Consider the following 72,089-nt stretch of genomic DNA (forward strand, 5'->3'; position numbering starts at 1 on the left):
TACTCTCTAGTTGTCCACGGCCAGGACCAGCCATCCAGATGTCACAGGTCCTGACCAACTCACACAGTGGGGGGCAGTAACCCCTGGCACACAATAGCCATTCTCTACTCTCCCTCTCAGTGTAGCTAAAACTACCACTGATCCTTCAGCCTAGGGTCCGCACCCTCAGGCTGACCGGAGGTCACAGTCAAGAATGCCCCACCCTACCTCTACTTCTGGGGTTCTGCACCCTCCCAGGGAAGCACCCACCAGAACACAACTCTTCCACCTGTCAGGACCTCTCTCCATCAACTGGTCTACCACCTGGGATCTGAAAACTATTTCACTTCAGAGGTACAAAGCACACAGCACAGTCCCTCTTCAAGCAGGTGTGGGGACACAGCACACAGCAAAGTCCCCTTTCCTCTTCCTCAGTGGAAACAACAAACTGCAGGTGGGCCCCAGAACACACAGCAAGGGCAGCCTCCTCAGTCTCTTCAGCTAATCTACTTCGGCAGAGATTCCTTCTTGACCTGGAAGTTTCCTAATCTCCCAACCTAGGGTCTAAATCCTCAGGTTGCACCGGGGTCAGAGGCAAGGACGCCCTCCCTCTGCACCCCCTTCCAGAGTTCTGCACCCTCCCACCTTGGAGCGGTACCCCTGGAATCCAAACCGGTCAGGACACTGATTACAGATGCCCTTCCCTCCAGGTCGGGCTGAACCTGAACCTGGCCTTCTCCTCTTCTGGGAACGACCTGCAAAGGCCCCACAAATGGTCAAGCACTCTAGACGGTCAAATGCCCAGCGAACCAGGACTTCACGGGGAGCACGCATGCCCCCACTGAGGGTGACACATAACTAATGTGTCATGTGAGAGTCTGCCTGGCTCTAACTTCGCGACCTCCTGTCAACCTGACAGGGCGCAGAGATCCCCCAGGACAGAAGTGGCATCACCATGGTCACTCACTGGTGGCTCAGCCCTTCTGGCTGGCCCCTGACCCACTGGTTCTTCCACTGGGGACTCTTTCCCCCTCTCACTCTTCAAACAGGACTACTGCACCCTCCACTTAGGAGTGGTACTGGCCAACACCAGGACCGCCGGAGTTCTGGTTACAGAAACTCCCCGTCCTCTAGACACAGGAAGATCCTCCTCAAATGACCTGTAAGTACAGCCTAGGCCCCCGACCTGGCGCTCCCTTAGGGAACCCTCCAGGCTCTGAGAGGACTTGGTTGACAGAGGAGCATCCCCTTGGATCCCTGTGGTGGTCTCTGTCTCCTGCATATCTGGGCCTCCAGCCCACACAGCCCCAATTCCCGAAGCAGCAGCGCCGGAGGCGCCCGCAGTCCCGCAGGAGGTGCCAGTCCCACACGGACTTTATAACCTTTTAAATTAATTCTTGGGTATCGATGTATTTTTCATCAAGTGTTTAAATTGATTCAATTCATACATTTATAATTGAAGATCGTCCAGAGTAAGCAGAACACGGAAGTGCGCGAGGCAGGCTGAATGTAGGAGCAACGCCGAGCCAAAATAGACTGAGAAGGCGCCGCATGGTACAGAACGGACCACGCGACGATGGCACCCTAAAAATAATACAGAGTGAAGCGCAAGATAAATAAATACAGGAACCAAATAGACGCTGCCACTTCCCATTGATACAGAGCCAAAGGTTTTTAACACAAATAACATGACCAGATAGACTTGACTGAAACAAGATCTCTTCAAATTAAAACAATCGCAGCATCAAGTGCACGAGCAAGAAAGAGGTACCCAGTTAAGCCCTGATGAAAAACCCGGCAACTTGGCAACGGGTTTGGAAACGCGTCGGCTGTTTCACAATTTCCATATCCACAAAGGGTTATAAGTGTATAAAAGTCATGATTTAAAAAATAACCATCCCTTTTGTGACCAGTCCTAAAATATAGCCAAACAAAAAGGGTTGTAGGATTGTTAGAAAAGAAGTACTAGGGTACTATTTAAGTTTGTTTTGCAAATAATGTGATTTGTCATGTATATAATTGTCTTGTGTAGTAATGTTTTATATAAGTTTGTGAATTATAAATGTACAGCAATGTGTAAAACTTGGACGATCTTCAATTATAAATGTATGAATCGAATCAATTTAAACACTTGATGAAAAATACATCGATACCCAAGAATTAATTTAAAAGGGTATAAAGTCTGCCTTAAATAAAGAGCAGCTTTAATTAAATCGAGACCGAGTCACTTTATTCCTAATACTAGTACATTGTCCTACTCGGTTCCGTAAGGACAAAACCTAATTTTTCTTTTAGTCCCACAAAGAGGCACCTAGAGCTTCAAGTCTAGCGGCCAGCAGGGCCGAGGGTTCCCCCAGCCCTTTGTGCTCCCCATCTTGCTGCAGACACCATTCGACCAACAGCTCTGCCGGGGAGCCTCTTCCACAAAGTCCGCCGGACTTGGCAGCCCTGGACTCTGACTTGTCCCGTAGTCCAGTCATTTGAGTGCCCACGGAGAAGAGACCTTGGTCTGGGGGTTGGTGGCGCCTCTCAGATTGATGCAGATTGGTGGGACGCGTGTGGTGGAGGGGGGTAGGGATGGGTGCATCCTGTGGCTGCTGCGGGCGGAGACCTCGCCCGTGTTGCGAGAAACTGCGCCCTGGGATGGAACCCGCTCCCTACGATGATACATCTCCTCAAGCCACATGAAACTGTTACAGAAACTTCCAGAGACCTGTCTGGCAGCACCCTAATGAACCTGAGCCTCCATGACCCTACCCAGGGACATATCCTCACCGACTTACGGACGCCACGGCAGAGTTCTTTCTCCATTCCATTTGTCTCTCTACTGGTACATTGTTTATCCGTCTAAAAGGAGGGGTCATCCACGTCACAGAACCCGAACGTTTTAGTTTGGTTCCTATTTTTGATGCATTTGGGGTGGCAGATGCTTCCGTTCTTGAAGAATAGGGTGGGGAGGCGAAAGGGATGGGACCATTGTTCCATTGTTACTGTTTTTTTGATGTCTTGTTTCACCAGCCTTCTTGATGCACACTATAACCTTTTCACTGCACACTATGATAACCCTTCACACCGCCTGCAAAGTGCAGTTACAACCACTGTCCCAAACCCAAGCCTGACCCCATATGCTCCCATTGCAGACCGTGGTGTGATAGACTTCCGCTCCCTCCAACGACCACCATGACCGCTACCACTTGTCTCAACACTTCCCTCCGTACATTGTCCTGGAATGTTAATGGGCTCCTAGACAGGGAACGGCTGTCCTGCACTATGCTCAATGCCTAGCAGTTGACGTACTCCTGCTGCAGGAGACGCATCTGGTGGGAACCACTGCCCCTTTCTGGCATGGTATGGGTATGATGGAGTGTGGCTCAGGGTTCTCCCGGCGTTCCCTGGGATGGCCATCCTTTTAAAGCTTAACCTTATATTTGTACCCACTTGTACTACTTACGATCCCCAGGGTAGGTATGTGGTTCTGTGCGGGACATTTGGTGGGTTCCCCATCAACCTCATGTCCATCTACTCTCCCCCTTCGATGCTCACACTGACTCTGGAGCACAACTCCGACCACCTTCTCTCCCTGTCTCTGGGTGCCACAATAGTTGGAGGCAACTTTAATGTGATCCCCAACCCCCACCTTGACACCACCGGCACTCTATTCTCCTCCAGAATTACCCACCCCAAGCAACTAACAAATTGGGCAAGTTCCCTGGGCCTATGCGATGCATGGAGACTCTGGCGCCCTTGAGGCAAGCAATTCACTCACACATCGGCAGCGCATCACACTCACGTGCGTATAAATGCCATATTTGCCCCTTCCACTGACTGCCGGATGATTGAAGACATCTGTATACTACCCCGGATTATATCCGATCACTCGCCAATACTTCTCAGTACTGGGGATCCTCCTCCCTCGGCACGTCCAACGTGGCGGATAAATGCCTGGTTCCTCCAGTACAACGAGATTAAAACGGCGGTTGGGACAGAACTGCAACAATACTTCCTCACCAACATAGGCTCAGTTCCCTCTCATGGCTCCCTTTGGGAAGCTGGCAAAGCCACCATCCGAGGTTTCGCCAAGGGTCAGCTCAAAATCCAGCGACAAATACAAACACAACAGAACCTTCGGCAGGAAGCTCAGGTGTTGCTCCTCGAGCAGTCTCCTCCCAAGGACCGTGATGCCAACCACGAGAGGCAACTCACATGTCTCCAGACTGAAATCAAACAGCTCTCCATGGACACGGCCAAGCTCCTTTGGAGATCCTCTATAGCCCAGGTATATGGATGGGGCGACAAAAATGGGAAGATCTTCCACAGGCTGGCCACCTACCCAAGTGTCAACCGCATTATTCCCAAAATTGTGGACCTGGTCGGTCTAACACACCGGTCCCCCTTGGCAATGGCCCGAGCATTTGCCTCCTACTGTCACACGATGTACTCGGCCCAAAGGACCGAAATCTCCCTATTTGATTTGCTTGACGAGGCCAAATCCGCCTCCCTCGCCTTGGTGCCACCGAGTCAGCCGTCCTGGACCTTCCTATTACCCAAGAGGAAATTAAGGAGGTGATCACGTGCACCTCCTCGGGAAAGACCCCAGGTCCAGACGGGTTCCCGCAGGAATTTTATGCAGCGTACTGCAACACTCTTGTCCCCCACCTCACGGACCTCTTCAGAGAGGCTCTAAAAAAAGGCTCCTTCCCGCCAAAGACAGACTTGGCCACTATTATCATTCTCCCCAAAACGCAACCCCCATCACCCCGCCGTGCGGATTACCGCCCAATTTCTCTTATCAGCACTGAGGTTACATTTTTTGCTATAATCCTTGCCCAGCAGATGAAGCCTCACCTTCCCAAGCTAGTCCACCCTGACCAATGTGGGTTTATGCCCCTGTGGGGGACTAGACACTGCCTCCATCGTCTCCATCTGGCCTTGGCACACCATCATTTGCTTACCCCCTATCTGGCGCTTCTTCTCGTCGATTTCGAGAAGGCACTTGACTCCGTGGACTGGCAATACCTGGAAGATGTGTTGGTAGAGATGGGTTTCGGCCCGCAATTTCACAGGCTGGTGAGGGTTCTCCATGCCAGCCCCAAGCATGGATCCTGTCAGGACACTCAAACACTCTTACCTGTAGGGTGTTTGAAGGTGTCTCGCAGAGACACTATGATGCAACTTCCCAGAGCTCTACTAAATAATATATGTTTTTTAATTACACTAGGCTACACAATAGAACCCCGGGAGGTGGGCTGGGTACTGGAAGCTGGCGAAGTCCTGTTGTCGACCTGCAAGCCAACAAGTTATATGCATAAGAATACTACCCAGAGTTGTCTTTTAAACTAACAGTTTAAGACCCTCTGACCCTTTGTTCTGAAATTCTAAAGAAAACCTTCCTACCTGCGATCTTTAGGAATTGGGAGTGACGTCCAGTAGTCTTGTAATGGTGAAGATACAGTTCAGAAGTCGTGTCAGCAGTAGGTGTAGTCAGGATGATGATTGCTTATTCTCTAGAACATGAAAACACATGAATAAGTTACTAATTGCTCTAACTGTTCTATTTTAAACACTAGGGGGCATATTATCAAGGGATTTATCTCTGCTTTTTTTGGCTTCAAAAGCCAAGAAAGCGGAGATAAAAGGATCTCCCTATCAGCAACAGGGTGCTAACACGCACATTTTTATGTTAGCACCCTTTTTCTCTACGCTTCCCCTTGCATCTCTAATGAGATGCAAAGGGGGCGTTCCAGAGAAAAATAATAGGAAAAATGTTGTTCAGCGACATTTCTCCTATTATCAAGAATTTCGCTAACCCTGTTAGCGATCAAAAAAGCAGCGCTAACAGCGTTTAGCGCTGCTTTTTTTACACCTGGTATTTTCCTGACTTAGCCATGATATCCTATGGAAGGTGGATATCATTGCTAAGTTTGTGAGCCCCTATCATCAAGCTAATGCCAAACTTCGAGAGATTATCGTTGGTTTTCCAGCGATAATCTCTCATTTGGCAGTTAACGCGAGGATTTTTATCACTTCTGAGATAATCCTTGCTAATAGCAAGTTATCTCTGCGATAATTTCCGGCGATGCTTAGCGTTAAGAAAATCGTTGCTAAGCCTCGTTAGCGATAAATATCGCTAATCGTTGGTAATATGCCCCTAGAACTTCACTACCATCTTTACTTACTTCCTTCTGAGTCTCCTATGTCTTTATACCATCACGTTACTCTAAAAGAAAACAAATATCATGCAACATATTGCACATACAAATTATTTAAAAGCATTGAGTCCTTAAATTCTCCTTAGTTTCTTCAAAGCTTTGGTTGTAAACAAATGTTCCAAAAATTGTTCCTTTAAATTATTAAAGATTATGGGGAATATTACCAAGCAATAGCGATAATTATCGCTATTGCTTGGTTAGAGACAAAAATTTACCGCTGAGCTGCGGCGAGTTTTATCGCAGATAAACCTTGGTATTACCAAGGTTTATCGCAAATGCGATAAAAAACGGCCGCAATGCATGAATATCGCTGAAAAGTCCGCGATATTCATGCATTACCGAGCTAATGCTCTTAGCCATGTTATCCACCTCCCATTGGATAACATGGCTAAGAACTGCTCAGGGCAGGTGTTAGCTTTTGGAGATATTCGCGCTTAGCGCGAATATCTCCATAAGTTGGTAATAGGAGATAGCGATGTTAGCGACTTCCAGTCGCTAACATCTTGGCACGCCCACTTTGCATGTCATTAGTGATAAATATCACTGACATGCAAAGTGGGGCCCAAGATGGTCGCTATCTCCTACTAGCTGTCGCTAACTGGTGTTAGCGACAGCTAGGTAATAGGGAGATAATTTTATCTCCGCTTTCTTGGCTTTTAAAGCCAAAAAAGCGGAGATAAACCCCCTTGATAATATGCCCCTCTCTTTCAAATTATGTGCTGTCTTGTGATGGGCGCCACAAAAAGAAACGTTCACTTAGCTTTCTTTCTGCTTCTTTTCTTTCCTTGGGTGTTTCTGCAATGCTGGGCTGCCATCTAGTGGTTTCCAGAAGAAGAGAAGAATCATCGCCGAGAATCAGGTGAGTTACCAGCTTTCCTCGATCGAAGTTGGAAGGCTAAGCGACGTGCTGCATTGGGTGTGGCATTATATAGTCATGCCACACCCAAAACGGCTGTTACATTGCAGGTAACGTGACGCGCCTTGATTACCGACCTCCTGTAAAGAACCGGGTCGGTCTTTCATTTGCCAGCGCTGAAAGCAGCGTGTAGACCATGCCCGGTTCTAGCGGGTGGGCCGGGTGGGCCCGGCCCACCCAAAGATGAGCCTGGCCCACCCAAACAGGAGCCTTGGCCCTCGCAGTGAGGGCTTGAAGGCAGGCGCACCGCGCAGGTCGTGTGTGTCAGCCCAGGGAGACAGCTTCCCGGGCGCGCGCACACACAGACAGTTTAAGATTATCGCAGCTGCACCAAAGTACTTAACAGGTCTTTAAAAGACCATTAACATGTTAATTAGGCTTTGTTTACTTTTTTCACCCCTTCACTCTGCATGGTGAAAGGGGACAAATCCTTTCTTTGACAACGGTAACCTTTGGTAACCTTTGCCTACTGTCCTGCTGCGTTGATATTTCTTTTTCTATGCAGCGCAGCGGAAAAGAGGTCTGTTTATTCCTAGTCACCCCCTGACCCCTGCAGTTGCTTATCACACAAGGCTGTGAGACAAAATATGACTAATGGAGTAGGTAAGAGAATGTGTTACAAAAAATGTTTTTTTTAAAATCTGCACAGGCCCAGCAGCACGCATACTTCGTATGTGCTTCATTTAAACAGTTTTTATCATTTCATCATAGCCGATGCTGGTCAACAATAAAACAATACAAAATGGCAATGTCCAGATAAAGATGGTGATTAATGATCCTGCTTTAGAGCAATCGTTTGTCTGTTAGTATTTTTTAAATGCAGACGCACTGTATTTTATGTGGATAGCTCAGTGGGTTACTGCCTTTGTCACAGAGATCCTTGTGTTACTTCAGAAGTTACAATCCTAGCAAAAGGCAGTGAACAATGAACTGCCACCAAAGAGCTGCAAACAAACATGAATGGTATAATTAGAACTTCGCTTTTTTTGATTTGTGATATAGTTAGAACTTCCCTAGTCTTTTCATTATTCTAATGTTGCTAAAATGAGTGTTTGGGCAGATATACATTTTTATCAGTAAAGCTGACCCCCATGGAATACTCTTTAAATCCTAAGGTTGTGTTTCCCCAGACCAAACCCTCTTAAAATATACTACACCAGAATGGATGACCTATGATTCCTACACCTTGTAATCCTCATTGGCTTATGTGACATTCCCTGTAGACTGATTTACATACTTGCATGATTCATTGTCTCTGTAAGTGTGTGCGTGGTGTAAAGTACTGACACACACTACATTGATATGAGCAGCGTTATACAACAAATTAAATGCATATGAGAGAGGGGATACGTAAACATGAGGGCGCTGGTGGAGGGTGCCAGTGAGGGAATCCGAGGAGGAGGTAGTGGGAGGGGCTATGGAGCGATGAGGGGAACTGTTGGAGGATGACAGTGAGGGAATCCGAGGAAGAGGTCATGGGGTGGAGGGGGAAGCTAGGGAGAGATGAGGGGCACTGGTAGAGGGTGGTAGTGAGGGAGTCTAAGGAGGAGGTCATGAGGGGGATGGGTTACAGAGAGATGAGGGGCGCTGGTGGAGGGTGGCAGTGAGGGAATCCGAAGAGGAGGTCATGGGGTGGAGGGGGAGCTATGGAGAGATGAGGGGCACCGGTGGATGGTGGTATTGAGGGAGTCTGATGAGGAGGTCATGAGGGGGAGGGGCTACAGAGAGACGAGGGGCACTGGGGGAGGGTGGCAGTGAGGGAATCCGAGGAGGAGGTCATAAAGGGGAGGGGCTATGGGGAGATGAGGGGCACTTGTGGCGTGTGGCAGTGAGGGAATCCGAGGAAGAGGTCAATAGGGGGGCATGGACGGATGAGGTACACTGTTGGAAGGTGGTAGTAAAGGTATTTATGGAGAAAGAGGTTTTTGGTGCAGCGCCAAAAAAGACTTTTGCATCAGCGCTGAAGCCGGCCCTGTCATGGCCTTTCTGTTTTTGTTTATTTAATTAGCAGTCGGGCCATAAGGGCCACTGTGGAACATACTTTAAAGTGCGTGCTAATTATATTTATTGCTCTATTCAATGTTTTAAGTATGAAGGTGATTTTACTAATGTTTTTACCGGGAGATGGTGCCCGACATGGGGCGGGGCCCAAGGTCATCTTTGAGATAAGGTGCACTGGAGAGGAATAGTGGCTAATCAAGCTTGTAAGGGAGTGCGTTGAAGAGTCCGTGGTCAGGTGGAGGTAGTAATGAAGAGGGATTCTCCCTGAAGGCTCACACAGAGGGAGCCAGAGAAGTGTCACTTGCCTGATACTCCCACCTCAGAAACCTCCTCTTCCCATCAAAGGAACGTTACATAGAAAAAACACTTTTTGTGAGTGATAACATTAAAAAGAGATTTGGAAAAGAGTGAGTTTTACTGGGCCTTGTAAGACTAAGAAGAGGTAAAGGAGGGCCCTGAAGCAGGCCTGCCTAGACATATATGCGACAAATCGAGCCCGCAGTGGCCCACCCAAATGCGTCCTTGGCCCACCCAATTAAAAATTCCTGGAGCCGGGCCTGGTGTAGACTGCTCAGCTCGAGTGCTTGTTCTAGTTCTACTTAAATGCGGAAACGGAGTAAACCTGACACCAGTTCAAACCGCAAGAAAAATGCTGACATAAACGTACTTGTAGAAGGAATACAAGCATTGCTACATGCAAGAGATATCAAAAACACAATGAGCACTGCCAAATACAGTTATTCACCTAAGCACATTAACACATTCACATATACGTATGGAGTGCTGGTTGGCACGGGACAGGGGAGGGTTTCAAAACGGGGACAGTTTTGAACTGCTCATGGGTGGCGTAATGCATGTAATGCTGGATTATACATGATGTAGAGTCCCTATAGAAATACAAGGGTTCAGAGGGGTGTATGAGAACTCAGAGCAAGATCGGGAGTCATGACAGTATACTAGTTAACGGGACGCTATAAGAGGCATTCCCCATTCACGGAGGTACGAGGCAGGGATGCCCCCTCTCGCCCCTCCTCTTCGTCTTGGCGATGGAGCCCCTGGCAACTCTGGTTCGCTCGCATCCAAGGATGGAAGTAGCCCAACTCGGACACAGACAAAGCACTGTACACCGACGACATCTTAATTTTCCTTGCGGAGCCGGCTCTGTCTGGCCCTCACTGTCTACGGGTGTTGCAGTCTTTTGGGCAAGCCTCCGGCCTTCGGCTCAATCCCAGTAAGTCTGTTCTGGTCCCCCTGCACTTAGCGAGGGATAGCTATGACTGGCAATCCACGATATCCCTCAGGCGCCAATCATTCAAGTATATGGGGATCTGGGTTTGGTTGCCCTGCTCCCTGACCTTGCCTGGTCCCTCACATCATCCCAGTAGCGAAAAAAGCGAAGGAGGACCTTAGTAGATGGCAGATGCTTCCCCTAAACCCCCTGGGGAGGGTCACACTATTTAAAATGATGATTCTCCCCAGATTCCTCTATGTCCTTCAAAATACCCATTTCTGCTTTCCGCGGTCCTGGTTCCGGGAGCTGGACAGGAATGGCTACCAAGCTTCTCCGGGGGGGGGGGGGGGGGGGGGGCGTTACAGAGACCCTGCATAGCTCTAACCTGGTGCCGGATCCCGCCCTTTGATGGAGGCATGGGGATGACCAATCTATATTTGTACTACTTGTCGATCCGCCTTCTTCCTCTGCATAAATGGTTCAATGGGGGATGGTCCGACCTGGCCTACAGGTTGGAGCTGAGTGAAATGGGTCTACCTCGTATTCAAGCCATGATGTATGGAGGACCCATACCACGCACCTTTCCAGAGGTGACACGCACCGCGCTTTTGGCTGGCAAGCATCATTGCACCACACCCAATGAACACAAAAGGTGACCCAGCACACACCACTGTGGCACGGCAATTGATTGGGTGAAGTTAGTGGGATCTTATAGGGATCTCCCAGCTCGGAGATGTGTGGGTCAGTGGTCACATACGCTCCTTCCAAGATTTACAACTATTCCCTGCACCTGCTGCAATTCTACAAATATCTACAATTGCGTCACGCCCTTTACTCGCATATATCAGACGGCACAGTGGTCCCTGAGGGATGCACTGATGGCGTCTAAGCTGGCCACTGCATCGGCCGGACTTCACCTGATCCAACTGTACTATTTACAGGCAGCCTATTTATCCCCGGCACGCCTCCACAGGGCAAGCCTATGCTCGTCCCCCTCCAGCATGCACTGAGGCTAAGATCAGGCAGATTTCTTTCATATGGTCTGGGCATGTCCACACTTAGCGCGCTTCTGGCAGGGCACTGAAGAAGAACTCACCGAAATCCTAGGATGGGAGGTGCCCCATGACCCAAGACACACACTCCTGGGGATCACGGATGATTTGGATGAGTCTAGAAACTAGAAACTTTTTTTTAACACAGCAATGGTGGTAGCCAAACGAGACATAGCTATCGCCTGGAAACGTCCTACTCCATCTAACATCAGGAAATGGCGGGAGGGGCTGGATTGGTGTGCCACACAGGAGAAACCTATGTATGAGGCACGGGGGTGCCAAAAGAAATACCAGAGGGTGTGGGGCAAATGGTTGGGTACTGTGGCTTAAAATATTGCAAACCAGCTCCATACTTTCCAATCCTACTCTTTTATACTGTAAGCTACTGCTTTTTCTGCAACTCTGCAGCCAATAGATCAAAGTAATAGGGCTACTTTGGGTAGGCTTGGGTGAAATTTTAATTACGCCATAGTAATCAGAATAATTTCCGTTATTACACATTACTCTTGTGATGCAAAATGACAGAAATTATGCTATTACATTAACTTGAGTAAGTAAGAACAAATTGGGGAAAAACTTCTCCAGCAGGAGCACAGGTAAAAGAACGAAGAGTGTGTGATCGGATGCTGGCTACTGCTGTTCATGTCCTGTAGCATTAAGTGCTATTTTCCTAGTGCAAAATTCACCAAATACTAGATTATACGTCTCCCATAATTATGAGTAATTTCGCAGTAATTATGAGTAATTAAGCTAGAAAGAATTATGCCAGTGACGCCCACCCCTACTTTTGGGAAACTTCTGATTGAATCAGAAGTAATGAAACCCAGTTTCCTTGACATTGCAACTGTTACCTGGCCATTAACCCTATACCAAATGTATTCTACATCTCTTTGCTTCCAAACAAATACATGTCCATTCCCATGTTATGTACTTAAAATGCTTCACATTAGCCGCACCATTCATTTAAAGCCAGGCCTGTTGGCATTTGCAATACTTATTTGGTACACCAGCCACTATATATATATTTAAGTTCTTGATTCAAAAAATGAACAAATCAAAACCTCTTAGTGAAATCAGGACAACCAGAAAAAACAACACAGACGTAGCAAATTGACTCAGGGTCCTCAGACCCAACTACGACAAGAAAGCGTGTATTTGGGGGTGCCCCAGTCCAAAACCCTGAGCCCCAAAGCTACGCCCCTTATTGTACTGCATTTCACCACATAAAAAGCATGCGCAAAAAGCATGGATACTGCACCTGCTTAAAGTTATTCTATGTGAGTGGTAATTAATGACAATATGGAACCTAAAAGTGTGTCTCAGCCATTCATTTTATGGAAGTCGATGCATTGATCACCGTTAATTTCTGTGTGTGTAAGTCAGCAGCACTAAACGGAAATTTGTGTTTCTCCTATGGAGTATGCAACACGATATTTTATAATAGCGAAATTGAGAATAAGAGAGCAAAAGAAATTGAAAAATTAATAGAAAAATATTTAAAATACTTTTTGCATTCAGGCAGATTTCCAAAAAGCTTCACAAATTACTTGAAGAGAACACTTGTGTTTTCAATGTTTTCTTTGCATATGGATTATGTTTATAGATATCACTTTGTATTTTAAACTGAGAATGGTTTCTATCGCTTATTTACGATTGTAACGGAGTACTTAGTTATACATATGTTGTTTAGTATTTTGACCATTTGCTTTCATACCTGTGAATGAGTAAGGGATGCGCAAACACTGTGTCACAAGCCCACATTTTTAAAGCATGCCGCTTTCAAACTGTCATCCTCAAAGGCACTCGTAAAAATGGCTTGCCACACTCGTCACCAAGAACAATAAAATCTGAAACCCATTCTTATTTATTGAGTAGTGTTGAGAGCCGCCCAGGCAGGGTCCACGAACACGCAAAACAATAAAAATAATAAAAACAAATAAATGACAGAGAGCGAGGCAATAAACAAATGACTGACTCCGGAGGAATTACCCTGTTCTAAAATCTGATTGGGTGGACACAGGCTACTGGGGCCCAATCAGCACCAGGTCGGTCCCTGCTCGATTATAAAGCCCGGCCGGAGTTCCGATACCGCAAACTGGACCAGGAAACCTCTGTGACCAGCCTTTGGATTCTGTCAGCAGCGATCCACCGAGGAAGCAATGTCGCACCAAGGACACCGCCACCACCACCACCACCAAGGGACCTACTGCAGCCAGGACCCCTGCGACAGGCCCTACCAGCCTTGTTATGACCGTAAGTGTCCCGTCAATGTATTCTGCTGTTTTGCTTTCATTTATATAGCGCTCATTGTGCCATCTACGGCCCAGTTGACTCTTAAAATTATAATGGTGTCAGAAAACGCTTTACAGGGCTTTTGCGATATCTTGACTTTCTCTTACGTCAGTAGTATGTTTTCTGGCCTGCAATCATGGAGAGTCAGTACTTTCTCTTGGTATTGTTTGTAATTTTGTGTAGCAAACATGAGGGGAACTTGTTTTTTTGGAACGTTTGCTGCCACAGCCCTAGCACAGTAAATGGTCACACATTTAATATATACACATAACATTTAATATGCGCACATATTTAGGTAACACATCTTACCACTGGCTAAAAAATAAAATAAAAAAATGGTTTACTGTGTTGAAGGCAGCTGAGAGGACTGTCAATGTCAGGAGGTGGGAGTCATGTACATCTGTGGTCAGGAGGACATTGTCCACGATGTGTAAGGTGGCAGTCTCCATGATGTAGCCTAATGTCAAGCCAGGCTCATGGTTGTGCAGAAGGTGGTTAGCATTAATGTGATTTCGAAGTTGAATATAGACCACTTTTTCAATAATCTTGCTGATAAATTGTAGGTAAGTGATTGGCCAGTTGTTGCCAAGGTATTTAGGGTCTAGTGTAGGTTTCCCAAGGAGTGGGAGGATCTGGCTAGTCGTCAGAGCTTCTGGGAAGATGCCTTGAGTGAGGGAGGTATTGACAATGGAATACAATGGAATACATTTTTGTGAATCTGAGAATCGTTCAGATCTGAAATGCAGCAAAAGTGTGCCGATATTTGTTACATTTGCATCTTTATTCTTACCAGTATCTGTTGTGGTACATAAGTGAGACTCCTCTCTTGGTCTTGGGGTGCTATGTTTCATTCATATATAGTGACCCTCCTGACTCGCTCAGAGGCGGTCGCTCCCCACACTCCCTGGCTCCTGGTATCGTAGCGCTATTACGCTCCCTGCTCATTGCTGCTAACAGCTGATTTGCGCATCACTCACTTTGCTGGCATTGTCTCTGTTATTTAATTTATGCTTGCCTGTTAAATCGTAGCGCTGTATTGCTGTGCTTGCCTGTTAAATCGTAGCGCTGTATTGCTGTAGCATTGATCTCATTGCTCGCACTGTTGTTAAGAGCTGCCTGATACGATCTTTTGCAGTACATTGTATTTCACTGTTCGCTTTGCTTTGGGAGTCATTTGTGCCCGATTGTGCCCGTGCCCATTTCTCTGAGACACCACAGATGTGCCCCAATCTCGCCCTGTTTCGCTTTTGCTTTGCAGCCTTTTTGTTGTTGTTGTGCCTCGTAGCCCGTCCCTCCGCCCGCTCCCGCCTCCCAGCTGCTCCTCCCTCGCCCCACCCTCCCCCACTATCCACTTATGTCAGAACAGCTGACGCGCAGCGTTCACGCGCAGCGGACGCGCCGGAGGCGCCCCAAAGGTAAGCCCGTCTACGCCTGTCCGCGCCTTGACCGCGCCCAGCACCATACCCCCTGGCCCACGCAAAATCAACTCCGCCCGCATAACGTACAACGCCGCTCCCTCTCTACACTTAACCCCGGCCGACTCCCAAACTGCTACCAAGCCACCCCAGGACACACCCAGGGACCCTTCACCTGCCACTCCTGCAAGTTCGACTGCACTAAGACCCACAGCAAATCCACACACTCCAAACAGAGCTCCAACACCAACCACCTGAAGTGCATCCTGCTCAACACCCGCTTGGTCCACAGACACGCCATTGAACTTTGGAACCTACTAGACACCACATCACCGGACGTCGCCTTCCTTACAGAAACCTGGATGAACACCTCATCAACGCCCGACATCGCCATAGCCATCCCGGACGGCTACAAAATCATCCGAAAGGACCGCACCAAGCGAACAGGAGGAGGAATCGCCATTGTCCACAAGAACACCATCCACATCACAACCAGCTCCGATGACAACCTCACAACCGCCGAACACCTTCACTTCCAGATCCACACCGACCCTAAGACCACACTCAGAGGCACCCTCATCTATAGGCCACCCGGACCCCGCACACAATTCAGCGAAGTCATCACTGACTTCATCAGCACTCACGCCCTCCCCTCTGAGGACTACATTCTACTGGGAGACCTCAACTTCCACCTAGAAAAGAACAACGACAGCAACACCACCACCCTCTTGGACAACCTCGCCAATCTCGGACTCAAACAACTTGTTGACACCCCCACCCACTTTGCCGGGCACACGCTCGACCCAATCTTCACCTCCAGCAAGCACATCTCCTTCAATCACACCACAGCTCTCCATTGGTCGGACCACAGCTGCGTTCACTTCAACTTCAAAAAGACTACGACCCACAACCACCCACAACCAATTCCACGGAGAAACTGGAACAAAATTACCTCCGACCAACTCTTCACATCGCTTCACCAAAACCCTCCTGCAAAATCATCAGACCCAAACCAAGCAGCCACCAACCTCACACAATGGATCACTCACAACGCAGACAAATTAGCACCCTTGAAAAACCATCAAATCAAGCAAGGCAGCAAAAAAGCCCCCTGGTTTAATGATGACCTTAAGAAATCCAAGAAGATCTGCCGCACCCTCGAGAAAGCATGGCGAAAATACCCAACCTCTGACAACCTGGCCACCTTCAAGAACGCCACCCGCAAACACCACCAACTGATCCGATCCACCAAGAAATCATCATTCAAGGATCAACTCGACAACAACGCCCACAACAGCAAAGAACTATTCAACATCGTCAAAGAGTTCACCAACCCCTCCGCCGGCACCAATGACATCACTCCCTCCCAAGACCTCTGCGACTCTCTAGCCTCGTTTTTCCATAACAAAATCGCTGACATACATAACAGCTTTGGAGACCAGTCCACCGCACCCACCTCCGAACTTGAACCCCCCCCAACAACCTTTGCACCTGGAACCCAATCACCACCGAAGACACCATCCGCCTGATGGACACCATTCACTCAGGATCACCAACCGACCCATGTCCCCACCACATTTTCAACAAAGCAGACTCCATTATCGCACCCCATCTCCGAGACGTCATCAACTGCTCCCTCAACTCCGCTACCTTCCCGGAAAGCTGGAAACATGCCGAACTCGGCGCCCTCTTGAAGAAACCTACAGCAGACCCCACTGAACTTAAGAACTACCTCCCCATTTCGCTCCTCCCATTCCCTGCCAAAGTCATTGAGAAAGCCGTCAACAGTCAACTCGCCGCCTTCCTCGAATCCAACAAATCCCTCGACCCTTCACAGTCCGGCTGCCGAGCCAAACACAGCACCGAGACCGCCCTCATCGCAGCAACAGACGACATTCTAACCCTACTGGACAACGGAGAAACAGCTGCCCTCATCCTACTTGACCTCTCCGCAGCCTTCGACACAGTCTGTCATAACACCCTCATACAACGCCTCAACAACGTCAGAATACAAGGAAAAGCATTAGACTGGATAATCTCTTTCCTCTCCGGAAGAACCCAGAGAGTCCGCCTCCCCCCTTTCAGATCAGAGGCCACAGAAGTCATCTGCGGCGTACCCCAAGGATCTTCACTCAGTCCCACCCTCTTCAACTTCTACATGAGTCCCCTCGCATCCATTGCGCGCCAACACAACCTTAACATTATCTCCTACGCAGATGACACCCAGCTGATCCTCTCCCTCACCAAAGACCCAAACACCGCCAAAACCAACCTACACGATGGGATGAAAGAAGTAGCCGAGTGGATGAAGAACAGCCGTCTAAAACTGAACTCGGACAAAACGGAAGTCCTCATCTTAGGATCGTCCCCCTCCGCCTGGGACGACTCATGGTGGCCACCGGCCCTGGAAACGGCACCCATACCAACGGACCACGCACGTAACCTGGGCTTCATCCTAGACCCCTCCCTCTCGATGACCAGACAAGTCAACGCCGTCTCATCATCATGCTTCAACATCCTACGAATGCTCAAAAAAATCTTCCGCTGGATCCCCACCGAAACAAGAAAAACAGTCACCCATGCACTGGTCACAAGTCGACTGGACTACGGAAACACCCTTTACGCCGGAACCACAGCCAAACTACAGAAAAAACTCCAACGCATCCAAAACGCCTCAGCCAGACTCATCCTTGACATTCCCCGCCAAGCTCACATTTCAGGTCATCTGAACGACCTCCACTGGCTCCCCGTCAACAAGAGAATAACGTTCCGCCTTCTTACCCTCGCACACAAAGCCCTCTACGACCTAGGACCCGAATACCTCAACACGCGCCTGTCCTTTTACACCCACACCCGCAAACTTCGATCGTCCAATCAAGCCCTCGCCACAAGCCCACGCATCCAAAGATCCACCATGGGAGGAAAATCCTTCTCCTACTTAGCGGCCAAGACCTGGAATTCTCTCCCCACCCACCTCCGCCTTACACAGAACCACCTCTCCTTCAGAAAACAACTAAAAACTTGGATATTTGATAAGTAAAGCTCCCCCTCCCTCAAGCGCCTTGAGACCCTCTGGGTGAGTAGTGCGTTATACAAATTTAAACTTGACTTGATTCACTCTACACCATTTGTCACATGTGATCGCTCTTAGCTCAACAGGGGCATTCTTGCTGTGCTGCAGGTCTGTGGTAAATGATTTGTCTCCAGCTTGGGTCCATTTACTATCGCATGATGTTGCAGGGATGTACAAAACTCCCGAACACATTGCAGTGTGGTGTTTTTTCATAAGCTCCACCAATCTGTACACTTCTATAGGTCTCATTACTGTATATTTATCAGCACATTGTGTAAAGGAATGCATTTTTTTAATAAAGCATAGATTGTGAACTTACATCTCTCGGCAAGGATAATGTTTGGGATATAAAACAACTGAGTTATAGGGTTAGGAAATTATCTGTCCAGGATCGAACAATTTGGTGGCACAAGATAGCAAAACTGAACCCGTGTTGCCTCCTTCCAACAACAACAGTTTGGCCACAAGACCACATCAACTTGTCTAAGCCCAGATGCATTACTCACATTTCATGTACAACAGATGGGATACGGTAAAGCCACATAGGAACCCTCCTGAATGCCACATAATGTACTGCTCATAACTGACAATAGGCCCACCTTTCTAGCTTATCATGTGATAACACAGGGTAAAATCATGTTCAATAGATGTTTGTCTTCAGACTCAAAAGACTCCTTGTTATCATAGGACCATTCCTCCAGAAGTTTAATTTTAATGAAATGGAACTTTGAAATAGAGCGAGATGTTAGTCTTGATATTTGAGTTACAGGGTTGTATGAAGTATCAACTACATTACAGTAGTAGAATAACATTTTAGTGTCCACACAACAGTAAATCAGATCCAACCTTTAAGGGAACTGTGGCACAGGGAGCTAAAGTGGTTTGTTCAGCTCAGTCAATTGTATGAAGCTAAGATTTCAACCATGGCATGTACATAGCTCTAAAATCTAAAAATACTCATTTTCCTGTATAGTGATTGAGAGTCTAATTAATGTTACATAGAAAGTCACCAATCAATACTTGGAATTTACGATTCAAAGATAGTACCATCCCAGCTTGTCTGAAGCCTGCCAGCCAAAGCACTTCTGAGGTAGAGTCCATCTCCCAATTCATACAATCCTCCTGGAAATGAGAATTGCTGAGTGTGGCCCTCCAAATCAGATATTGTCACTTTCACATTCTTCAGTCTGTACATGCTCTGGGGATCTAAATACCCCCTTCCCTTTAACCAAGCTTGTCGGAAGCTTTTGCAGGTGGTGGGCAATAACTTACTGGACACTTCTGTATTTACAAGGTGCAATGAGCACGTTTCTAGGTTACAAACATATAATTCGAACCTAGAAGAAGAGAAAACATGGCATCCAACTGCATCTAGTGGCACTTATAAGAAATCTGCCCTTTTATAAACAAAGGGGTCAGGTTTGCTTTCAATACAACATTTTGTAAATTTTGCTAAAGGAGTGGAGGTCTCTAGGAAGAGTGGGTTTTGTGGAATAATGACCCCTTTACTCCTCCCCTTGTGATGGCCCTGCCTTTACCAATATCACACTTTGCCTTAACTTGTGCCTTGCCAATGAAATCAATTTTACACTTCAGTCTTTGCTAAGGATCAGTCTATATCCAATGCTCTTTTTAAAGACATACGTTTCACCACTCAGGACTAGGCCTGAGGGAACTATTATAATTAGTAAAACTCTCAACGGAAGGAGATTCCTTTCGCCTGATTTGACCTACATTGAACTGAAAGAGCAATACACCAGAGCTATCTGAAAAAAAGGATTGCAGTAATGGATAAATACTACAATGAAGAAACCCATATGGACAAGTCCTTTATGACCAAAACTTCCTTTACAATTGTTTGACAAGAATAAAGAAAGAATCATGAGATATAAATAAGTTGCTGTGTCTAGCAGCAACCCAATCTCCAATATTAACCCTAACCCCTTTTTAGATCTGGGTGATGCTTTTGACAAAACACGGAAGTAGAAAAATGCAATGAACTGTTTTCCCACTACAGCAAATTTCACCATTCATGGTTCGTGGCGGTTCGCTGTTGTTCTCTGGTTTGCAAGGGGAATTGCTTAATTGTTGCCAGAACATGTGGTGCTCGGCAAAGGCACTAAGGGGCCCATTAGGAAGTCCGCCCGCCACCCTAGCTGGGTGGCTGGGACCGGCCGCCGGAGGTGCGGCAGTCCTGCACCGCCAATTAGGATTCAACTGCCACTCAGGCGGTCGCATTCCAGTCTTTAACATTGAGGCGGGTGCCGCAAAGCCAAAGAGACATGTTGTGCATTGCCATGCACAATGTGGCAGGCACCGCGTGGTCCCTGCCATCTTGTGCAAGGCAATGAAGGGGGGTACCATAGGTACCCTCCAAGTGTACCCCCCATTCCCCCAGGGGGCCCGCAGCGGGCCCGCAAAGCACATCCCCACCAGCTTTTTCATGGCAGCTTTGCCACCATGGAAAGGCCTTTACCACCAGGCACCGCCACCATATTATACCCCAGTTCCGCCCGGCCGGCAATCGTAACGATTGCCGACCGGCAGAAAAGCGGCGGACGGACTTTCCGTCCGCCACGGTACTCCCCGCCGAGGTAATATGGCGGAGTTAAATGAGGTTGTGATAGCGGGCGGATTTGTGGCGATCCGCTTGCCATCATAATCACCCCCTTAATTTTTAACACCCGAATTGTTTTATGGCAGGGCACCACATGGATGTACTGATGGTCTATATTTTTGAGCAAACCACATCAGCAGATTAATTAACAAATCAGTGTACCTTAAAAAAAGAATGCCAGCATGCCAAGGCCTTCCTTACAGGTTTGGATAATTGGAATAGTCCATATTTTCGCATTTGTAGGAGTTTGGTGCTTTGGGGAAAGCTATTGTACCTACATTTGCCTGCTCGAATAAGGATGGAACTTATTTTTTTACAAATTAAGTACAGCATGTGTAGGGGTGGAGAAAAATGTCCCACAATTCCATAAAACTTTCAAATTCTGTGAAATGCACCTAGAATAAATTCATGATAACATTACAGATTATTTTCGTCTGCAACATTTTTTTCGTTGGCTAATTTTCTGCATATTGTATTTCACCACAATTTCTCGGCCCCTTAAAGCCATATTCCTATTACTTCTAACTAAAAGTGATTTCCAACCTTAATTCTTAACATCCTTATCTAATATAAAAAGTGATAATTCTCATTAGACTTTTTATCCTTAGTATGGGTTTCCTCGTTTTAATTTCGTTGCACAAACTCATGTTATTACAATAGTCCAACAAAGTTAACATGAAGAAAACATGAGGTGAAAACTGAAATATCCCTTTCCTCTGCCCATTTCGACCAGACTCCTGCTTAGAGGAGGGCTGCTTTCTTCCAGTCAACTGAGTTGTTTCCTACATGGTGGTTGCCGGTCTGTGTTCAGAGAGAAGACTGTCTGTGTTGTGGAGAAGTGTGGCTCACTGGTTAGAGCGGCAGACCCTGATGCAGAGGTCTGGCCCGGGACCAGGGTTCCATTCCCGTCACGGCAGGGTCTTGGGCTCAATGTCCTCGGACCCGATAATTCTTACCTCGGTGCCTACTATAATCATGGGTCCCACTCTGCAGCTCTGGGCAATAGCTTGCTTAGGGCCACATGTAGGTAAATGGTATTTACTGATTCGTAAATACAGAATTTTACCGAGATAATTACCGAATCGGTAACATTCGGTAATTACCGAATCGGTATTTACCGATTGGGTAATTGCCATTGATTCCTATGGGCCTTGAGGCCCATAGGAACCAATGGCAATTACCGAATCGGTAAATAGCGATTCAGTAAAATTACCGATTTTACAAGGGGGACAGGGTGTCACATTGACACCCTGTTGCACCCCTGATTCAGGCTTGTGTGCCATGTGACACACATACATGCCCTTAGGGCACATGGCACATGGCACAGGTGCAAATGCACAGATGTGCATGTACACAGGAATTTGTTATTTACCATCAAATAGTATTTGATGGTAAATAACGAATTCTTAAGGGCCTGTGGCACTGTTTTCAGTGCCACCTACATCCCATATTACCGATTCTGTAAATTTACCGATTCGGTAATTTACAGAATCGGTAAATTTACAGATTCTGTAAATTTACAGAATCGGTAATATTTTGGCCTCCTACATCTGAAACTCAAAATACCGGTCGGTAACGGCCGAAATCGGCCGTTACCGACCGGTATTTGTCCACCTACATATGGCCCCTAATCTCCACACTGGCCCAAACAACGCTAGGATGCCTGGCTTCACCTTGGGGCGCCCAGGAGTGGGCACATCACAGGAACAGGCCAGGACGGGTTCCTCAGCGTTATTCGTACAGCGCTTAGAGACCTCCGGGTGATAGGCACTTTACAAATGCAAATTAACATAACATAACCCCACTCCTTCCACTTTCCATAATGCTGGCACCACAGATTTCATTTATACTGGGACAGTTTAAGGAGAGATATTTCCTCCCACAACATCATCATTTTTAGTGAGGCAAACATTGCGTTATTCCTGAGGACTGGGAACATGATATTGAGATGTAACTAAAAAAGAGTAATGTATAAAAGGACGGATTTCACATTTTAATCTTTTTCTTTTCAGCGTGCAGACCAGGGCAATACCACTATCAAGCCTACAACTACAAGTGTGACAGACCAGGTATGCAATGTGAAGAAATTGTAACGCCAGTAAATTATATATCACCCATATGCAGTTCTAAAACTAGCATATGTTTGCAACCTGTACCTAAGGGGTTTTCCTAATAGAAACTATGTTACTAGACCAGGAGTCCTAGCCTGCTGTATTTACATGTGAGGAACATTTCCAGAGTGGCAGGTTCAAGCAGTGACATCAGAGAGTTGGGTGTCATCAATCGAAGGCTACAAGCTCCTGGAAAACCCCAGTCTCATGTATGAGAGTGATACAGATTTTGAGTTCTTATTGAGCCTTTCACTCCCATGGAGGCATACGTCAAAGTTAGTGGGTTCTGTGGGGGACGATATGCTTATACTTTTTAATTTACCAAAACAGTTTTCCTATTTTTAGTTACCAGACAGCTGACACAGGACTTAAAACAGAGAGTTAGGAAGCCTCAACTCAAATGAAAGGGAGGGAGTCTCTTGTGCTGTGAAGCTGAGGAGGGGAATAACCAGCTAAAACAAGAAGCATTTATTCTGCCTGGGTGCATTCTGCCAGAAAGAAGTACAAAGGTGTGCTACTGGTTAATTTACTAATGTGTTGCTTGGTAGTTTGTATTGGTTTAATTGATGAAGTCACTTGAAGCTTTGTGATGCCAAATATTTACTCTGTTTGATTGGTATTGTTGGATATTACCAGCTGACCTACCTCATGTGTTCTTTCAATGGAAAGTTATGAAACATGTCTGCACTAGGCACAATCTGTAGATTACAAAAATCAAAATTTTGGAAACACTTTTTCAACTTAAACTCAATTTTTTCCATTTTTTTGTGGCAGCCTATCTTATACTGTGTTTAATGCAAGATTAAAATAATGACTTTCATATCCATAGTGCTTTCGGTCACAGGCTGGGACCTTGTAGCACTGAAAATATACATTTCACTATTCCCCACTGCGCAAACCAGCTTCCATTCTGTGGCCCCACCGACAGACATCTCCAGTGATCAAATGATCAAATAGAGGTTTCTTAAAGTAATATAGTGCATTTCCCAATGATTAGTTTACTTGTATTTATTTTCATTTATGGGGGTTGCTATTTTAATGGCAGTTAACTGAAAGTAAAAAAAACAACAATATAGTTGCAGACTATTTTGTTCTTTTTAGAAACACCTTTGACCCCGTCCCCATGCCCCCTGAACCTGCCCCCATAGCACTGAGGATCACAGTGCCCATACTTTTCTAATGCACTTCGACTGTACATGGAGGTGAATCCCAAACAGACTGAGGAGAGCTGGAAGCCGATCTCCTGTGTTCAGCTGTTTGTAGAACCCAGTTGTTGGCATAGCTGCTCCTGACAAGGAAAGAGGTGCCAAAGGTTGCACCCCAGATCTCTCTACTTCCTAGAAGTGGGTTGGGTACTCTGTGCCATGTTTCAGTGCTTAATTTGTAAAATATTAAGTGCTAGGTCACTGCAGCTTCCACCACCCATCGCTCTTGTCATCACTGCCAAAACAACTACTAATCATCTCTCTTACATGTAAATGCGACAGTTCAGATTATTTCAGGTCCCCAAAGCTAAAGGAATTGCTGTCGAGGCAGATATTTGCAATTTTAATGTATATTGTATTCCTAAACTACCGTTGTTCTGCTCATCTCTAAATTAGATGAGCAGCGCCACCATGTGGTGGACTGTTCTAAGTATGGTGTTGACAATTAGGTTCCGGTGTCGAGCACCGGAAACCAATTAAGTGCCGGTGCTAAGCACCGTAAAGCCCCAGCTCAAATTAAGCACTTGTTCTGATTGATAGTTTGCATCTGTACACGCTTATGGCCACATTGAAAGTTTGATGGACAGCCTGACTGATTGCTAGGATGGCGGAGGCCCCGACACAGCAGGAACACTTTAGTTGAAAATGAATTGAAGGACGTCCCACTTTTTCATGATAACTCGTTTGACATATTTGGCATGGCTGCCACGTACATGAAAAATCTGCTTTGGATGGCCTCTGTTTCTTAAAGTGTGCTTTCCAAAGCACTCTAGTGCCAGTCCTGAAGTGAAAACATTTATGGCAAAGAGCTTCTGAAGGTAGAGCCAGTATCATTACTTAATTTGTTAAAAAGTAAGTGACAAGGCCCTTGTTAGGGGAGCACTGCCAATGACAGTACCAACACAACTACTAACCATCACACACCTACAAGTGCACCAGTTCAGAATATTTCAAGCCCTCAAAGCTATAAGAATAACTTGGGCGGTGGGGATCAGTCATTTTATTGCATATTGAATTATTAAACAACTGTTCCTGTGCTGATTTCTAAATTAGACTAACAGTGCCACCATGTGGCAGACTGTCATAAGTGATGGTGTTGACAATTATGTGCCAGTGCCAGCCACCAGAAATCATTGGCTCAGATTAAGCACTAAACCAGCTGAACTCATCCATAAGAAACTATGGGCCAGATGTAGGTCGGTCGGTAACGGCCGAAAATCGGTATTTTCGGCCGTTACCGACCGGAAAATCAGATTTGGTATGTAGGGCCCAGAATTTTACAGATTCGGTAAATTTACCCATCGGTAAATTTACCGAATCTGTAAAATACCGAATCGGTATTTATACCTATTCGGTATTTTTGATATGTAGGTGGGACTCTTCTGAGTCCCACAACCCTTACCGAATCTGTATTTTACCATCAAATATATTTGATGGTAAAATACCGATTCAGGTGTGCATGCACATGTGTGCATGCACACCTGTGCCATATGACAGGCAGACCTGCCCTTAGGGCAGGTATGCCTGCCACATGGCCCCCGAATCTTTTTTGGGGGTGCTAGAGGGTGTCAAAGTGACACCCCCTGCACCCTTGTCAAAATCTGTATTTACCGTTTCGGTAAATACCGACCGGTAATGCCCCATTCATTCCTATGGGCTTCAAAGCCCATAGGAATGAATGGGCCATTATCGGTCGGTATTTACTGAATCGGTAAAAACAGATTTTTACCGATTCGGTAGCAGGAACATCTGGATGTTCCTACATCTCAACCCCTTAGATTTACCGATTTTTAATTACCGAATCGGTATGATTCGGTAATTAAAAATCGGTAAATCTATTTTACCTACATCGGGCCCTATGTGGTTCTAGCACCTGTAAATAAAGTGTGGTGCTCCGAGAACTCGGCAAAAAAGGCAGCTGCTGATTTTGTGCTGATGCCCAGGTACTGCCAACCTTTAAATGATGCCCTTAATTCAGTGCAGGTTTATCATTTACTTATTTATGTGAGATTTTGCTGACGTTTTATTCAGTTTACTTCTGTGGCAATGAAAGCTCTTTCAAAATGTAGACAGTGTTTTCTATCATTTGGTTTTCAAAGAAAAACATGCTTTCTTCCATGTGGAGAAAACTCATATTACTGACTCCTTTGATATAATTACAAAGCATGTCTGCATTCTACACCACTGCCATTTAATCAGTCTTGTGTAGTTTAAGATGCAGTAGGCGGTTCCACTGCATAAAAGAGGGGAAGGGATTTTATATTTGAGAGAATATTCACAATGAAAATGTGATTTTTGGTACTGAAGAGAAATCACAATTGAAGCAGGCTCCCTCTGCTTAATCATGTGCTAATATAATTTACACCGCTTGTCCCTTCTGATATCCTGTGAGCTGCATGCCTTTAAATATGGTCTAATCCTTGAATGATTCACCTTTAGTCCGTTTAGCTTGTGAGTATAGATTAGTGTAAAATGCTGCTGAAAGCATCTTTGTGTTTATGTGCATTATGTCCTACTAAGAATTCATGCCACACCAGTGAAAATAAATGTGATAAGTGTGGCCCAGTAAAAATGTTATTTACAGCAAATATATTAATTCCCTCATATTTAACACATATAGGGCCACGTGTATGTATCTTTTTTTCATGTCGCAAATGGCCCAATTCATCGAATCAGGCTGTTTCCGACTGATATAAAACATTTTACAATGTACATAGGCCCATATTCTGATTTGGTAACCTATTACCAAATCACAAAATTGGTTAGCGATTCGGTGTTGGGAAGGGATGTGTTAAGGGCATCCCTTCCTAATAGCGACTTGCAGTGGTATGTAAGAATGATTTGCAACCAAAATGAGTTCGCAAAACATTCACATTTTACCACAAACTTAAAGTTCATTTGCAAATGTGAGGGTCCCCAGGGGACACCTTAGCATTTGTGAACGTTTGCAAAAATGTTTAAGAGCAGGCAGTGGTCCCACGGACCATTGCCTACTCTTAAAAAATAAAAAAGAACTAATTTTATTTTTGAAATGCACCCTGTTTTCCACCCAGGAAAAAGGGCTGCATTTAAAAAAAAAAATGCCCTATTTAAAAAGAAAACTAGACATGGTGGTCTGCTGTCCCCAACAGGCCATCCTCCTTAGCAATTCCCAATAGGTCGCAAGTTGCAACCTACCCCATCAGCGCTCTTTACATAGCACCAGTTGTGTTACATATGGACACCTTCATTTTTGTTAGGCACAGGGAGATTAAGTGATTTGCCCAGAATCACAGGATGCTCACTGTCATTCAGAGCCAGACTAACTACCGGGCAGTTTGGAATGCTGCCGAGCTGCGTGCTGTTTTCACTGCGGTGGGGGCTGATTTTGTTCATGGAGACCTTGGTGTGCTTCGAAATAATTAAAGCAAAACGAATTTCGTTTATCAGGTCTCCATGAACGAAATCACCCCCAGCTTAGCAGCATTCCAAACTGCCCGGTAGCCAGTCCGGCCCTGCTGTCATTGCAGAGACTAGAACCTGGTGCCCCAGATTCTAGGTTGACCGCCCTAGCCGTTAAGCCAACTCCTCTCCCCAATAATAATGAAGTAGGTGAATTGCGGTGCCATTAGGAATCTCTAAATGTGTCAAAGACACATTAGTACATAGATTTTTTGATTGCCTAGTAGCAAATCACAAAACTTGGCTATTAGGTATGCTTGCCCCTTAAGTCTATAGTGCAAAGTCAAGTTCATTGTTATTATCATAGTTCCGAAGAATTGACTTGAGAAATCATAGGTTGCTGCAGCAGAAACTGCATGGTACAATGACTTTACACATGGAAACACCTCTGATAATTGGCATGAGACCTCTTCTGTGTGATTTTGGCGCCACTGCGCAAATTTAACCTCTTACATCCTGCTTTTGATAAATAGCTTTTTAAAATATAAATGCACATGAAAAACACTACTGCATAAATCATATGTGCAGAAGCGCAGTGTATTATGTTATTTATTACCAGTGCTGAGGAAGAGAAGGAGCATCACGACCCACTCAACTCTTCCTTGCTTGTGAGTCATGACCTCTCGCACGTGCAACAATGCTAAAAGCGTATAACACTTTGCAGATCTACATTTATACTCAGGTTGATATGATGTGCTATATGGGAGAGATACTTTATCATACTTCCCATCTGTCTTTATTCCTAAAATGTATCACTTTATATTGCTTTTTCGCTTTTAAAATCAATTCTGTTCAATGCATTCCAAATGGTAGCGGAAGCATGTCCTGGCTGGCTCACACAGCACACTTTTAATATTAGTAGTGCTTCCAGAGATTCCACATCACCCGAGAGCCACAGAAATATTATTCAAAATGAAATTTAATTTGAAGTTTATTTTGTTCTCTGTGTAACTTCTCTTATCCATGCCGTTCAGGTGGGATAGTTGACTGGACATGCGTCTGCTCAAAGGCCCTTCTTTTGTTACAAAGTGTGCTATATTTAATGTCAGGAGAAGAAAGTGCTTTAAGCTGTCTTGACATATGGCCAGTAAGGAATCAATAGGGTTGTTAAAAATTTGTAAAAAAAAAACTTTTACTAAATGCCCTTATTGTTTGCAAAATCACACAAATTAAACAAAATATATTTCGCTGGTTTCTGGAGTAACTTTTCTCTGCAAGCACATACATCACAGCGGTAAGTCATGCGAGATATCAGATTGAGACAGGATGAAGGAGAAAATGTAATATTGAGAACTAGACTGTAACAGGCAAAAATCACATGAAAGTTCGTCTGATGTGAAATGAGGAACATTTGGCACATCTTTCATAGCGCACAATTTGGAGGGAGTTAATTAAGATCACACCAGATAATTCACGCAGGCATCAGGAAGTCCAACTAAAAATCAGCTGTTGCTAGGCAGAGGTGCTTCTCTCTAAGGAATGGACAAATCCACAACAGCCGTTATTCCGATTTTGTGATTCCATTTTCAGAAGATACAGACATTGCTTTAAATCTGTGTGTAATGTGTAAGCGGATGCAACTTAACACTCTGTTTCCTTTCTCTACCTCTTAGATCCATGCTGTCCCTGCCCTCCTCAACACCATGACCATGGTAGATTCTCTCACCATGGGGGTGGGTGTAAGAAGTGAGACGCTCCACACTGGGATGGCTGCATCATTAAGCACACCCACTCGCACGTGCCATTCCGGGTGCCTGTAAATGAAAAAGTGGATACCTGATTCAAAAATCACTTTACACCGCTGTTCTCCTGAAAAAGAAAACATCTTACTCTAGCCTTCTATGTTCTCTCATTACACCTGTACCGCATTCCCCATTCTACTGATGATTGTGCTGCAGCTGTTTCTAATGTATTAAACTTACTGATGCAACTCAAGTATGCCTCCATGTTTTTCATGTTCCTAATCCTTTATGCAAATCACCTGCTCAGTAATATACTCTTTACACCAGATTTGATATATTATCAGTGCTTTCTTCTGCTAGCTGGGTGCCGTAAAAGGAAAAAATACTTAGGGCTTCTTTCAGAGTGGCCCGGCAACCCTCCTTGTAATTCCTTTCTGGAGTTACTATAACAGAGTAACAACGAATAACAGAGAACAAGGGAAATAGGGAAATAGGTTGAGCCAATGATTAAAGGTTCTGAAAGGTGTCAGTGAGGCGCTCTATGTGTTTATGGGCCATATGTATCAAGCAAATTCACATTCACAAAGGCCGAAATTCGCAGAATTTCGGCCTTTGCAAATTCAAATTTGCTAAATGGAATGTATTATGCAAAATGTGGTGCAAAATAAGGAATCACAAAATTTGCGATTCTTTATTTTGCAATTGCATTTAAGGAATCGCAAATTTTGCGATTCCTTAAATGCAATGTATGTAGCCCATAAGGAATCGCAAATTACCACCAACTTCTAGTTGGTGGTAAATTGCGAATTCCTTGAAAAATGCAAATTTTTGCATTTTTCAAAGTACCATGTGATGCACATACATGCCCTTAGGGCATGTATTTGCGCCACATTTGCTTCCATGCATATTTCAGGGGTGCAACAGGGTGTGGACACCCCTGCACCCTTGAAATTATTCTCAATTTGCGATTCGCAAATTGCGAATCGCAAATTGAGAATAACTTCCCATTCATTCCTATGGGCCTTCTGGCCCATAGAAATGAAGAGGAAAGTATTCCTTAATTGCGATTCACAATTTGCTATTCGCAATTAAGGAATTTTAAGTAATCGCAAAAAAAATGCGATTTTGTACATACATACCCATTTGCGATTCTCAAATGGGAATCGCAAATGGGTATCTTGATACATATGGCCCTAAGTGTTTAAAGTGTCTTAGTGTTGCCCTTTAGAAATGACCTAATATTAAAAATTAGTTGACATGGTTTTACTTGTGTGAGGTGGGCGCTACGGAGCAGGTCTAATGTAGGTAACTATATAACTCTTCATCGACAGTAAAGCCATTTGGTTACAACTGTCCAATTCTAGAATGTAGAATATTTCCAGATTCCTATGTTCTTTCTCCCTGTCCCCTCCTCTCTTTTTTTCTGGGGACTTGGGCCATGCAGCTATAGCTGAGATCAGTGGGATCACTTTGATGGCACTTCTCAAAAGGCCTAGCTAACGGATTGCTACGATCATTGTTTGTGATGGCACGGATATGTTGTAGCCCACGTTTGTGTACCGGTAATGTTGTGCTCCCAGCATAACGTTTTTCACAGGGGAATTTCAGTGTATACACAACAAAACTGGATTTGTATGTCAAACTTCCGCTTATTCTTACGGTCTTATTAAACGCCGTGATCACTGTAGTTAGATTTTCACCATTCTTACACGCCCTACATTTCAAACACTTTCTGAAACCGTCACTAGGTGTGAGCCATGTTTTATTGGTGTTTTGAGAAGTGAAGTCACTTTTGACCTGGTAATCCCTTAATGATTTGGATTTCCTGCAAGTGATTTGTGGCTGTTTCGTCACAACAGTACTTATGATAGGGTCCTGCTTTACTAGGTGCCAGTGCTTATATTAGATCTCCCGGACTCTAGCGTGTTCTATCTATACTAATATAATAAAGAAAGAGCCCAAACCTTTGAGGCGGGTAATCTCAGGAACCACAGCACCAATCACAACACCCAATACAGCGTTGGAAAGGGCAGTTGCAGCAGAAGGACATAGGCTATGCAGACGCCCACCATATACATTTAAAAGGTAAAAAAAACGTGCTAGCAAAGTAGTCCCTTGTAGGCGTGCCTGCGTTGTGCTGTGGTCGTGTGATGGGGGCGTGACAAACGCTGGGGGCGTGTGGTACGTTCCGCCCTCCATGCCATGTCTCATATCGTGTGCTGTGGGCGTGTGCTGGGGGCGTGGGAGTATGCTGCGCGCGGGATTATGGGAAAAAAAGGGAGCGTTGTTCCCAATATTTCATTGCTTTTTCTTCCCAGATTCTGTACATTCCAGCTCCGGGTGTCCACCTTGCTCCCTTTAAATACCCCTGCACCCATAATCATAACACTCCCTTACTCCTTAAAATACCCCAACACCCTTAAACACTAACCCATCTTAACCCTATAAATTTACCCAGTACCCCAAAACCCAAACCTATCCCTAAACCCTAAAAATACCCCTGTACCCCAAAACCCAAACCTAGCCCTGAAACCTATAAATACCCCTGTACCTCAAAACCCAAACCTACCCCTAAACCCTAAAAATACCCCAGTACACCAAACCTAGCCCTAAACCCTAAAAATACACCCGGAACTCCAAAACCCAAACCTACCCCTGAACCCTAAAATACCCCTGTACCCCAAAACCCAAACCTAGCCCTGAACCCTTAAAATACCCCTGTACCCCAAAACCCCTACCACATAACCCTAAAAATACCCTGTACCCCAAAACCCAAACCTAGCCCTGAACCCTAAAAATACCCCTGTACCCCAAAACCCAAACCTACCCCTGTACCCCATAACCAAAAACTATATCTGAACCCTTAAAATACCCCTGTACCCCAAAACCGAAACCTAGCCCTGAACACTTAAAATACCCCTGTACCCCAAAACCCACACCTACCCCTGAACCCTAAAAAGACCCCTTTACCCCAAAACTGAAACCTAGCCCTGAACCCTAAAAATACCCCTGTACCCCAAAACCCAAACCTATCCCTAAACCCTAAAATTACCCCTGTACCCCATAACCCAAAACTATATCTGAACCCTTAAAATACCCAAACACCCCAAAACATATACCTCAGTACCCCAAAACATATACCCCTATACTTACCTTATCCAAACATTTAAAAATAAACATGCTTTTACCATTCATGCATTTACAACGATTTTCGTTGTAAATGTATGCGTGGTAAAAGCATATAAAATGTAATGTCATGCTTTATAATGGCATTGCGGAGTCATGGTGCTTTTGTAAAGAAAGTATGTGGAGTGATGGTATGCGGAAAGAAAGTTGCGGAATAATGGGTGTTTACCTTCCCCCGGTAAGTACATTGGTGGCACGGCGGCCCACATCTCCAGCAACATACTCATATGTTTTCACCACCGATTTGAAAAATGCACAGGTCTCTCTCATTGATGGCCAGCACCGACATACAATTTTAGACACACCTCCCGCCACAAGTTCTAGAATTGCGAACTTTAGAGCTGGGGAGCTACGTTCGAATCTCTGCATCAGCTCAATATCCTGTGATTCCAGGCAAATCACTTTGTCTCCCCGTGCCTACCACAAATGAATGTGTTCTTCTGTAATGTAAATTGTGTTCATGCCATGTTGTCGAGTTCGCGCTATATAATATTGCAAGGAAAAATAAAGTAGGGAAACTCGAGTTCACACACTACTGAACGCGCACTCTTAAGTGCATCAGCAGTGCACTGTGAATCGGAGCGTTTCACAGGCCTGCCACAGATAAGAAATGCTATCAACACGAAATCCTACAACACAATATACTACTGGCCGGCAGCAATTCATACCCGGACAACGTCGGGACGGGCTGCTAGTATTATATATAGTGATAAATCTATGGGGCCCTTCTTGATAAGTGCTTTCTTCCTAGATGTATTAAAGGGGTTGAAGAGGGCAGCTTCTCTATCCATAGCTTTAGCTTTTTTAGATGTTGCTTCTAATATTGAGCAAGGATTGACTCTCTGTATGAAGTGATCTGTCATTTCAATCTCAATTTTGCTGTATTCCTCTAGTGTAGTGCATGCTCTCCTAGCTTGATTGAATTCCCCCAAAGGAATACTTTTTATTGATGAGCAGAATGTGACCTATGAGCGTGCAAAATAGTGTTGCTCGCTGTTGGTTTCCTGAAGATAGTTGCTTCTAGCTTTTCTTCACCTACCCAGATTTGAATGTCTAACAATTTGATAGATGTAGTAGTCATTTTTCTGTGACTTTCAAATTGAGTGCATTGTCATCGCGGTCCAGAATAAAACGTTCTGTCTCTACCTCAGTCCCCTACCACAGTATGAAAACGTGGTCAATAAATCTAAGCTACATCGTTATATTCTCTGCCCACTGTTCCATGGTCAGCCCTCACACCACATCATATGCAAATCAGCATAACTCGGGGCAACGTAGGTGCCCATGGACATAACCTGTTCTTCCATACTATTTGAATTTGTTAATGGATAGCCCATTTTTCCTATTTTTGTGTGTTCAACCTTGTTGTTGTTTAAGGTGGAAACAGATATGAAACCCAAGGGGGAACCTGGGAAACAATCCATTTCTGAAAACTAGACAAAATTCAAAATTCTGATGTGAGTCATTTGTGTACATTGTTCATGGTTTTCCATAACAAACAAATACTTGAAACAAAAAGAATATTGAAAATAAATAGCAAAATGAGCAATTGGTGATGTATTCATCTGTAATATTTTACCCTGGTGGCCGATATACACAAGTAATATACTGTTACATATGTCAGAAGCTTCTGGTCATAGAAATACATAGCATGTGTTGGTTGTGCTCGATACCCAGAGACAATGACACAGGTGCAGGTTATAATGGTTTTTCATTGTGCACAGACCATTCGTATAACATCATATGGTGGTACACTCTAATGCATGAAATATGAGTATGATGGAAATCTATATAGTTTTTAAATGTGCAATGTTAGACCCGTCAGGCTTAGGGAGTCCTTCCCTAAATGTTTTGCCTTCCTCCATTTTTGCTGATCTCATTTTTGCTGACCTTATGCCTCTTGCATTTAACCACTGCTAACCAGTGCTAAAAGTGTTTGCGCTTACGCGTCAAAACACAGTAAGGTTGGCTCATACCCAAGTGGCTTTTTTAATTTACTTATAAGTCCTTCGTAAAGTGGTACTACATGTATTGAGTGTCTGGAATTAAATGTTACTAGTGTGCCAGCAGCACTGATTGTGCCACCCGCTCAAGTAGCCCATTTAAACACATCTCAGGCATGCCATTGCAGCCTGTCTGTGACACTACGACCTGGCAAACAAATCTTTTCACAGGCCCAAACCTTTCCTTTAAATAGATCACCCCCAGGGTGTGCCCTCGACAGTCCAAAGGGCAGAGTGCAGTGTATTAAAAAAGTGGGTCATGTGAATTTAAGTTTTAAATGTCCTGGTAGTAAAAACATTTGTTTTTAACTTCTGCAAGCACTACCTCTTCCATAGGATAACATTGGAGTTACAAGTTCATGTTTGGTATTTTTGGAATTTAAATTAAATTACAATTTTGAAAATGCCACTTTTAGAAAGATGGCATTTTCCTGGCTTAGCCATTTAGTGATTGTAGCCTACATCTGGGTCACATTACGGGGTGTAGCAGACAGTTGGGCTTTGTGTATTGCTCCTAGACAGCCACACACAATGGAAAGCCTAGGCATGCCAGGATGGGCCATTACAGGCAGGATGGGAGGGTGGAGCAGAAGACAGCCATACTTACACTTGAATGGGCTGTGACCTGCCTCCACACAAAGGTATGCCTACCCCCTGTAGTTAGTCTGGAGCCAATACAGGGAAGCCAGGATTCCTGGAGTCCTCAAAGGGAAACCTCTAGACGCTTTTTCCCCACTTCAAAGGCACAACTGGTTACAAATACTGCACCTCAGACACCAAATCTTCAGTATAATTCTGGACCTGTGGATACTTTGCCAGGAAGAAGGACTGCTGTGCTGCTGAAAGGACTACCACTCAGCTGGACCGCTGCTGTAAAGGATGCTGACCTGCTACCTACGATGTATCCTCAATGCCAGACTTTGCATCACAAGCTCTCGTCACGGGATCATCATCAATGAAGCAGGAGCCTGCACCGCAGCAATCCCGCTTCTCAGAACCAAAGCAATGCTTCAATTGCCTAATGCATCTTTGACGCAGATCCTTGCAACACGTCTCAAACCAGGATTTAAGGTACTCTTATCAGCGGGCATAGCGGGGTCCCTATATCCAGCCTGCGCTGCATCGCAGTCAGCCTGAACTTGTGACTTTGTCCCAGTCAGGCTCACCCAGATATCCAACGTTGGCGCTTTACACAATTTGGCACAATTTTTACTAAAATCTTTAACATTGAATATCTCCAGTTCTACTGATTGGATATTTGTCATTTTGGTCTTGTTTTATTTATCACAAAATACTCTACTTTTTAAAGTGGTGTTGGATCCTTTTTTGGTGTCTTTTCACTGTGTTACTGTTTGAAGTTTTGCACAAATACTTTACACATCATCTCTGAGTTAAGCCTGACTGCTTGGTGCCAAGCTACCCAAAGATTGAGCCCAGGTTAATTTAGGGTGTGCTTGTGACTTTACCCCAAAAATAATTATGGTTGCTGCTTGAGAAGGGTTCCAACCACCTCAGACTATTAACCCAATTTCTTACGGAAAACATCCTTTACAACGGAACCGCTACAACGAGGTACCGTTACGATGCAGTTTTAACAACGAAAGTCGTTACAGCGACTTTTGCTGGAGGGCGCTCTAGGATAGGGGATAGTTTAATTTACTATCCAACACCTTTCCTACTATCCACGGGGACTGGTGTTGGAATAGTAAATTAAACTATTCACTATCCGCGCCCCCCAAACGCAAGTTGTTGTAACGACTTGCGGTGTTAAAACTGCGTTGTAAAGGGACGCGTTGTAACGGTACGCGTTGTACCGTCATACATCCATTTCTTACATGTACATCATACTGAGCTAAGGAATATGGGTTGAGGTGATTCAGAAGCATTTTGAATTTTTTTGCACACTGGATTATGTTTGGAACATAAAAAAAGGAGAGACATCCAATTGGCAATAACAATACTTTACTATTTAGAATTCCCACATTTCTCCCATTAGAAATGGTATCCCACTTATGTCTGGATTTAGTCCAACAGGAAAGGCCCCAAAAAAGTGACATGAAATACATAAAAATTTAGGCATAAAACTTTACCCTGTTTGGCGATGTGGGTAGCTGTTGAATTTGAATCCAGGTTCAGTGTGTCATCCAAGGAAACCTACAAAACCCAGACATTTCTGAAAACGAGTCAACTAGGAGAGTCCATAGTGGTCCCACTATGCTTTATTACCACAGTGCCCTGTAAACCTCAAACTGTGGATACAATCGAACATTTTCATCACATTTCTGTGTGGAAAACGTATGGAATCTGTGAGATCTACAAGCTTTCTGCCACCGAGAGTTTCAATTCTTCTACCACTAAAAGCAGTACGCCACTTGAGTGTCTGTGTCTAGTGCCCATAGCAGGAAAGACCCCAAAACACAATGTGCAAAACATCTTTTTTTGATTATATAAGTAGCTGTGGAAATTAGAACCAGGCTTGGACTCCACTCATGGAAATGGTCTGAATGGCATGAATCCTACTATGTTTTTTTACCTGCAATGCCTTGCAAACCTCAAACATTTACTAAAAACCCACATTTTCTTCCCATTTCTGTGATGGAAACCTCTGGAACCTTTGCAGATCTACAAACTTCCTTTTAATAAGTGGTAGTATCTTATTACTTATTAAGTTGGTGCAAAGGCCATAGAAATTGTGTTTTTAGTTGGAGGTGAAGTGTGCAATTTGTTGAGTGCCCTGTACTTTACAATTTCTATTAAGGTGGTGGCATTTGGCTCTGTAGTAGTGGAAATAACAATCCTGTATGCCTGTTTGGATATACTTTTGCAATTGTCTGTATCATAGCAAATTCAAAATATATAATTATTTGGGAAATTGTTGTTGCTTTTTTCTTTAATTATGTTCGGTAGTTCAGTGTGGGTTGTTTTTTAACTGTTTTGGAAGCCATATATATATGAAGATTGTTGTTTTCTTGCAGTTGCCTATGGATGGTGTATATCTGGTAAAATAGTGGTGGGCTTGTCTTAAACGTTCCAATGAGTCATGCGGTGCACTGTGTTAGTGTTTTTGAAGCAGAAAATATGATTATTATGTTCTTATTATTGAGTTTATCATATAGTATGAAATCCACGTTGGTGTGGGTTAGACGTTCTGGAACGTCTAGCTCTGAAAAAGATTTTGGTGCTGGGTTAGCTATTCTTTCACTTCTTTTTCTGAATATTGTTCTATTTGAATTTTGTATAGAGGGTATTTCGGCTGCACATTGAGCAGTTACTCTATGAATGCAGCCTTAAGTCACTATTCCCTTAGCTTTGGAGCTTGTTGCGACCTCTTTTAAAACCTGAATTATGTTGTAGACCTCGCTTTCTACCAAATATGGTGGGTGGTTATGCTCACTTGCAATTTGAACTCTATTTCGTATTGCTGTATACTCCAGGCCGTTTGTTTTGTTAGTTTAAGGTGTTTTGATATTGTTTTCTTCTTTTATGCAGCCCTGGAGATATAAGAAAAAAGGACAGCATATGTATTTTGTTCTAGTTTGGTAATAGTAGTATTATAGAAGTTACTTTTTAGGTTTCGCCTGTCGAAAGCTGCGGAAGCAGCGTTTCGCCAGGCGAAATCTAATGTTAGAACAGTATAGGGGACTTTAACCCGCCCCTTCTTCCATTGGCTAGCTCCATAAATGGAGGCTAGCCATTGGAAGACATAGTTGTCAATGACTTTTTCCCGGTCAGAACGCGAATCGTGGGCGTTTCTGACTCTTTAAGTCCCGCCCCTTTTTTCGTCATGCCTTTCTGGGCGTTTTTTGTTGCCGGGATTGATTTTGCGTTTTAGAGGTAAGCACGTAAACTATTTGCATCATAACATTTCAAAATAAGGTTGTGCACTAGTTACTGCCCTCCAGGCGTAAAACCAGTCATGTTATGAATTAAACGTTGTGTAAAATGCCACCGAGTCCTGCTGCCGCTTGTTACTTTCTGTCCGGAGTCGGAGTTGGACCGTAGCCACGCCCCTAGAGGCAGGCTACAAATTCATGGCAGCTGCACGGCCAGAATGGATTTCTTTCCTTAGTGAAAACCCTATACCGAGACAAACTAGTTAAAATGTGCGATTTTGTTTTCTTTGTAAGTGCACAAGGTGTAAACGTCGTGTAAAATGCCACCGAGTCCTGCTGCCGCTTGTTACTTTCTGTCCGGAGTCGGAGTTGGACCGTAGCCACGCCCCTAGAGGCAGGCTACAAATTCATGGCAGCTGCACGGCCAGAATGGATTTCTTTCCCACTTGCGCAGAAGAAGACGACGGACAGTGAAGGCGCCAAACCCGGACTCGGCCCAGAAGCAGAAGCAGCAGAAGCGGCGGACCCGGTCAGGTAAGTTTAAGCTATTTGTACTTTATTTTAAACTCCCCGTGGCCCCCCACCCCTGCGCAAGTCTGTTCCCCCCCCCGATTCCCCCCGCGACAGACCCCCCCTCCTCCCCGAGACCCCCGCGAGTATTGCGAGCCGCGACTCTAGTTGGGTAACTTTACCATCAGCAATGTATTTATTTTTTGAGTCTCTAGTCACTCATGCCACTACGTTATTTTCATGGAAATTGTGCGGTGTGCTGAGAAACCCCTTCCATTCTCGCAGTGAATATGGTGAATGCCTTTCTCCATATGGGCCCTACGTCAGAAGGGTAGTCCTCTGGCCAAAGTATTTTCTGAGCCGGGAGCCCTGCTCTGCTAAGACCTGCACATAAACGGCTGCTACTGTTTTCAAATGTAAGTTAACACAAATTGTGGTTTTGGATGTGTGTGTGTGCTTGCTTTTAATGTGCACTTGTTTGTTCACGTGTGTTTTGAAGACCGACAGTAGTTTGTGTGTAAGACAAGTGTGTGCTTGTTTGAGCGTGCAGTGGACACGTATGTCCACGTATGTGTATGGACTGGAGAGTCGGGAATGGGTACTATTTGTCTGTGTAAGACAAGTGTTTGCTCGCTGAGTGTGCGCATGTGTTTTCACGTGTGTGTATGAAAGAGAGACAGTAGTGTGTGTTCATGCGTGTGGAGACAGTCATATATGCTGCTTCTATTGTACTTATATTGTATATATTTGTGTGTTCATATGTGTGTGTTTGAGCAAGACAAATGTTTGTCTGAATGAGTGTGTACGTGCGTGTGTACCCAGATATATGTATCTGTGTGTAAAAGAGAAATGAGAATGCGCTGATATGTGCATATGTATGTGTGCTGAGAGAAACAAACATTTGTGCAGGTTTTATATGCCTGGTATGAATGAAAATATGCATTTTTAAACCAGGCTGTGAGCGATGTGCAGCGTCAGCAGATACGTTTGGAGTCCAGTTTCGACTATGAGAGCGTCTGTACTAGAAAGCCAATTGTGCTGTAATTTTCACAGTCAGTGGAAATGTTAAAGGTTTTAGCTGGCAGGCATTTTTATCTAACTTGGCAAAACAGTTGTGAATTCCGTTTGACTGCACACACTTGGAAGATGTGCGATCTGCATCACAGGTCCAGGCTCTGGTTGTGTTGATAGCGACCCCTGGGGCCCCAGCTGACCTGTAAGTGTGCTTTCGATGTATATTTTTATTCATGAGTTTATGGTATTTACATAGCAGAAAGAGAAAAATGTGCTGAACGCTCACGAAGTAGAAACTATGTAAAATTGGCAGGCAGCAGGATCACTGAGTTACACTTCAGGTTGGTCTTGTGTGAAGCACTTGCCAAGTTATATCACCTAATACTTGTAAGGCTAACATTTTAATAAGTTTTGTCTTTCTGTATAGACACTTTTTTTCTCTTTTTAGTTTCCACTTTTATAATCTCGCGTTCTCTGTTTTCAGTTCGAAGTGCTATGCACCTAGAGATAGTCATCCAGGGGCTGAACAGAAAAATAGTGAAACCATCTTCTGAAATGAAATTCTTCTGACTCAGTTTTGTTAAAATATCATAGAAAAACTATCTTACAATGTAATCCTCCGCTAAATTTTGCTGGTGACTGCACACCAAGCTTTGTCACCCAAGTATCTTTGTTTCAGTTTCCTTTTTTAAATTCAGAATATATTTTTCACACAACTGTACTACATTTGCAGTTTGCAATTCTGTTTTGGGCATTCACTAATTATGAAAAACATATTTGGCCCTTTGACTTTTGAGGTGAATACGTTTCAGTCGAGCATCTACAGACAATTTGAATTCTAGTGTGTGCTACGTAGACACTAGTAATTTGCTTGAAAATGCACCATTTATCCACTCTTTTTCTCAATTTTCTCTAGGAGAAAACCACCCCGATTGAACCCTCTGTAGGTTGGTCAGGCTCACTCGCTGCAGTGCAGTAAATATTTTACGCCTACCACTCTCAAATCTCACCAGCCGCCACTGCCTTAGTGAAGACCCTATACAGAGACAAACTAGTTAAAAATGTGCGCTTTTGTAAGTGCACAAGGTGTTAGGAATTGCACGCCTCCAGCATCACCCGTATTATTTATCATTTTGTTTATTACTCTGCATTTCTTTTCGTTTCTTGTAAGTGCACTAGACGCTGGGAGGTGCCTGGCTCCCCTGCACTCTACGTTAAAGGACACATTTTTAAAATGTATATCACCTTGTTAGTCTGTGTTTTCACTTCTTGTACTGCATTGCAGTTTTGGTTGCTCCTTCTTGCCTGCTAGCCCCGTTTGCCAGCTGCTCTCGACCTCCGGAGTCGGAGTGGACTGTAGCCATGCCCTAGAGGCGGGCTTCAAATTCATGGCAGCCGCGCACCCATAAAAAATGTCTTTCCCTGGTGAGAAACCTATACCGAGCCTAATTGGCCCGTGTTTGTAAACTTTGCATTTTTGTGTTCCTTGTAAGCGAACTGAGCGCTCTGAGTTGCCTGGCTTCTGCATCACCCTTAATATTTATCATTTCCCTTATTAGTCTTCATTTCTTCTCATTCCTTGTAAGCGCCCTAGGCGCTGGGAGGTGCCTGGCTCCAGCATCACCCTTTTTTTCCCATTTCCCTTATTACTCTTCATTTCTTTCTGTTCCTTTTAAGCACACTGGGTGCTGGAAGGGGCCTGGCTCCCCTGCATGGGCGTAGGAAGTGTGGGGGACGAGGGGGATATATCCCCCCCAGATTTTAAAGTGGGGGGGACACGGGGGACAAAAGAATTTCCCCTCTCCCTTCTGTTATTGACAGAGCCATTAGCGCGCGAAAGCGCTACCTAATGGCCCTGCACTTGACCTGCCTGGAGTCAAAGAGGACCCCTGCCCTCTACCCTTTGTTATGCTGCAGGAAGGCTCGGCGTCCTGGGAAGGGCAGAGAAGGAAGACAACTCTGTCTCTTTTCTTTCATGCCCAGAGAAGGCAAGCACAGTGTCAACTTCTCCTGAGTCCTGATCTGTCTCTGGAAGCGGCCCTCCTCCCCCTCTCTCTTTCTTTTTCCTCTATCTCTTTCTGTCTCTGTCTTCCTCCTCGCTAAATTCTGATTTTGAGACAGCTCTTACGTTCTCTCTCTTGCCTCTCTTTGTCTTTATTTGTTTCCCTGTGAAATGAATCCAAAATAGGAAGAACACTTTGGCTGGAAATGTCCCCATTTGCTGATGGTTTTATAATTCCAAAGAAAAACCTAAGGACGGAGATAAAAAATTATTAAATACCTAAATAAAGCGATACAGAGTGGTCAGCAGACAGGCCAGATTGTTATTCACACCCACACACATTAGCACCACTTTACAGAGTTTGCCAGTGAAAGCGCTACTTTCTTTTTTTCTTCTTTCTTTGAAGAACATTGTTTTCCCAGGGTGGGGAAGTGCACCATCCCTATAGGGACTGCAATACCTGGTTGATGAGTGGAGTAGAAATGTTTAATATGATCGTTTTCAACTGTTTTAATTATTTTAGCTTATAAAATGTGTACTGCAGCTCTGTGTTCGGGGATGTGGTCTTTTTTTAAACCAAACTGCTTACATTTTAAAAGGATATAATCAATGGATATGGAAACGGGTCCCTTCCTGACTGGTCCTGTAGCCATGTCCTGAAATTTACAGGCAAAATCACTTACTGATTTCTGAATAATGAGTTTAAAACTGTTAAGGTAACCATGTTGCTCCTGATTACATTTCACATGCTTTGCTTATTCTTGCATTCCTTATGAGTGTTTGCTTTTTCCAGGGTGTTCTTTGTTTTTTTCAGGCAGCATTTTACTGTTGTCTAGTGCATACTTTAAATTTAGTTGCAGCACAATTGAGTTGTAGCTTAAGGCAGTGCAAGTTCCTCTCAGTGGGGCAGTATGGTGTTCAATGTGGGAGAGGATGTGGCACTCTGGCCAGAGCTGCTGAATTTGGAACTTGAGCACCATTTTCAGCCTTCATGACTAGTCCACCAGACCACACTCCTGACAAGGCTCATTCCGATGCTACACCTTAGAAGGCCCGATAGACCTTAGAAGCCCTGGTGTCTTAGCACCTGTAGGTGGACCCTAATGGCAGCAAGTGTGAGTTAACCTTGAAGGCCTGTCCACCACAATCCATACTGCAGTTCACCTCCAGTCTTGCGAGCAGGCATACAAAGAAGCAGACCCTAGACACACCATCGACAGTGACTGTCACTGAGGTCACAAGATCCTTGAGGCCAGTCCACCACACCCATTGGTACCTCCATTGGCCTTTTTTAGCAGTAGTGGTGCAACTCACCAGCGATCAGTAATGAAGGATTTGCATGCACACCAAACTTAGGGGGTGATTATAATGGTGGTGGGACTGCTCCGTCACCTCGTCAGTGGCGGTTCCACCGCCATCGTTGACTGCATTACCGCCAGCAATATTACAATGGCACGTGGTTCCCTGGCGGTCGGAAAGACCACCGCCACACACCCAACTGGCGCCTTGAGCCCGCCAGTGCGGCGGAGGGTCTTGTGGTTCCTACAATGCTGGTGGTGCCTACCAGCCACCACAGTAGGGATTACGATACCCCTTACCCGTCAGCCTATCCATGGCCGTTCACCCGCCATGGAAAAGTTGGTGGAAAGGGACATTGGGGGCCCGTAGCAGGCCCCTGTCCCCTCAGCCCCCAGACATGGGACCCAGGGGATATCTAAGATGCCCCCCTACATATCACTGCACCATGTGGCAGGCACCTGATTGTGCCTGCCACGTAGTGCAGTGATATATGTAACATGTCCTTTTTCACATTGCGGCGGATGATGCAGCCAGCAGCACCTACTGCACTGTAAAAGATAGGCACTGCGAATGCCATAGTGGCAGTCACATTGTAATGCCTATCGTGGGCCCGCCACCTTGAAGGCCAGTGGTCCCATTCCCCGATTCGATGGCGGACGGACTGAAGTTCTCCTACCATCGTAATCAGCTTCTAAGTTTGCAAACTTCATGGTCTCTGCTTCATGCACAAACACTTTTAACATGTGCAGCCTTCTTTCGGGCCACTGGAGTTATGCAGCAATGGAGGCCAAAAAGATGTTGCAGTGTTGACTAAATTATGCAACGATAAAAAGGCTGCAGCGTAATGCAGTGCATTTTATGATACTTTATTATTTTGACATATTTATACATACTAACAGCCTCTGCAAAGCTTTTGCCTCATTAGTACCCATGTAACATAAAAATGCAGCAGTGGGAAAGGTGACCAGTCAACCTTTGCAAAGGGCTCTACACTTCACAGCAACATAAGTCACATTTCTCTTAGTAATTTTTGATCCGTTTGAGCAACAAAATTATTTTTGGTCAAATCGTTAGATTATGCAGCAGATGATGTATTATGTGGCAAATATTACATAGCCATAGTTAAATGGAAAACATTTGTCCACGTAACTTATTTTTGCCCCAGCATTGTAGTTGATCAATTTTCAAGTTCCCCAAACCGAAAAGTCGAGTTTGGGCACCATTTTCATTTTAAAAGCAGTCCTACAACACAGGGCTACTTGTAAACTGACCCCAGGCTTCATCAGTGCACACATGCAAATGCAGAAAGGGCTGCTGGCCTCAAAACTGCCATGCCCTATTATATTCTAGGGACTTAAGGTAGTTCTAATCCCCCTGCCCTATTATGTACTAGGGCCTTATAGGAGAGGCCATGTCAATCATAGGGGTACCCTAACCCATGGTGCACACTAGTGTATGTAGGTGTTTTCACAGTATCTTTAGGTGTCTCTTTCAGAATAACACTGTTCAGGCAGAGGCCAGAGTCAGTCAGAGTCAGGTACCACCAGTACCAGTCAGCAAAACGTTGGAGAGGGCCCAGGGCAGAGGATGGCTTTGCAACACTAAAGAAACACAAACTCAGAATTTAAAACATAACACCATGGTTGTGGGATTCTCTTTAATAATCAGAATTGATTTCTATCCTAATGAACCCATTTTCTAACATTAGGATAAGGAAAGACTGGGGAAAAATCATAACGTTCTAATCTATACCTTGAAGTGTTCGTGCAGTTCTTTGATGATGGGTAATAGCTCACTGTTCTATGTTAGGATTTTAACTTATAAACTGCAAATACCAAAAGAATCTCTCAGACAAAAGCAGTAACTCACTTACCTAATTACACGATATGCATTTTGTGATCTGCGTGGTACACGTTCTTTGCAGCTTGCATATTACACCACTGTGGCTACCTTACCAAGAGTCAAAACTTCCACTAGACAAACCTCAAATCTCTCTCAATAAAGGACATTAATCACCAAAGTTATCTTCACATTTTTATTGTTGCCTGAAAATTGCTGGAGACCAGGAATGCAGCAGCAGGTATTTTTCAAAACATAATGCACTTGCAAACACGACGCCCCCACCCTAAGTCCGTGACCTTTGTTTGCTTGGTGCATGAAGGTACAAGATTCATATACATGTTTTTTAACATTTGGTCTGATTACTATATGAAATAACAAACAAGCATACATGCAAACTGTGACAACATGCCTGCTTTTCTCGATATTTCACTTCGAAAGTATGCGATTGTATTTGTTTAACGGGCGGTGATTTGTATAGTGTCACTGGGAAGTCCACAAGGTTGTCCCTGTCCCCCCCAGAATTTTAGTGTCTCCTACTCCCCTGCACTCTGCGTATAGGACGCATGTTTTTAATATTTATCTCACCTTGTTAGTCTTTGTAAATTCATAGCAGCTGCGCGGCCAGAATGGATTCCTTTCGTTGGTGAGAAACCTATACAGAGCCTAACTGGCCCGTGTTTTTAAACTTTGCACTTTTGTGTACCTTGTAAGAGCACTAGGCACAGGGAATCGCCTGGCACCCACATCATCCAATTATATATTATTTCCCTTAATACTCTTAATTTATTTTCGCTTCTTGTAAGCACACTAGGCACTGGGAGGTGCCTGGCTCCCCTGCACTCTGTTTAAAGACAAATGTTTTTCATTTATCTCACCTTGTTATTCTTTGTTTTTACTTCTTGAACTGCAATGTAGTTTTGACTGGCTCCTTCTTGCGTGTTAGTCATCCGCTCTTGATCTCGGGAGTCAGACTGTAGCCACGCCCCTAGAGGTGGGCTACAAATTCAAGGCAGCTGCTCGGCCAGAATGGATTCCTTTTCTTGGTGAGAAACCTATACCGAGCCTAACTGGCCCGTGTTTTTTTTAATTTGTACTTTTTTGTTCCGTGTAAGCGACTAGGCGCTCGGAGTTGCCTGGCTCCTGCATCACCTTTATTATTTTTAATTTCCTTATTATTCTTCATTCCTTTCCATTCCTTGTAAGCACACTAGGCGCGGGGAGGTGCCTGGCTCCCCTGAACTCTGTTATAGGATGCATGTTTTTAATGTATCTCACCATGTTAGTCTTTGCTTTTACTTCTTGTAAATTGCAGGCTTGGCTTGCTCCTTCTTGCCTGCTTGCCATGTTAGTCAGTTGCACTCGGTCCTTGGAGTTGGAGTCAGACCGTAGCCATGCCCCTAGAGGCGGGCTACAAATTCAAGGCAGCTGCTCGGCCAGAATGGATTCCTTTCCTTGGTGAGAAACCTATACTTGGCCTAACTGGTCCATGTGGTATGCGCAGGTGTGTTGAAGCACACTAGCACTGTGTGCAGTGTTTAAACAGTTTGTTATTTACCCTAGCAGAACTGTATAGGCATGGGCAAGCGAGGGCTGACGTGCATTGATACACTATGTGCACAGGTGGCACGCAGATCCTGGTTCTTGTATCCTGGCAGAGCCGTGCACCCACTGGGTATGTATATATCAGGGTTTACGCAAATGACAAATAATAAAATGTTAAGAAAACTTCCGATAATAAAACACTGGATACATTAAGGTTTTAGTTTCTGATAATAAAAACGAAATGTGACTTAAAAAGAAAAAGAGATTAAGGTAATGTTTAGGACTAGGTAGCAAGAGGCTTCTGAGTCCAGTGAGGTTACTGTGGATTGATAGACTTCTCTAGTGTGACATACGATGCCTTTGTGGGAAATGAGGCCTCTTTGTTGGGGGTGAAAGGCTTTTCAATGGGAAAGGAGCAGCATTTCTGCAAAAAATACGAGGCTGCGATATGACCTCTCTGAGGCGTACCTTAGGGGCTAGGGGTGGTAGTGTTTGTGGTAGTGTCTGTGTACCTCATATTGTGGCAGGTTTGGATGGCCTATTGCCATTTTAAGCATGACAATGAGCTGTTTAGCTTTGTGTTGTTCGGACTAACACTGTCTCAATGGGTACTGCTCACCCTGAAAGGCAGCGACATTTTAGGTTGTGTACCAGAACCCCACCAGCCCTGGCTGGAGGAGGCACTTCATCAAGGAAACTAACTATCGTGTCCAGGACATGGGCACTAGGACCCTGGGACAGCGCATGGGCGAGGGGACACCGGACACCACATCCGGTCAGGGGGTGGAGAGGAACGGCACTCTGATGCTAGACCTCGAGGCAGGAGGTCATGATCCAAGCATGATGTAAACCAACAAATAAAAGAATACCTGCAAGATGCACATTGTGTCCTGTGTGAGTTCCTGGGTGGTAGGACACGACAACTGGCGACGAAGAGTGGGATGCGGTATCCAGCGCAAGAAGAGGTAGAGGTGAGGCATCATCAGGAGGCCAGCAGCGACGTGGAAAAGATCGTGATTTTAAACAAGGAGCCCACCCTGGATCACAGTGCAGCGAAGAAGAAGAAGGAAGTGCTGAAAGAAGACGTGCAGCGACGTGGGAGCCCACCCCAAGCGCTGCAGAAATAAGACCAAGTGAAGCGGTAAGCGCCGAGGCAAAGCGCGAAGACTTGAAAGAATAGGCGCGAGCTCTCGCGAGAGTCTCGGCGGCCATTTTAGAAACAGGCGTGAGAGCCAATAGGAACAGAGAACAGACGGGCCGCCATTTTAAAGCCAGGCAGAGTCCCGATTGGATGGGAAACAACGCGAGAACAACGGAGGCCATTTGTAAGTCAGGCGCGGGAGCCAATAGGAAGCGAGGAACAGCGCGGCGGCCATTTTGAGGCCAGGCAAAGCTCGAGAAAGGACGAAAAGTGCAAAAGAAGTGACAAAAAAGGGTGATTTAAAAGAAATTAAAGGAAAATAAGCAACAGTAGTAACTTAAAGGGACAAAAGAAGTGGAAAATAAAGAACACAAGAACAACAAGTGGTGATAAAAGAAAAGTGCAAAAGGAGTGTCAAAAAGGGTAATTTAAAGTGAAGTTAAAGGGAAATAAGTCACAGAAGTGACCTAAAAGGACAAAAAAAAAGGAAGAAAATAAGGATCAGGACCTCGGAGCAAGAGGTCGGGGATAACCAGGCCAGCGAATGCATGCAAGTCTATAACAAAGATCAAGTGCCAGAAAAGGCGCACCTAAAAAAAAAAAAAAAAAAAAGAGAAATAAAGAGAATAGGAGAAGACTAAGAAATAAAAGAAAGAGACAAAGAAATAATACAAGTGCATACCAGGAAAAAGAAGGATAAATAAAAGGCAAAAGAGCAATAAGGCAAAGGAAGATGATGGTGCAATAAGAAAAGAGATTACCAGAGAATAACAAAAGGACAAATAGAGAAAGAGAAAGAAGGAAAGAATATATACATATATAAGAAAGACGAACAAGAGAGTGGAAGAAGCCAGAGAAGGCTAAATAAAAGACAGAAAAAGAGACACAACAAGGAAAAGAAAAGAAAAGAAAAGGAAAGAAAGCAGAACAACAAAGAGAAAGAAAAGGACAAAGATTGCACAAGGACAAAGAAAGAGCAAAGGAGAAGCTACAAGGCAGTAAAGAAAAGAAGAAAGAAGAAGGAGGAGTAAAATAACGAAGAGGAGTAAAATAATGAGGAAAGAAGGGACCAAAGAAAAAAGGAAAAAGAAAAGGGGAGCCTAGAAAAGGCTAAAAGGACAAGGAGAATAACAGAAGAAGAAGAAGAAAAAAAGGACACAAAAGGGACACAAGAGAAAAGGACAAGGAGAGCCTAGAAAAGGCTAAAAGGACAAGGAGAGCCTAGAAAAGGCTAAAAGGACAAGGAGAGCCTAGAAAAGGCTAAAAGGACAAGGAGAATAACAGAAGAAGAAGAAGAAAAAAGGACACAAAAGGCACACAAGAGAAAAGGACAAGGAGAGCCTAGAAAAGGCTAAAAGGACAAGGAGAGCCTAGAAAAGGCTAAAAAGACAAGCAGAATAACAGAAGAAGAAGAAGAAAAAAGGACACAAAAGGGACACAAGAGAAAAGGACAAGGAGAGCCTAGAAAAGGCTAAAAGGACAAGGAGAGCTTAGAAAAGGCTAAAAGGACAAGGAGAATAACAGAAGAAGAAGAAAAAAAGGACACAAAAGGGACACAAGAGAAAAGGACAAGGAGAGCCTAGAAAAGGCTAAAGGAAAAGGAGAATAACAGAAGAAGAAGAAGAAAAAAGGACACAAAAGGGACACAAGAGAAAAGGACAAGGAGAGCCTAGAAAAGGCTAAAAGGACAAGGAGAGCCTAGAAAAAAAGGGGTAAAAAGGAGCAACACGAAAAGACATACCGCAGGAGAAAGAGCAGCAAAAAAGAAAGGACAAAGACATGTAATGAGCAGAGCGGACAAGCGACACAAAGGAAATAAAGGCAAGAGACACCTCAGGACCAGGACCAAAGGTGTTGAGTATAGGGCCAGGACCAAAGGGGTTGAATATAGATGATAAGACAACAAGTTTTCCAAAGAGTCACGGGCGGTGACGAAAGTGAAAGGATCAATGATAACGGCTGCCCACGAACAACAACGAATAACAAGAAACAGATATCATTTCAAGGACAAAGAAGGCGGAGGAAGAAGAAATGGCAGCGACAACGGCAGCCACATGGACGGTGGAAGATAGAGGATAAGGAAGCGATGGAGACACTAGATTCATGAAGAAATGTAGAATGACAAGCACTCTCTCTCTCTCTCTCTCTCTCCCTCTCTCGCTTTCTTTCTTTCTTTCTTTCTTTCTTCGTTTGTTTTGCAACAAGGGGGGAGATATCGTGTCCAGGACATGGGCACTAGGACCCTGGGACAGCGCAAGGGCGAGGGGACACCGGACACCACATCCGGTCAGGGGGTGGAGAGGAACGGCACTCTGATGCTAGACCTCGAGGCAGGAGGTCATGATCCAAGCATGATGTAAACCAACAAATAAAAGAATACCTGCAAGATGCACATCGTGTCCTGTGTGAGTTCCTGGGTGGTAGGACACGACAACTGGTAGGACACGACACTAACCAGCCCTCTTTTTCTCCTTCTCCGCCCTCTCCCTGGCTCTCTGTCCCGTTGTTCCATCCTCTTAACTCGCCTTCTCCCCAGTGACTCTCTACCTGTCCCCGCCTGCTGTCCCACCCCCTTCTCGCCTCACCTCCGTCTCACGCCTCTGTCCTCCCATTTGCCTGCTATGCACGTTCAATACACCACATCACTTTCTAGCTCTAGGTCTCATCTGCCAGCCACTCCATCAGCGTGGCTGTGCACGTAACTGGTTGCAGTTTTTTTTACCGTTCTAGTGCACGTTTTTTGGAATTCTATGGGTTTTCCTCTGATTGCAGACCTACCTGCATGTAGTAAACTTCCATTTGCTACATGCCTCTTGCTTTTGAAGCACAGTGTTTCAGCTGTTGGTGGCTCTGCAGAAACTCAGTTAAAGAGATGAGCACGCACGCGAGGTAGTCGCCCAGGGAGCTGGAGTGAGAGGCGGCTCGCGCAATGTGTGTGGTGACCACTCAGACCCACGCAGGTGGGCAGCTGGAGGGCCCCGGGTACGGCCATGTTGCCTGCGCCGTGAAAGTTGTGCATGCACGCGCCGAGAATCACAGGGTTACCCCGAGAGATTCTGCAACAGGGCTGGAAGCTCCTGAGCACAGCAGCTCTACCGAGAAGCCGCAGACGTAGGACAGATTGCAACATTAGCATGTCTGGGGGGTTGGAATCTTTATTAGACTTTTATTACCTTACTCTAGTGAAGTTTTTCAGTGCTTCTTTCACATTAACCTAAAATTGTACTATAGAAAACGAGGTTTAATTTTGGAATTTCACTCTGGTTTCCGTGTCAAAATGGCTCACCCGTCTATATTAGAATGATTATTTTACATGTTTTGTCCCATCACTCAAAGACAAAGGCCACAAGGCTCCAGTGAGTAGACCTGATAAGGCAGTCCTACCTTACAGAACTTTGTTTTTTCTTAGCTATATTTACTGAATACACTACCATGAGCTGCATCTCCACCCATCTGATCGTTTTATGAATCCAAGGGATTGGTTCAGTGGCGCAAATCCAAGAGGCCATCTCAAACTCCCCGGGTTCTGGTTGTTTGTTGTTAATGACACTGACACAACAGAAAAAGAGTTCCCTCATCGGCCACAATTATTTATAAGAAGTATATATCACATTCTTCATATTAACGGTGACAAATACACAACAACCGTATTTTTAAATTTTCTTCAAAAATATATGAAGATTTTTTTATTCTTTTATTATTAGCATTGCTCTCAATTTAATTTTTTCATTAAGGTAAGAATTCATAAGAGACACATAATCACAAAATCAACACATCAGCAATAATTGCATAATTCATACAAAGAAGGAGAAAATTTATAACATTACATGACCCAAAACTGATCATAAAAAACAATTAAATAACAATCCATAAGCCCCTGAAAATACTCACCCAATCACAACATCTACACTCATTCATGCTAACATTGCATACACATACACTACGTGTGAAAAAGGAATCTGGGTACTAATTAGCAGGGAGCCCCCTGCTAATAAACAGGTCTCAAAACTAAGTATGAGACCCCGCACTCTGGTCAACGCGCGTTTCGGCGGCACACGGCCACCTTCCTCAGGACCTTTTTCCAGACAGTCAGCAACCCAAAAGAACACAGGGGACCTAAAAAGTACAAAAAAATTTTGTATATAAAATGTCACCAAGGGAGAACATTTTAACCCCAAATTTCTATATAATGACACTGACACATCCCTGCAAGCCCATCACGGCCCCATTTGTCGTAAATACAAGCCCACGGCCTGCTTTCGCCTCCACTTCCTTCTATGTGTTTTATACCAGCATCACAAGTCCTGTGTTCAGGAGCGAAGCTATTAATGTGCGGCAGGTTCAGTGGCACCGGGCCGAGACTGTCCTTTTTGTGCACCAGGGTCCCACTAGTTTGTGTTTTTACCCACGCCTTTGACCCTGCACCCACTCCCCCCTTAATGCACTTCGACCTTTGATTACGTGGTAGGCGCATCCTTCGTCACATGGCTTCTCAGCGCTAGCACATCCCGCTGGTCTGCTCTCCCACGAAGCAGTCGCGCCCCTGCATGTTTATCAATCCCCAGAGGCGGTGCCTTCGAGAGCCGTGATGAGCTGGAAACAACCCACACTTGCAGTGTGAGAGACAGTGTATGAGAGACAGCAGTGTGTGTATGAGAGACAGCAGTGTGTGTATGAGAGACAGCAGTGTGTGTATGAGAGACAGCAGTGTGTGTATGAGAGACAGCAGTGTGTGAGAAACAGCAGTGTGTGTGAGAGAGACAGCAGTGGGTGTTTTCAAGGCAGAGTCAGCAGTGTGAGAGAGACAGCAGTGTGAGACCTTTTATTTATGTTGTGGTTTTTGAAACATAAATAAAACGAATTATTTGCAATGTCAATAGCACAAACTTGCGTAAATACGTGACCTATTGGATTGAAAATGCAATAGGTCTCGCATTTGCGAGAGATTAAGCTATTGCCATTGTAAATGACAATGCCATTTATTTATCCGTTTTCAAAACCAACACATAAATAAAAAGTTTGTCATTTACAATGCCAATAGCTCAAACTTTTGCAAAGGCGAAACCGTTGCATTGTAAATGCTTGTTAAGAGTTGCAGTGATAAACATATTTTAATAATTTTTCCTAAGTTTTGTAGCAGTGTTCTTGATATATTTGGATAGAATGGCAGGCGTCGGCCTTCTCTGTAGGTTACAAGCACAAATGTTGTTAATCTGTTTTTTTAATGTTATTTGTTTGTATTGATTTGCTAATATTTTTTCTTTTGAATGTAGTTTGTCCACTTAACTTAGTTTTTGATACTTCCCTATACTAGGAATTATAATATGTTTCCTTTTGGTATATTTGATTTTTTCAGTTTATAAACTTATATATGTGTTTGTTTTCATAGTTTGTCAATAATAGCTTTCTTGCTTTTTATTTTTCAATATGTTTTATGGTTTTATGTTGGTGATAGGCTTGTAATATATTATATATTTCTACATTTCACCTATAAAAAGTATTTGTGATATATTCTTGATATCATGTTTTTATATGTTTGTATCTTATATAGAGTTAATGTAACATCAATATTTTGTTTCTCAATATTTTGAACTTATGTTTGTATATGTTTCTATAGTATCAATTTTTGTGGCTCCTATTTCACAGTAGAATTGATTATATACAAAACCCTGGGAAGTGAAAAACAGAAAGAGGCTATTACTGGTTGAGACTACATGGTGTGGTGTGGGAGCCGAACACCAATTATTGTCTGAACCCCCGATTTTTACCTGAGGCAGTTCAGCTCAATCATGTCTCAGTGCTCTAGCTGTAAGAGACAACCCTCCCCATCAAGACAAATATTAATTTAGCAGAGTAAATTCAAACTAGAAATCGGCATCATTAATAACTGAATTCTAGATCAAAAGTAGAACTTAAAGGATTTATAATAGAATTGATATGTAAACGAAACATAGAAAAAGCATAAAATTACCATAAAGGCTCAGATGTAGAAAACAGAATCATAAATCATAATAAAAAAAAAAAACTATTTAGACAATGAAATCTGCCTAAATTCTAAATGTCAGACTGCTAACGAGTACTGACAGCATCTCAAGGGAGGAAAAGAAAGTCTGAAAATAATTCTTCTGCCAATTGGCATCCAGCTCATATACAATAAAGTCCTTAAGATTGCTATTTTTGAGGGGGAGGAGCTACGCTACCGAACAAGATGGCTGCCTAGGCTCCCGGCTCTGCTGACCTCTGTCTCTTGCCAGATGATCCTGTAATTTATCGTGTGTTTGCGCCCTACCTCCGTGTGTATGAACCAGACGGCAGCTCGATAGTGTGATCCCAAGATTTCTACCGGTCGGGCGGACCGAGTTACGTAGTGTGAAAGTTTGCGGCCTAGCCCAGCTTAGGAGCCGGGGTCTCGAGTAATGGCCCTGCCGGGCTCAAGTTGAACAACATCGGCCGTGGAGGTGCGGCAGGGTCTGGTCTATTTCTGTGGAGGTTTTCTTGGCCCGATTTTGATGCCGGTCTGCCGAGTCTGCAAACATTGAAGGAGGGGTGACGAAGCTCGACTGAGGCTGTGGACGGAGGTCCCGGATCCGGTGGCCCGGTTGCCCCCTCGCCGGCATTCGCCGGGTTGGGATCTTCGCTTGCGGGGACGGAACGCAGACCGAAACAGCGGTGAACGTTGAGTCCCCCTCTGCTATTGTCGGTTCCACTATTGACTGTCCCCCCGGGAAGACCGAGCTTTCTGGGGGACGTGAATATGGTCGATATCGGGCTAGGAGCTGTGGAGCGGACTGAGAGTGGACCGTCGCTACAAACGGTGCTGGCTGCCATTGGGGCTCTCCATACTCATGTGGATGCCCTTATCCGCAAAATGATAGCCCGTTCGTTTGTAAATGGGCGTATTGGACCGGGCCCTGCTCCATTACAAGGAATGAGGCAGCTTGAGCTACCCACGATAGCCATTTTGAGGGAGGAAGAAGGCCCCATGCGACGAGAGGTGTCGGCGCCGCTGGCTGATGTGATGGCCGCTCAGACCGAGATCGGTGCTTTAAAAGGAAGGTCAAGCTTACTATCATTGCTGACTGTGGGAGGTCTAATCGATGCCCCCTTTCCGGAGACTTCTGCTGAGAACTGTTTTGGGCTTGAAACCGCGTCCCTCCCTTATCCGCCAGTTCCACTGAGATGGCAGAGGAAACAACGTTGGGAGTTCATGGTGGTTGGGAGAGTCTTCGGACCTGCTGGAGTTCTCAGTGATTTTACATCTTGGCTTCGCCTCAGTTTGAACTTTGCTACACTTTTCTCGTACTTTGACTATCCTGTGGGGGCGGCGATTCGTCTGGAAGGGGTGCACGTGTCCGATCGGAAGGGACAAGGATAAGACTCATTGCCTGGATTTGACATTGTGGTATTGATGGATGTGGGATTGGCTACCGTGATTCGTGTGGGAGGTCGGGCGCTGTTTTACAGTTTCCCCTGTTGAGTAATATATTTGCTTCTTAATAGATTTGTGGTTTTACTCCTGGGAAATTCTTAGTTCTGGCGGGGGGAGGGGGGACCGGGGGCATGTACGAATGTGCCCTCCTCCATTTTCTATTCTATTGTTTAGTATTTAGTTAGATGGGGCGACAGGCACACTGCTAGTTGGGGTTCGGCGAAAGCCATATGCAGGGGTGCAGGGTGGGGGGATGGGTGTTAGTGTAGTTTGTGTAGGCTGTGGCGAGTATATTTTTGTCGATTATCCTGACTGTACTTTTTTGTATCTAGGGGCGATACGCCTTTCTTTATACTGTCCTGGTAGGTGGCGGGGATTGAGCACTGTAGCGCATCTAACGCAGCCTAATTGTATGCAGTCGCTACTATTGAATGATTTACGCGTCGGTGCCTCGTTGGCCCCACACATTGTTTATCGATATCCTGATATCCAAAATGTTTGCTGATCATTGTAACTGAGTGTGATGTCCCAGATACGTCTTTGCTTTATTTTGTTTTATATATGGAAATGAAAATAAATATATTTAAAAAAAAGATTGCTATTTTTAACAAATACGAAGAGGGGTGAGGGTGGCTAAATATTCCCATTTAGGTGAATCATATGTTCGATTTGGAACTCTCCTTCTGGCTAGTCTTGTACCAACTGGTGATTCACTGCCCTGAGTTTTTAGGTCGAGCATCAGCATGCATGCGCTGTCTGAAAGACCTGTTGTCAACAATAATACAACTGTTTCCACGATTTTTCCTGCCTTCTATTTCCCTTTGGTGCACTCTGCTTCTCTCTTCTCTGTTGCCTCTTTAGCCATTTGCTGTGGCCATACCTCACTTCCCTTCAAGGCTGAGGCACACCAGTAAATTACAGGTCCCTTCAGCTTCCCTCGTTGATATGTGTTGGACCCGGTCCTTTGGGCAGGTTTACCCCGTGACTTTTTGCTTTTTCCTAGCCTGTTTTGGGAACCTGGGTTGGTGATTTTAGGCCTCTGCGCACTTTTTCACTGTGGTACAGTGTAAAGTGCGTGTGCTTTCTGTGTATGGATGGTGAGCGCCCTGCCCTCCCATAGGAATGAATGGGGAATATGTATGCCCATGGTAGATTCCTGATGCATGGGGAGTGCAGGGTCGAGTTTGATATGTATGAACTCGTGAGAATGAATGCTGCAGAATGGTGTAGAATGTATCTAGTCCAGAAGCGCCACTTTTAGAAGTTGGCATAATTGTGTAGTGAGTCTGCTAGCACGTGATTGGCTGATGGGCCTGGCCCAGACATGCCTGGGCCTGTTGGTAGATGGACTGTCTGGAGGAGGGGGTCTGAGTCAAGCCGTAGATGAAAGGCCCCCCATCTGCTGTTAGGGGGGAGTGGAAAGAGCTCTGGTGGTGCCAGGCTTTGTCTGTCGGCCCACCCTGGATGACTCTCCCTCCCGATGGCCCCCTGTCACCTCTGACCTGAGGCTGACAGGAGAGGGAAACCAGATACTCCCAGAGCTTAGGGCTCGCCTACACAAAGACTTCTAAAGACTTCAAAGCTTTTTCTGTGGATAAGAAGGGGCTCTGCCCCTTCCAAAAGGTTCTTGTTCTTGTCTTGTTCTTGTTGCTGGAGTAGAATCTATCAGGGGTGGGCGCTGCCCAGCCCCTGGACGCCTGGACTCCTGGGGGGGGACCCCTCTGCCCTGCCTGGGCTGATGGGGAGACTTAGCTTGGCCCCCCTGGGAAGCTCTGGGGCTTTGGCAGCATGGAGGAGCTGCATTTTCCTGGGGAGAGCGCTGGAGCTGTATTTCTAGCGCCTGGAGGCGCTGCGCTTCCCCCTGAGCGCCTGGGAGCGTTCTGCCTGTTGTTCTAGCGCTGGGAGCGCTGTGGATGGTGCTCCAGCGCTAAAGAGCGCTTTATTTTGGTTCTAGCGCTCTAGTGGGACTCTGAGCGCTGATAGCGCTTTGTTTGTGCTTTTGGGCGCGTGGTTTTGCCCTTTAGCGCATGGAGCGCTTTGGATCTCCTTCGGCGCCGGGGAGCGCTCTAGCTGGGTGCTGGGCGCTTTGGCGCGCTTTCCTGCCCCCCAGCGCTTAAGAGCGGTGGTTACTTGTGGCCGTAAAAGGAATCACCCCCCGCCTGCCTGCCTAAGGAGAAGGGCCGCTGCGCTGCCCGCAGCGACCCGGAAGCGGTTGGCCGGCCGGCCAATCCCGTCGCGGCCGGCCGGAGGTCCCGCCCCCGCAGTCCGCGGGAAGAGGAGAGAAGAAGAAGGCGCCCAGGAGATGGCGGCTGGTGGCGCCGGTGCAGGGCTCTCATGCTGAGGGAGCCCTGGATGGCGGAGCGTTAGCGGAGGGGGCGCGAGGCACATTGTCGGTGCCTGCCCCCACCGCGAGCGAGGAAGAGCCGCCGCCCGGAGGAGCCCCGCCCCGGAGACAGCCCGGTGAGTTGGAAGGGCTGGGGGGGGCTCGAGACGGCTGTTGTTGGTGCCGGAGAGTGGCACCGGGGGCGAGAGCACTAGGGCGGCCCCAGCTGGCAGTGGGCCGCCCCAACGTTTCGGCGGAGCCTGATGCTCCCAAGGCCCCATCTGTGGACACGAGTCCTGAGAGGGCTCCGGGGGCATTTCCGTGTTCATGAGTCCGAGGGACTCCAACGAAGGGGGCATATCGGGGCAGATTGTCGTTGCCCGTCCCCAGCGGGCCCAGTTGTGTTTAGAGCCACGGAGGCTCTAAGGGGCCCCTAGTTATTTAGAGCCTGAGAGCTCCAACGTTTGGCTATTTACAGTAGCAGAGCCTGTGTGGCTCCAGCCGTGGCGCAGTTGGCGCTGAAGGGCCGGTGAGGGCCCTGGCGCAGTTTTGTTGTTTCTCAGCTGCCCAGCACTTTGTGGGCAGCTGCAACGTTTAGGCCCTTGTGAGTGTTCCCAGGGGCCCAGCAAGTAGTGGGCCCCTGCATCGTTTAGGTCCCTGACATTGAGACTCAGGGCGTTCTAGCCCCAACAAGGCCAGTTGGCCTAGGGACTGCCACAGGTGGTGGCTTATGTAGGTTTTGCGCAATTGTATGGTTCTTGCACCTCTGAATGTGATTTCTTGCATCATGTCTTATTCCTGCACCTCTGAATGTTTTTAGACATCATGTGACTATTGCGCTACTGTATTATTCTGGTACCTCTGAATGTAATTTTCTTGCATCATGTGCTTTATTCTTAACACCGCTGAATGTGTAGGTTTATACATCATGTGTTTCTCTTTACTACTCCTCTGAATGTATATCTATGCATCATGGGTAATGTGTTCTCTCTTAGACCCCTAAATGCTGTGTGATACTTAGGTGGTTTACCTTTACTACTCCTCTGAATGTGTTTCATACATCATGGGTAATGTGTTCTTGCTTAGACCCCTAAATGCTGTGTGATACTTGGGTGGTTGTTCTTTTTAGTACAGGTGGTCCTAGTGAGGTCCTGGTCCCCTGCGTGACAGTCTCCTAAGGGGTTTAGGGTTGCGTAGGAGGTACTTACCTGTTCCCAGTAGTTACTGGCTGTGATCTATAACTGTTACTTTGTGGTACAGTGATTGTATACACTTTTATTCTAAGTTCTATAAGTACTATTTCTATTTCTAGAAGTGCTGATTATTACAGTGGCCTATGTGGCCCTGTCCTGTGTACATAATCCCTTGTGAATATTGCCGTGCTAGTTGGCACAATGTACATGCGTAATTTCTATCTGATATGTTTTGACAATACAAAAGTTATTTTAATATAACCTTGTGTGGAGTCTCTTTTGTGGTGTACCTAGTATGTTGTTGCTGTTGTGCGCTGACGCAAATGCTTTACACATCGCCTCCGAGTTTAGCCTAGACTGCCCGCGCCATGCTACCTAGAGGGCGAGCAGGGGTTATCTTGGCGTGTGACTTCCTTGCCCTGACTGGAATGGTGGTTTCTGCCTGGCTTTGGCATAAGCCTTAGCCTACCAGAAATAGCCGGTTTCCAACAATATGTTTGTAGAAGAACTCTTTTTCCTGCTTTTAGCGCCACGACTTCCAGTGCAGCCTGTAATGTTGTAAGCAGTCTAGTAGTTGGGTGTGGGTGGAGTTATGGGGCTGAGGAAGAGGAGGAGTCATGGCAGGAAAGGAGCAGTTAGAGTAGGGACAGGGACGAGTGAGGGGTACGATAATAAAGCTCCTTGAAACATGAAGTAAGTGTCTGTCTTCATTGCATGCAAGACACTACAGCTGGCGACGAGGATGGGATGATGTGACCTGCCATCCCTACATGATCAAGGAAAGCGTCCTGTCCCGGGTAGCCCGAAAAACGTGGTCGCCGTCGCGACACGTGTGCCCCAAAGAGATCGCCGCCTAAAGACTGAGGCCAGCGGTAATTGTGCCCGCTCCGTGATTGAGCGCTGGAAGGAATTGCAGCCGAGCTCTACCCCAGATGCGTGCAACTTGGCACGGCGTTGGAAGTGGCCAGCGAGTGGAGCAGTAGAGTCGGGAGCCCACCCGACCCTATCTGGAGGGTCCAGCAAGTGAAGGTGTGTGGAGCGCCGCCACCGCATTGCTGCCTGCAAGACCGGCGATCCGGTGAGTCCCGGTGACTGAATCCACGTGAAGGAACGAATGAAGTTGAAATCTCGCGGAAGCCCAGATTTCTCTAGCGGCAGCCATCTTGAAACCAGGCAGCCAACAGGACAATCCCTCTGTGAAAATTGGAAGCGGACATTTTGAGGTCAGGCAGTACCAGACCCAAGCAAATGAACATTGGTAAATGCAAAACAAGCACTGGTAAGTGCAAAACAAGCATTGGTAAATGCAGAAACAAACAGTGGTAAATGCAAAGCAAACAAGCACTGGTAAATGAAAAACAAGCATTGACGAAAACAGGAAGGGAGCAAACAAGCACTGGTAAATGCAAACAAGCATTGGCGAAGACAAGAAGCAACCAATAAACATTGGTAAATGCAAAACAAGCATTGGCGAAGACAAGAAGCAATCAAACAAACATTGGTAAATGCAAAACAAGCATTGGTAAATGCAAATCAAGCATTGGTGAATACAAGAAGCAACCAAACAAACATTGTTAAATGCAGAACAAGCATTGGTAAGTGCAAAACAAGCATTGGTGAACACAAGAAACAACCAAACAAGCAGTGGTAAATGCAAAGTGAGCACTGACAAAGAGCAACGAGTCCAGTAGGTGGATAGGCGTCATCGACAACCCAGCACAGAAATGTCAAATGTATTCCACCGAGCCCGTCAAGACAAGGAGGAAATGATGAGCACATTCATATCCAGGCTGCGCCGACTGTCTCAGTATTGCAACTTTGACACATTCTCAACGGAGGATGCCATCCAACTGCGAGTCATAGAGGATTGTCACTCAGAGACACTTTGAAGGCGGCTGCTGAGGAAAAGTTATGATCTCGATGAGATAGAGGAAATGACTAGAGTGCATGATCAAGCGGAAGAACATGCCAAAAGTTTGGAGACAGGGCGTAGTGAGAGGAAAGAGCAAGCATATTGGATGCAAGCCAACAGTGCTCGTAGAAGATCATCAAAAGAACGACAGAGAAGGCCCTGACCAGCATCCCGTCATCAATACACAGGACGTAGACGCCATGAATCTGGCCGGAAAGACAGGAAACCTGGTTGATTAAGGAAATGTTATCGATGTGTCTACGACTTCCCGCACATAGATGCGTGTCCAGCAATGGGACCACAATGTCGAAAGTGTGGACGAAAGAATCACTTTGAGGTGATGTGCGAAGTATATAGCTAAGAAAGAAGGAGTGAAGTCACAAGGTCGTCTCGCCCGGAGGCAAGGAGACATCATGCGAAAGCAGTACAGGATCGAGCAATGTCATCCTCTGGCTCTTCTCACTCCAGCAGGGAGTCTCGAAAGTCCCAGTGGCTGAGAAGGTCACCAAAAAGGTCGCCGTCGAGAGAATCTAGATTGACATCCCTGGAATCGGAATATACGGATGAATACATTTGCATGGTAGCAGACCCGGATCAACTAAAGAAATACCCCCAGTTAGATATTAGGGTGGGGACACATGCGACCAAGTTTGTTCTAGACAGTGGGGCGTCACTGAATTACATGCCTGTGACTGAATACAACAAAATAAAGCCACCACCTCTCCTGAGTCCGGCACATGTTAGACTGTTCACTTGGATGGCGAAAAAACCTCTTCCATGCCTGGGCAAATTTGCAACAACACTCAAACACGAATCCGCCTCTGTGCCGGCATACATTCATGTCATCGAGGGTCCGGAGGCTGATTGTCTCCTCAGTCTGCCTACTGCGGAGCGCCTCCGGCTGGTTGAGATCTTGTACTGCGTCAGTGATGATCCAGACATCAGTATCAGTAAATTCCCCAAGCTATTCACTGGGCTTGGAAAAATGAACAAATGTCTGATTCGACTACAGATCAATGATCAAGTGCGCCCTGTGGCCCAACACCTCAGGCGAGTACCTTTCCATCTTCAGCAAGCGGTGGAAGAGGAAATTCAGGAGTTGTTACGAGCAGACATTATTGAAAAAACTGAAGGTTCCACACCATGGGTGCCACCGGTTGTCATCGTTCCAAAGAAAGGCACTCCTGAAAAAGTGCGTCTATGTGTGGACATGAGGCTTCCCAACACGGCCATAGAAAGAGAGCGTCACCCAGGACCTCACTTGAGTGACATGATATCAGCGTTAAATGGAGCAAGAGTCTTCTCCAAACTTGACTTAAATAAGGGATACCACCAGCTGGAACTACATGAGAAGTCGCGGTACATAACAACATTCGCCACTCATCTAGGTTTGTTTCGATACAAACGGCTGAGTTTTGGTATCTCCTCTGTGGCGGAAATATTTCAAGAAATCATTCATCAGACCATCAGACACATACCAAATTCGCTGAATTACAGTGATGACATTTTAGTGTATGGGTCGAACACACAGGAACATGACAAAGCGTTAGATCGAGTATGCCATGCTCTCCTGGAAACTAATCTTACCCTCAACAAGGACAAGTGTGAGTTTCATCAATCCACTCTTAAGTTCTTCGGACATGTGTTCTCGGGGGCCGGGATGAAGCCGGACCCTGAGAAAGTGACAGCGCTCAATGCCACCAAGAGCCCTCAAGACGTGAGTGGCATCCGATCTTTTCTGGGCATGGCGAGCTATTGTGCCAGATACATAAAGGATTATGCCACCATCAGTCACCCACTAAGAGCCCTCACCAAGCAAGGACAACCGTTTGTCTGGAACCCCCAGTGTGAGCGGGCTTTTTGAGAAATTAAACAGGCTGTGGAATCAGCTGACAATTTGGCATATTTCAACCCCAAGCGGAAGACGGAGATAACGGTGGATGCTAGCCCAGTGGGGCTAGGTGCAATCCTGGCTCAGTATGACAATGACACTGACCAACGACACATCGTGGCTTATGCCAGCCGCAGCTTATCAGACACCGAGAAGGCCTATTCCCAGCCCGAGAAATAGAGTCTTGCGGTCGTATGGGCTTGCGAACATTTTCATGTATTCATCTATGGCAAGCATTTCACCATGGTGACCGACCACCAGGTGCTCGTCACCATCTTTGGAAACCCCAAAGCCAAGATGCCACCACAAATTGAACGGTGGGGTTTGCGCCTACAGGAATACACCTATACAATAATACACAAACCGGGAAAGGCAGCGAATCCTGCGGATTATATGTCCCGACACCCTCAAGCATCCCAGGTCTCACCTCCTTCCATAGCCGAAGAATACATACACTTTGTAGTGGACTTAGCCCGGCCACCGGCAGTTCCTTTGGAAGCGATACAGGAAGCCACCGTGCAGGACAACATTCTCCAGAAAGTGGTGCGCCGACTGCGAACACATCGCTGGAGACATGGAGACATGACAGTGAGGAAGAAAAGAATGATCCTCAAGTTCGCCAAGAAATGCAAGCCTTCAGACACATCAGTGAAGAATTATCTGCCACCTCTGAGGGGCTCCTACTGTGGGATCATCGGATTGTCATAAGTCAAGGTGTTATTAACTTAGCCCACGAGGGCCACCGCGGAGTGGTCGCGACGAAAAGAGCTCTCCGAGAGCGAGTGTGGTTTCCACTGCTTGATCAAATGGTGGAGCTCACCTTAAAGGACTGTCCCCAGTGTCAATTGGTCAGCCACGGAGATTCCCCAGCTCCTCTTCAAATGACAAAGCTACCCAGTGGGGTATGGCAAGAACTTGCCATGGACTTTTATGGACCACTCCAGTCAGGCAAATATGTCCTGGCAATTATGGATGAATACTCGAGGTTTCCAATAGCACAGTTCGTATCATCCACAAATGCTTCTAGCACGATTGCTGTGCTGGATGAAGTGTTCGCTGCCTGGGGAGTCCCCAAGAAACTCAAGACAGACAATGGTCCTCCCTTCAACGGACATGAATAGGGTGAGTTCGCAAAACATCTCAACTTCCGGCATCGAAAGGTTACGCCTCTGTGGCCACAAGCCAATGGCACTATTGAAAGGTTCATGGCAACCTTGAAAAAGACATTTCAACAAGCTACCTTGGTCAAAAGGGATTTGCAAGTGGCTCTCAACGAGGTCCTGCGAGCCTATCGAACGACACCACATGCCACCACAGGAAAGTGTCCTGCCACTCTTATTTTGGGGCGACCCATTAGAACACGGATTCCAACATGGGAAGGAGCTCTGCGATCAGTGTCTCCGGTGCGTGTTCATCAAGAGCTAGTGCTGGCTGATCGAGTCGGCAAGAGCAAAATGAAATCCTACGCAGACTCTCGGAGGAGAGCAAAGTCCCCATCTTTGCATACCGGAGATTGCGTGGTGGTCAAACAAGAACAGTCAAAGAAAACAGACTGCAAATTCAAAGATGAACCTTTGGTAATCACCCAGCAGAAGGGTACCATGATTACTGCAGAGTCAGAGAAGAGAAGGATCACCCGAAATGTGTCACATTTTCAAAAGTGCACCCCTGCCATGAAGGAGGCTCTTGATAAAGCAACACATCACCAAGTTGCAGAGGGATCTGTTTCAATGGGTGCAGTACCGAGACTTGACACTCACACAGAAGCTGCATCTGAAGATTCAGGCGCGAGTCTCCGACCTCGAAGGAACATTCAAAAGCCCGAGAGACTCATTGAAGAACTCTAATCAAGTCAGTGTTTGCTTCATTTGTTAACAAAGGATGAGATGTAATGTTCTAAGCAGTCTAGTAGTTGGGTGTGGGTGGAGTTATGGAGCTGGAGGAAGAGGAGGAGTCAGGGCAGGAAAGGGGCAGTTAGAGTAGGGACAGGGACGAGTGAGCAGTACGATAATAAAGCTCCTTGAAACATAAAGTAAGTGTCTGTCTTCATTGCATGCAAGACACTACACAGCCTTCACTGTGTGCAGCTGCATCTTGCTTCCGAGTGAGGCTGTGGCGTCCTTCTGCTGCCTGAGTCAATTCCTACAAGCAAATGCGGTAGAAATAAATTATAACTTTTTTCATGCTTCTGTGTGAATCAACTTCAAATAGTAGCGCAATAGCATCCTGTAACATTCTTTTTCACCTTTGCTTATTGTCAGTCTGCATGGAGTTTTATATTTATCAGGGGTGTCGTTATCGTACGTAGCAAGAATATTCATGACACCTTTGAAATTCCAAACGAATTTAGAACTAACATATTCTTTCAAACAAATCTACATTCTAAATATAGGCAATTCTATATTCTAAACATAGGCAAATAAGCCACGTACACTTTTCAAAGCCCCAACGCTTTCAAATTATTATGCAGTACTACAAAAAATGCAAAGCGTGAAAGGAAACATTTCACCAGTGATATTGCCATATTTGGAACATTACTCTCGCTGTAGATGAGACTGTTTCAGCCCCACACGCCACAAACTCATAAATTACTGTGAGCACCATATTTTTATCTCCCGGGTATTTATCAACCAATCTATGATTAATATGTCATGCTTGTGCCACAAAAAATTATACCGGAATTTGTATTTCAAAAGGGTGGTTGGGAGCCTTCGTATCCATATGAATGCGCCTCGCACTGGATATGCTGCATTCTGCATACATGTTTGCACCCTCAAAGTCCCAGTTCGGCTTTCGTAATGCGGCCAGAAAGGTAGGAGGGGAAGTGTTTGCACAGTGAGCACTCTTTTTCTGCTGGCTCAAGCGATGCTCCCGAAATTGACTTTACACAGTCAGTCGAATATCCAGCAGTGACGTGAGCCTGCTCGGACAATATCTATGCAATGTGTATTTTCCAAATGCAAAGGGTAGGCCAGTTATTTAAATGAATGTGTGCCAGTGACTGACTGAGAAGGAACAGAACTTTATCAGTCACCTTCCAGTGGAGATGTTTTGCTTTCCCAGAAGTCCCAGACTGCCTTACAGATGCTTGAGGGGGGGGGGGGGGGGGGGGGGGGGGCATTCGACCTTGGCTCCGGCTACCGTTTAATATTAGGGTATTACTCTGATCCTTCCAGTGAATCTTCAATTCAACCTTGAATGAGGTAGCATATTGAGGCACAGAGAAACTATTTTGGGAAGCAGGCAAAGTCACTTCGAATTCAATCCTCAAAATGAAAGTCAAAAGGTAAATCCAAGTCCCAGTTCCAGGCAGTGCTTTAAATGGACAGGTAATCATCGGTACTGAGCACCAGCACTTTAAAACGTTCTTCTCTGAAGTATTGCTTCTCCCTAGAAATCTACTGGTACTCGCAGGGGCCCAGCAGCAGTGCATTTGTGAGCTGCTCCCAGACTCAGAATAAATCATAGGTCACCTGATTGGCTTGGTGAAGTGATTGGCAGCATAGCTTGCAATCAGCAAACAGAAAGCAGTGTCTTTACGTGCTAGTATGATCGAGTAGTCTGTGCACGTGGTTAACCATGGCTTGTATTGCCATTCTGCTGACAAATACCTCATCCCACTGGCTGATTATGTTGAGCTAAGGTGGGATTTGAAGGCTGCCTGTCCTGATCTGTTTTTTAGATCGAGCATTACTGCGCATGCCTCTTCTGTGCACCACTTTCAGTATGGAATACTGACCTACTATCGTTTTTGACTGGGTTTGTATGACATTTGCCAATAATGCAGAAATGTGGGCGGACTGGTCACAACTTTGCCTAACAGAGCAGACCTACTGGCTGCAGCAGTGCCACTGCCTGCACAACAAAGGGGCATAACTGAAAAAAATCTCCCAACATGATAACCAGGGCTTGCACTGCAATTTGCTCCATGCAATTCTTTTCAAGTGCAAATTCTAAACACATGAAGGTCTTTGATGTATGGCTTTTTGAGACAACAAGATAGAAAGTGATTTTATTTTTCCTGGTGCCAAAGAGCACACCCTGTGTCTTCTTGTTCCATGGGTGTCTCTGTATTTCACCCACACACCAGCCGCACACAAAACAAAGAGGACTATCACTCAACGAGGTATACATTCTCAAATTACCATCCTGCCTACAGGTCACCAGTGCTCCAGGGAACCCAACATCCCCCCCACACTACCGGGGTGCTGCTCTGTAAGGACATGAGTGTTCTCAGAAGCTAGGTCACAGAAAGAAGAGAAGGGTCTGCCCACTTATTTTGAACTACATCAAACTTAATATTTCAGGCGTTACTTTGCTTATGCACTTCCAACTGCTGCAACCCTGTTGATGGGCAGTTCCATGGAAGTCTAGGTTTCAGAGTACTAAACACAAAGAGGCACACACTTCAAGAGTTGTTGAACATTTCAATCTTGATAATCTTGATAGATCCACTTAATTCAACACCAAACCAGATAATTCAAATCAACAACACAATTTGTCAACACACCATATACATCCAATCCACAGCACAGAATTCCACATTATGTCACAAAATTCAACAGCACACCATATAATCACACTCCACTACATACCACTCACAAACACAGAATACCATCTACATAATTACACTCCATAACACACAATCCCACTTCACATAATTCCAGTACACTCAACACCACATAGTTACTATCCACATATTTACACAGAACACCATACCACATACTTCTACTACACAAATCCACTCTACAAAACACAATTCCATATATAACAATTTTAATCATCCCACATAATTCCATTACACACTGCATACATCCACTTTACTCCAAACTAAAACACATGGCTAAAAGACAAACAGGTAGATTCATCAATGCCTCAATCTGCGATTTCTAAATTGCGATTAAAAGCGAATCGCAATTTAGAAATCGCAGAACGGCATTCATGAATTTTAGCGAGAAAAAAAAGCGATTCGCAAGCGGCCGCAATCGGCGATTACGAGTCCCAAAAAAATCGGTAAATAATCGCAGAATCCGCCGATTCCCTTGTTGAATTTGCGATCTCGCAATTACCGAAATCGCAAATTGCGATCTCGCTAACTGCGAGATCGCAAAAACCGGAGTCGCATCCTGAGCACAGTGATGACATCACAACCAGGAAGTAGGCAGGTTACACCCTCATTCTGCAGTGAGAGGCTGAAGTACAGGCAGCAGTGTCAGAGCTCCCCTCCAGTGTTTTCCACATGAGTACAGCAGGATACACCACAGTGGCAAGCATGCCACAGGATGCAGCAGGAGCTTCCACCAGTGGGAGAAAGCGGAAAATTAAGTTTTCTGAGCAGGAGCTCGAATACCGCATAGAAGGAGTAGCAAAGGACCACAACAGGCTATTTGGCAGTGACTCCCGTAGGGTGCCAGAGGCCGACAAAAGGCGCATATGGCAGCGCATCCGCGCCAAAGTGAACGCAGTAGGGGTGACCCAGCGCTCGGTGGATGAGCTGAAGAAGCGCTGGTACGACCTAAGAGGGCGGGCAAAGGAAAAGATTGCGGAGAGGCTGGGGGAGCATGTGGCGACAGGTGGAGGGGAGCCCACTGTCCCACAGAACACATCACTGGAGGACCGCGTGGAGGAGCCCATCAATCCACAGGCCTGCGTGGGTGTGACCCATCTGGACTCCTCCCGACCCACCAAAGACACAACAGGTAAGAGCCATGCGACAGCGACCCCCTGTCCCCTAACAATGTCCATGACTCCTGTGCATCCCATAGCAAACCCCAATCATGCTGCCAAAGCACACCACTATAGCGCTATTGCATTGTGGGACATGTAGTATGACCACAATTACCATCCTGTACCATTAGGCCTGACATGCCCAGTGTGAGTCAGTCCTGCAGCGAGTCAGGGAATGGTAGTCTGCATGCATGTAGCAAGCCTAACCGTGTACGGAACATGTCACTAATCAACGTCCACCTTAAATCACAGGTGGCGCTGATGTCCCCAGCACGGACAGTGAGGCCCTGGTGATTGATGACAACTTGGAGGACACAGAGGGAGACACACAACATACCCCACAGCCCAGACCATTAGGGCAAGCTGCTGCGCCAGCGGTCATCCCTCCACCTGCCCCTGTGGCCCCTACCACCCCTGTGCCAACAGGCGCTGCTGTACCACCGCGTCTCACTCAACCATCAGTGGGGCCTGCAACACCAGCAGCAGGTCGCCAACCAACCCGCCGCCCTGCGGCTGTGAGGAGCCAGACTAGTGGACTGGCGAGAGAGCAGGGCACCAACACCTCCAGCGCTGGCAGGGTCAGACACGTGCGTGCAGGTGGGCTCTCCATTGAGCGCAGGATGTTACATGTGCACCAAACTCAGGCCCGTCACCTAGCCGCCATCCATCTACAACTTGACAAGACCGCACGTAATGTGGATAGGATAACTGCAGCTCTTGAGGCCAACACACAGGCCATGTCCAGACAGCGCGATCTCAATCGCCGCAGGCACCGACAACTGATGACCCGCCTGTCGGCGTACACGCGCTCAAACTATGTTAAGGGCAACGCCAGCTCTCGCGATGCTCCCTTGCCATGCAGGTCCGAATGGCCCAGTGCCGCCAGGACGTTGCGACAGCCCTGGAGCATATTTCAACAGCCATGCAGGGCATGCAGGCTACCGGCCATGGCCAGGCAGACGACACCAGCGAGGCTACATCAAGCCACAGCAGCCAGTCCCTTCCACCGGTTGTAGCACCCCGCCGCAGCAGCAGGCCCTCTGCTGCCTCACGACAGACTCAGGAGGAGGACGTTGAGAGGAGGTCAGGGGCAACTACCCGGAGACGCCACTGAACTGTTGAACATTCACATGAGGGTACATGCTGACGCCACAAGCATGCCCTACAGACATACAGACATATGACGCAATATGTCAGTCTTGTTGAAGTTAACAGAATGACCATTTTATTGTGCAGTAACATATAAAAAAATTCTGATTAACTTAATCTGACTCATGTCATTATTAATGTTGTCATGCATGAGTTGAGTAATGGCTGTGGGGAGTGGGTGCACTAGAAATAGTTCATGCTGATTTGGTTGCGGCGCCTCTGTCCTTCAGCAGGATTCTCTCCGCGTGCGTGGCGCACATGTGCAGGTGGTTGATTGTCCCCTTCCGACTCACTACCAGAGATGTCTACAGGTATCCTGCGCTTGGTAGCAATGTTGTGGAGGATAGCATACACGGCCACGATGCGGCAGCAGACCTCTGGGTCGTATTTGAGGGCCCCCCCAGTCTTGTGCAGTATGCGGAATCTGCTCTTCAAAAGGCCAAATGTCCTCTCAATGCAATTTCTTGTGCGTATGTGTGCTGCATTGTAACGCCGTTGCTGTAGTGTTGCAGGGTTGAGGTATGGTGTTAGGAGGTACTCACGGAGGGCGTAGCCGCTGTCACCTGAATGATAGGAGCAGAGGGTGAGTGCCTGTGCTGCGCAGCATCATTATCACATACTTATATTGTGGGGCATGTGTACTTACCCAGTAGGTGTCCTTCACCAAAGTCTCCCCTGGCCAGTCGTGTGTGAATGCCACTGTGCCGGAATATGAAGGAGTCATGTGTGCTCCCCGGGTACTGTGCCACTATGTCTGCGATGATTGTCTTTGCATTGCACACCATCTGGATATTGAGGGAGTGGTAGGACTTGTGGTTGCGATACATGTATTCCGTTTGTGCTGGTGGGCAGATGTGGATGTGGGTACAGTCAATGCATCCTATTACATGTGGGAATTGTGCTACATTGTAAAATTGCAGCTTGGTGTCATTCAAGTCCTGTTGGCTGGTGGGGAATGAGATGTAGTGGTGTAGGCGGGTCAGCATGGCCACCAGGAAACTCCTTAGGCAGCGGGACATGTTGGGCTGGGATATTCCCCCTGCAACAGCGACTATCCCCTGGAAGCTTCCGGAGGCCAGTAGGTGCAGGCTGCACAATACCTGCACATGGGTGGGAACGGCATTTGTCCTCCTTGTTGGGTGCTGCAGGAGGGGGTCTAGGTCCCGGATCAGCTTCAGGATCATTGGCCCATTCAGCCGGTACTTGGCGTAGATTTGCTCCCTGATTTGGCCCAGTAGGGTGACCCGCTGACGGAATATCCGCTCCTGGATGCGACGTCTGTTCCGTGCTGCTCGCTGTAGCCTTCGCCGCCTGACCACGATGTAGAGTCCCGGCATTGTGAGAGTCCTCACGCTCCAGCTGCATGTCCTTAAGTATGTTTGGTCAGGCCTGCACCTGTTGCTAATTAGGAAAGTTTTTTTTAATATTTTTTTTTCCTTACTGGTTACCACCTGGTTTGGGTTTCTCCTTAAATTGCGCGTCGCAAAATGCAAATTTTGGGTTTTGCGATTTTTCATGAATAGCGATTGCGATTTATTTGCGATATCGCAGTTTCATTCGCAGAATCCGTGCTTTCTCGCTATTACAGAATCGCTAATGGGCTTCTTCAAGGATTCTGCGAATTTTATTGCGAGATCGCAAATAATGTTTTGCGATTTCGCTATTTCTGGATTTCAACTGTCTTGAATTCCATTTCTGGAAATTGCGATCGCAATTGCTTTTTCGCAGCTATGGCGATCGCAATTTAGCTTCATGAATCTGGCTGATTGTCATTTACAACGCCAGTAGCTCTAACTCAAGAAAATGTGAGACCTATTGCTTTTCCAATGCTTGTTAAATCTAACTGTATCTCAAAATTGCTTTCCCATTCACGATTTTTTCATTTGCAAGTTTTCTTTCTTGGAATGTCTTCAATTTCCCCTTTTCAGCAACAGTCTTCTATTACTGTCTTCTTCATGTATTTGACTTAAACTGGAAATTGTACTTTGATCATACTTGTTTCTGTCTGCCTTTTCCACAGTGAATATCTTTCTTTCGAATGGGGTCTTTTACACTTTCATTTTCAACTGTAACTTAACACTGATTTGATGTTAGACTACTTGCTGCCACTCATGTGTTGGTCTTTTGCATTGTAGCAGCTCTTCAGTCTGATCACTGTAACTGAACTTCAGGAGTTTCAGGTTCTTCATCTGAACTTTTGCTCACCTGAACCATTTGCTTTTATTTTTGCACTTTATCTTTACCAGTTCCAGAAAAATGTTCACTGTCTCTGGATTCACTTCAGAAACTTTGACTTGGCATGAGCTTTTAGAGCTGACTGTGTATTTTGATCATTTGCCTCATCCACTTCTTCAGCTACTCGTACTCTCTCCAAGTGAGCAGCATGGATCCACTGAGGCACACCAGCACACTTGATAGCATCATTTGTTGTTAATGTTCTCTAGAAATGCCCTCTTCATCTTTCATCAAGGCAGCCTTTACAAATGTGTTTTCTAATTACCATCCAATCTCCATGGTTCAGTCCATGGCAGGGGGTATCATTGTAATCTTCTGCTGTCACATTCACCTGATGAGAGATAGATTTCACCATATTAGACAGACCTTTGAAATACTCCAAAACAATATCAGCAGTTATTGAAACAAGTGCAGCCGAATATACATATGCAAGTCTCATTTCTCTACCCAACACTACTTCATGGGTAGATTAGCCTAATTATCATATTCATAATAAAAAAATGGAGGAGCATTGGGCCATTTCAAACCAGTTGAAGCACAGACGTTTGTCAGCTTATTCTCAAGAGTGCCATTTGTACTTTCCAATAAACAAAATATCTATCGGATCCCAAAAGCTGTGCAGATTATCTGCAAC

At 45.7% G+C, this 72,089-nt stretch overlaps 1 long non-coding RNA gene across 1 annotated transcript; it reads left to right on the top strand.

Annotated features, from left to right (window-relative positions):
- The first annotated feature begins 13,496 nt into the window (after positions 1-13,496).
- On the top strand, positions 13,497-29,477 carry LOC144753404 (uncharacterized). The gene is made up of 3 exons (XR_013594339.1): positions 13,497-13,641; positions 22,798-22,854; positions 29,156-29,477. It is a non-coding gene; the product is annotated as an uncharacterized LOC144753404 (long non-coding RNA).
- Positions 29,478-72,089: the final 42,612 nt, after the last annotated feature.

This window comes from Lissotriton helveticus, chromosome 5_1 (genome assembly GCF_964261635.1).
Source record: "Lissotriton helveticus chromosome 5_1, aLisHel1.1, whole genome shotgun sequence".
Lineage (NCBI taxonomy): Eukaryota > Metazoa > Chordata > Amphibia > Caudata > Salamandridae > Lissotriton > Lissotriton helveticus.